At 37.1% G+C, this 72,089-nt stretch overlaps 3 protein-coding genes and 1 non-coding gene across 8 annotated transcripts; 3 read left to right on the top strand and 1 right to left on the bottom strand.

The window, feature by feature from the left end:
* Positions 1-6,666: 6,666 nt before the first annotated feature.
* LOC133806716 (uncharacterized) lies at positions 6,667-7,041 on the top strand. Its single transcript, XM_062244807.1, has one exon. It carries the CDS (start codon positions 6,667-6,669, stop codon positions 7,039-7,041), a length of 375 nt encoding a protein of 124 aa, XP_062100791.1.
* A 12,065-nt stretch (positions 7,042-19,106) lies between these two features.
* Positions 19,107-21,365, bottom strand: LOC133806717 (uncharacterized). Its single transcript, XM_062244809.1, has 4 exons — positions 20,550-21,365; positions 20,327-20,447; positions 19,682-20,242; positions 19,107-19,528 (listed from the first exon to the last, which is right to left on the bottom strand). The coding sequence occupies exons 1-4, from the start codon at positions 21,363-21,365 to the stop codon at positions 19,107-19,109; spliced, it is 1,920 nt and encodes a 639-aa protein (XP_062100793.1).
* Positions 21,366-31,713: 10,348 nt separating this feature from the next.
* Positions 31,714-37,492, top strand: LOC133806976 (serine/threonine-protein kinase STY46-like). Of its 5 annotated transcripts, none has more exons than XR_009879096.1 (16): positions 31,714-32,130; positions 32,417-32,531; positions 33,014-33,084; positions 33,177-33,278; positions 33,384-33,438; positions 33,572-33,682; positions 33,917-33,967; positions 34,514-34,680; positions 34,780-34,887; positions 35,181-35,254; positions 35,379-35,551; positions 35,891-35,986; positions 36,519-36,599; positions 36,739-36,792; positions 36,928-37,111; positions 37,209-37,227. XR_009879096.1 is itself a non-coding variant. In XM_062245071.1 (16 exons), exons 1-16 carry the CDS (start codon positions 31,943-31,945, stop codon positions 37,296-37,298), a joined length of 1,677 nt encoding a protein of 558 aa, XP_062101055.1. In that variant the 5' UTR covers positions 31,714-31,942; the 3' UTR covers positions 37,299-37,492. The 5 variants fall into 5 exon arrangements, 4 of the variants coding, with proteins under 4 accessions (XP_062101055.1, XP_062101058.1, XP_062101054.1 ...); XM_062245071.1 differs by having other exon boundaries at positions 32,417-32,516; positions 36,977-37,111; positions 37,188-37,492; XM_062245070.1 differs by having other exon boundaries at positions 31,715-32,130; positions 36,977-37,111; positions 37,188-37,492.
* A 30,226-nt stretch (positions 37,493-67,718) lies between these two features.
* On the top strand, positions 67,719-67,824 carry LOC133807787 (small nucleolar RNA R71). Its single transcript, XR_009879680.1, has one exon. It is a non-coding gene; the product is annotated as a small nucleolar RNA R71 (small nucleolar RNA).
* The last annotated feature ends 4,265 nt before the right edge of the window (positions 67,825-72,089 follow it).

A 72,089-nucleotide genomic window follows, 5' to 3' on the forward strand; every position in this document is an offset into this window, starting at 1 on the left:
TGATCAAGCTAATTCCTAGTACAGCCCCTGTTTCCAAGGCACCTTATAGAATGGCACCAGTAGAACTAAAGGAATTAAAGATACAATTGCAAGAACTCCTCGATAAAAAGTTTATCCGGCCTAATTTTTCACCATGGGGAGCTCCGGTGCTATTTGTGAAGAAAAAGGATGGGACAATGCGAATGTGTATTGATTATAGAGAACTGAACAAGTTGACAGTCAAGAATAAGTATCCACTACCTAGAATTGATGATCTTTTTTATCAATTACAAGGAAGAGGAGTATTTTCAAAGATTGATTTGAGATCTGAGAATCACCAATTAAAGATTAGAGAAGAGGTTGTACCAAAAACTGCATTTCGAACTCGGTATGGCCATTATGAGTTCCTTGTGATGCCATATGGATTAACTAATGCTCCAGCTACATTCATGGACTTAATGAACATGGTGTTTAAGGACTACCTTGATACGTTCATAATAGTGTTTATTGATGATATTTTGGTGTATTCTCGAAGCAAAGAAGAACATGAGGAACATTTGAGGTTGACGTTGGAGAAATTAAAAGAAAAACAAATTTATGCCAAATTTAAGACATGTGAATTTTGGCTAGAGAAGGTGGCATTTTTGGGCCATATAGTCTCAAAAGATGGTATTTCGGTGGATCCATCAAAGATTGAAGCTATTAGTAAATGGAATAGACCAATAAATGCTTCAGAAGTATGGAGTTTTCTAGGATTAGCAGGCTATTACCGAAGATTTGTTGAAGGATTTTCCAAGATAGCAATGCCATTGACACAACTGACAAGGAAGAATCATAAGTTTGAATGGACTGAAGCTTGTGAGAAAAGTTTTCAAGAGTTGAAGCAAAGATTGGTTTCTGCTCCAATACTTACTATTCATTCCATCTGGATCAGGAGGACTTGTGATTTATAGTGATGCTTCAAAGCAAGGATTAAGGTGTGTGTTAATGCAGAATGAAAAAGTCATAGCTTATGCTTCTAGACAATTGAAGGACTATGAACAGAAGTATCCAACACATGATCTGGAGTTGGCAGTAGTTGTTTTTGCACTAAAGATTTGGAGACATTATCTGTATGGTGAGAAGTACGAAATATATACCGATCATAAAAGTCTCAAGTATTTCTTTACTCAAAAAGAATTAAATATGAGACAAAGGAGATGGTTGGAGCTAGTGAAAGATTATGATTGTCAAATACTTTATCATCTTGGAAAAGCAAATGTAGTTGCAGATGCACTGAGTAGAAAGTCTCATGGTAATGTGTCATTTTTGAGGAAATTGACAAGACCACTTCAGGAGGACATGTGCAGAGCGAGATTGAGGTAATCACGAGAAGATTATCAGTAATGACTATTCAGTCTACCTTGTTAGAAAGAATCAAACAAGGTCAATGTGAGGATCCTTACTTGGTGGAACAAAAAGGTAAATTGGAAAGTGGGAAGGTCAATGATTTTAGTGTGTCATGTAATGGGATGCTAAAATTCAAGGAAAGAATTTGTGTCCCTAATGATGAGGAGTTAAAGAGAGAAATCCTTACAGAAGCTCACAATACTTTGTATTCAGTACATCCGGGGACGACAAAGATGTATAATGACTTGAAAAGACATTACCGGTTGCCCAACATGAGAAAGGATGTGGTCGAGTTTGTAGCCAAGTGTTTAACCTGTCAACAAGCGAAAGCTAAACATTAGAAACTTGTTGGTTTACTACAACCATTATAGATACCAGAGTGGAAATGGGAAGAGATTACTATGGATTTTGTAGTCGGATTGCCAAAGACTTCTAAACAACATGATGCTATTTGGGTTATAGTAGACCAATATACCAAATCAGCATACTTTCTTTCGGTACGCATGACTTATACTATGGATCAGTGGGATGAATTATATGTTTAGGAGATTGTTAGATTACATGGAGTGCCATAATTTCATACCGGGATGCTCGATTTACTTCATTGTTTTGGGAAAGTTTGCAAAGAGCATTGGGCACAAGATTGAAGTTTACTACGGCATATCACCCCCAATCTGATGGACAATCTGAAAGGACCATTTAAACTCTTGAAGATATGCTCCGAGCTTGTGTCTTAGATTTTCAAGGATCATGGGAGAAGTATTTGTGTCTGATAGAGTTTTCTTATAACAATAGCTTTCATGAAACGATTGGTGTAGCACCATATGAAATGTTATATGGCAGAAAATGCAGGTCACCAATTCATTGGGATGAAATGGGAGAAAGAAAGTATCTTGGTCCAGATCTTGTTAGAAGGATGTTTAATGCCCAAATCGTGACAACCACTAAGCGGTGGTTGTATTATAATCGAGCGGTCGATCCACAAGGAGGTAACCTAAATTCAAAATATTAGTAGAAAATAACACAAAAATTAGTAACAAAAAATAAATAAAAAGATGGAAATGAAAAGAGATTTGAGATTTTGGTGTTGTCTTTTTGATGAAATGATGAAATGAGGTAAGTGAAATAAAGGTAAGATGTAATCAAGAGTTTGAGAAATGGAAAGGTTTCAAGAATCATCCATATGCTTGTTTAGTTACTTGGTTACTTGATTTACAAAATACACAAGTAAATAGTTCACATCCCAACATTTGCTTGGAAAATCTAACATTAAAGTCCATATTCTTTTCTAACAAAAGTCCATTTGAGTTATAAAGTTCTTTTACTTTAAAAGCACAATGTTAATCTTATGAAAAATCTAAAAATGACAAAATACCCAAGGACAATAATGCAATAGAAGATTAGACATAAAATTATGTATCAATATTACTTTTACTAATTAGAAGCACATAGAAAGAGCATGACTAATCCTATATACTATTAGCATATGTAAATAAAGATAACAAAATAAAGATGGAAATGAAAGAATATAAATAACTCAAATATATTACATTAAGAACATAGTAAATCAAAGTAGCAAAATAACATTACTAGCATATGGAATCTGTAACGCCCTGGTTACCCCAAGACCGTTATGGTGAACTTTGAACCGTGAATTTAACTCGCTAACCGAGTGCTTCGATTAAAAACGTGCTTCTAGGTGTTATTAACAGGTTAAGGCGAAAAACCAATCAAAAGGAAAGGATATATTTTATTTAAAACATAAAACTGTTCATGGGCCCATAAAAACGTTTACAAGTTGTTTACGATCATTACAGTATAACATTTACAACTCGCCGATCTAAGCGGCAAAAATAGGGTAAACCCCCTAGTTTCCCTGAGAACTCCTTGGTTGTGGTGGTCAAGCGGCCGCATATGTACACATCACCACCTAAGCTCTCCACTCAAGGCTGGGTGAGCTTTTCTTTCCCTTTACCTACACCACATAGCACCCATGAGCCAAAGCCCAGCAAAAAACACAATAATGCATATAAATATTACCAACTAATTATCATTATAATCACACAGAGCTTAAAGCTCTGAACAGATGAGTGAATATCACTTTGTGGTTACATTAACCATGAAGGAGCTTATAGCTCTAATCAGATGAGTGATTTAACACTTGAGGTTCTGGTAAACCATATTGAGTTACTAACGAGCAAGTCACTACAGGGCTCGGCACCCATAGCCATGTGACTAAACAGTCACTGGGGCTCTCCGACCCTAGCTCTAATCAGATGAATGACTGATGGGTAGTCACTACGGGCTCGACACCCACAGCCATGTGACTAAACAGTCACTAGGGCTCTCTGGCCCTGGCTCTAAGTGACTAGCCTTTGGCTAGACAAGCGCTTTTAGTTTTCATCGAACTTGAGGTTAGTCCGGCATTAATGTTCATTCGAGTCATTCAATGCAGATTTCGATTAGATCTAATCTTTATTGGCTTATGTTAAACACGCTAAGGCCGTTCTTGACTTATGATTCAATACCAGGTGACCAGTGCTCAGTACCACTGCCGAACTTAACTAATGAGTCACACCTTCACAGTTAATACTAACACCATTGCCAATTCTGACTATTTAGTCAGTGCCATGCACAAGTGAGCAAGATTTGCTAAGCATTCAATATTCAATCCATGTCCACATTTAAACACTCAACATGCCTCATGAATAACCATGCATGTCACATATGGGGTGCAATTTTATTACCTCTGGTTCGAGCGAGAATTAGTATAAGAATGACCCTTGAGAACGATCTGCCATTTAGTTCCTTAGCGATCACCTAATCACAACCAATTGGAATCCATTAATAAAGTAAATCAATAAATGGTTCACAATCTAAAACCACACTCCCAGGATCAATCCCGCACTCTCGGGACTCCCAATCTACCCAAACGGGGTAAAGGAACCCATCCCCAAGCCTTAAAAGTCATCCCAAGCCCTAAAATAGGCTTGCTGGAAAATGAACCAGCGCTAGGGCACTGCTGAGTGGCGCTGCGGCGTTGCCCCAAGTCAGAGAGACCCAGATCTCTGCCCTGCCTAGCGCTGAGGCGCCATCTGCAGACCATAATTGTTCCTGGTTTCCTTCCTTGCGACTTCCCCTGAAATCTAAGCTTCCAAACCAATCCCAAACATCACTCAAACATCAAATTCAACCCCTAAACTTCATACATATCACAACCTCATCAAAACCTAATCAACCTTACTCAAAAACTTCCATTGATTCCCAACTACACACCTCAAATTCCTCAATTGAAAAACCATAAAGAAAAACAGAGTACAACTAAAATTCATAGATGAATCCTTACCTCAAGTGGGATTTGAGTCCCCTTCAATGGATGAACCAAGTTTCTAAGCTCCAACCTTTGATTTCCTAGCTTGTATCTTCAAATTGGGGTCAAGAATTCCAAAGGAAAATGAAGGAAAAAGGATGCATGGGAGAAGGTTTTCTATGCTCTATTTCTTTCAAGTTCTATAGCCTTCAATGGCTTATATCAATCCTAGGGGTGAAAAGACTAAAATGCCCCTAGGTCAAATAAAGGTTTCTAAAGGCTCCCAAGGGTAAAACCGTCCTTTCCCACCTATTTCGTTAATCATAATTAACACCCTCCAATTCCCGCTATTCTCGATATTCTCAAATACCAATAATTCATATCCCATTACCCTTTAATTCTCGGCAACACTCTAATCATTAAATCACCCCGAGACTCACCCCGAGCCTCGAACTTAATCCCGTTATGACCAAACTGCTAATTTGCATTCAAAGATCGTCTCATGCCGAATAGCTCGAATAAATCCACATTATAATGTGGCCTCCACAATAAATCACCGACATGCATACAAATATACAATTACGCCCTCAATGGGCCAAATTACCAAAATACCCCTGTAATGAAATGTGGACCCACATGCATGCATTTAACATCATATTATAATATAATTCACATAAACAAGCATTTAATAGTTTAATGGCATAATAAATTAATTATGGCCCTCTCGGCCTACTAATCCAACCATTAAACCACATTAGAGATTTCGGGGCATTACAGAATCATCCATAACCTTCCTAGGAAGATTAGGGCATTATGCTCATGATTCTCACAAAATTGTAAGAAGAAAATATGAGAAGAAAGTGAGTATAAATTTTGCTATAGTTTCTTTACTCTAAAAATTACATGGTAAATATGAAATGAGAGTCCCTAGTTATAGAGGGAGAAAATGATTAAAAAGAAATTAAACAAAAAAATGAGGTTTACAAATTAAATCTGAAATATTAATAATAAAATATGATTTTGAAAAAATCAAATCTTATTATTAATATTAACTTAGCTATTTTGGCGTATGGTCATTTTTCCCTTTTCTAAAATACCACAAAAACATGAGTTTTAAAGCTCAAAGAGGAAAGGTGTAAGGCCCAAAGTGCACAAAAATTGGGCTCATGGGTGGTTGTAGCAGAGGAGACTTTGACCAAGCCTAGCCAATGGAGAAGTGACACGTGGGCGCTGGCTGGAGGGAAAGGATGCTTCGGATGGGCTGTTGGCTTTGGCTGGTCACGTTGGAGGAAAAGGGTTGGTTGTGTTGGGCTTCAGCTGCGTTGGGCCTTTGGAGGGAGCTTGGCGCTTTGGGCCTGCTGGGAGAAAGCTTTGTTGGGCCGCTGAGATGATTGAAGGGCTAAAATGTGCGTTGGGTTGTTGGAGAGCTATGCTTGGCTGCTGCGTTTGGGCGTTGGAGTCGGGTGGAGCGGCTGGAGGAAACTGAGATAGCTTGGACAGGTGGCGCACTGGGAGCAACGGCTGAAGGAGGAAGATGGGACGTGAACTGTTGGTGCTGAAGGGAGTTGGGCCGGATTGGTGATGGGCTTCTCCTTTGGATTGGGCCGGCTACTAAGGAAATAAGAGAACACAAATTGCTCTTTCAAAAATGCCATCCTTGATTAATTCTTTTCATTTTTTTCTTTTGCTTTTATTAATGTCAAAATGCAACATAAATTAAATTAAAATTAATATTTTCCATTAAAGAAATATATCAAAATAAATTTAAGGAAATATTAATCAAAACTTAATTTAATTTAAACTTTAAGCTTAGTAAAATGTCATTTTTAAGTACTAATCAAAGGACAACTGAAGCAATAGAGAAAATAAGAAAAAGAATGTTAACTGCTCAGAGTAGACAAAAGAGTTATGCTGATCAAAAGTGAAGAGATGTGGAGTTCAATATTGGGGACAAGGTATTTCTGAAAATTGCCCCTATGAAAGGAGCAATGAGGTTTGGAAAGAAAGGGAAGTTAAGCCTGAGATTTATTGGACATTTTGAAGTATTAGAAAAGGTGGGAAATGTAGCCTATAGACTGGCATTACCGCCATCATTGTTGAATGTCCACGATGTTTTTCATGTATCATTATTGAGAAAATACGTTCCAGATCCTTCACATGTGCTAAACTACGAGCCAATAGAAGTTGAACAAGACCTAACATATGAAGAAAAACCAGAGAAAATTCTTGACAGAAAAGAGAAAGAGTTGAGAAATAAGAAGATTTCACTGGTTAAGGTCTTGTGGAGAAGTTCAATTATTGAGGAAATGACATGGGAATGGGAAGATGAAATAAGATTCAAATACCCAGAGTTATTTGTGTAAGAGAATTTCGAGGACGAAATTTTTATAAGGTGTGGAGGATTGTAGCACCCACATTATTTTGATATAATATAGCAAATAATCACATGATTGCATTGCATTACATATCATACAGTGTGTATAATTTGAGCATATGCATATTCTTATAAGTGTTTTCATGTATAAGTATAAAAGTTGTGTATATGATGTCTATGTGTATGTTCAACATTATTAACCTTGTGGCGTTTGAGTTGTCTTTTATGGGTGTTTTATGTGCTCAAGATATAAAAAAGGATGAAATATACGGACAAGGCATGAAATCAAGTGAGAAAAGTGAGATATAGAAGGCAAAAGATGTTAAGCGATGGAAATTAGTACATATTTCGGTGTAAAATTGAGTATTAGTGGATTTACCAAATATAATTAAGGTATGATTAAGGTCCATTGATGAGGTAAAAATGTTTTTAGAACCATGAGATCAAGTCTTGATGGGAGGTATACATAATCAGTGGTGTTGACGCAAAGTCAAAACGAGCTTAGCATAAGTGTGCTACGCTCAATCGGGTAAGCATAACTATTGGGTATGAAATCATATGGACCTAAGGTTTGGTGTGAGTGTTTCACACATAAGGAGAGTAGGCCTAGCAGATGATTAAGTCGAAATTATTTAAGTGATAAGGTTTTCATAAGTCAAAAAGTGAAATGATAAGGTGAAATGTGTCAAATTTTAATACAATAAGGTCAAATCATTGAAAATAAAGGATTGTCATCAACCTTATCACGTTCCACGACCAAGACTCTGAAAAACAGAGAGAAAAGAAAACCAAAAATCATTTCTTGGTTGGCTTGAAGAGATTCTAAGGAGGTCCAAGTGAAATCAAAGCCAAAGAAGTGGATTAAGCTTAGTTTTGGCATTTTTATGGTAAGTTCTTGTACTTGGAAGTTAAACCACATTTTTTAATTTTTCTGAGAGCTTTTCTATGGTGTTTTATCTTTTTTAAGATATTTCTTGGTAGTTTCCAAGTGATTTGAGGTTTCGAAAAGCTAGAAGAGATTGTTTTCGCCGAAAAGTTGCTCGGTAAGTGAAAGTTTGTGTTTTATGAGGTTTTTGTGGTTCTTGGAGCACAAACTGATTTTTGGTTATTTGATTTAGTTTTTAAGAGGGCAGATATGTTTATAAATGTTTGAATAGACGTGAAGACTCATTTAATTTGGGTGATGATCTTGGAAATTATAACTTTATCAAAATCGGTATATGATTACTTTGTGGTGAATTATGTTGGTATTAGGAATATGTGGTTATGGCAGGTTAATTGATGATGATTACTGAATGATTTTGATATTTGGGGATAGCTAAAATTAAGAGGAAGTTGTAATGTCCCAAATTTCCTAATAAGGTTTAGGACCTTGATTAGGAGGTCGAGAGGGCCATAATTGATTTATTATGTTATTAAATGATAATATGCATGTTTAGGTGTATTAAATATGGATGTGAACCCATTTCTAATTAATTAGGTGATTTTCATAGTTTGGCCATTTCGGGCATATTTGGCACATATGTGATATATGTGTGTGGTGCTTTATTATTATTTGGTTATGCTAGGGTTACCCAGCACGAGACAATCCTAGGAGGTAAGCTAGTGAGAAAGTCACAACGGGATTTATTCTTGACTCGAAGTGAGTCAAGGGGTATTTAGAGCATTACTGGGTTATTTGGTAATGGAAATCAATATTTGGTGATAAATTGGGAGTTAGTAAGATCAGGGGGAAATTCTGGAGGTTTTGACTATTTTGTCCCCGGGGGTGTTTTCGGGACTCCGAGCGTTAGGATTTGTTTGAGGCTACTTAAGCTTGAAGTAACATTTTAAGAAATAAAAAGAACGTTCAGTAAGTTCTCTCTCCCTTGAAGTTCCATTTTCGTCACACAATCGCATTTTCGAAGGAAACTAGAGTTCTAGGACTCGGATTCAAGTGAGGATCGAGGCATAACGATCCTGGGAAAGATTAGAAGCTTATTAGCCGGAGGATTTAGTTGGGAAACAACTCAATCGGAGGTAATTCAATTTTTAAGTTCTAAGTTTTAAAAGTTTTTAAGCTTGAATTGGACTTTGTGTTTTGATGAGTTTTTGGGTGATTTGAGACTTGGGTTTTGTTGGTTTTGGATCATGGGGATGTTTGGGAACTTTGATTTTTGAGTTTGGAGATGTTTGGATAGGTTTTTGGAAGGTTTTAAAAGGTTTAAAATGGGGGAAAATTGCTGGTCCGAGGTTGGGTCGTGGCCCTGTTCTTGGGCACCGCAGCCCAAGCTTGATGAAGCAGGTGGAGAGTTTTCAAAGGGCTGGGGGCCGCGGTGCTTGGTGTTGTTTATGGCCAAATTGATGTTTTGGTTAGGGGAACTCAAACCTTAGGCCTCGAGATCGTTTCTACTACCCGGTTTAGTGGAATTTGATGTCTCGGAGGCTAGGTCTTGGTTCCGGAATTGGTTTTAGAACTTGAACTCATTGGATCACCATTTGTGGTTGTGACTAGGTTATCACTAGAGGCTTGGAATCGGGATCGTGCTTGTGGCTCATTTATTGGTAACCTGTGCTTGGACCAGAGGTAAGAAAACTGCACCCCATATGTGACATGCATGGTTATTCTTTATGCATGTTGGATGTTTAAATGTGAAGCATGTGATGCACGAGAAACATGTGATTAGGGCATGTCATAAATATTGAATATGAGATTGATCAGAGCTTGACTCTCTGTGTTTGTGCATGATCATAATTATGCTAGCAATTGTTAAGTAAGCATGCTGAATGCCCTACATTTGGATATTTGACATATGATATATGCTAGTAGCATTGCTTACTTGTGCGTGGCACTGACTCATTAGTCAGAATTGGCAATGGTGTCAGTATCAACTGTGAAGTTATGACTCATTAGTCAAGTTCGGCAGTGGTACTGAGCACTGGTCACATGGTATTGACTCATAAGTCAAGAACGGTCTTAGCATGTTTAACGCAAGCCGATAAAAGATTAGATCTAATCGACATCTGCATTGAATGACTCAAATGAGCATTAATGCCGGACCGACCTCAAGTTCGATGAAAACTAAAAGCACTTGTCTAGTCTAAAGGCTAGTTATTTAGAGCCAGAGCCAAAAAGGCTAAGGTGACCTACATGTCACATGGCTAGGAGGGTGTGGGACCTCCAGAGTGTGACTCATTAGTCACTAATACAGAGTGTGACTCATTAGTCACCTATACAGGGTATGACTCATTAGTCATCCACACAGAGATAGACTCATTAGTCATCTATATAGAGTGTGACTCATTAGTCACTAATACATAGTGTGACTCATTAGTCACCTATACAGTGTATGACTCATTAGTCATCCACACAGAGATAGATTCATTAGTCATCTATACAGAGTGTGACTCATTAGTCACCTAGACAAAGATGGACTCATTAGTCATCCACACAAAGATAGACTTATTAGTCATCTATACAGAGTGTGACTCATTAGTCACCTAGAAAGAGATGGACTCATTAGTCATCTACACAGAGACAGACTCATTAGTCTTCTATACAGAGTGTGACTCATTAGTCACCTATACAGGGTATGACTCATTAGTCATCTATACATAGTGTGACTCATTAGTCACCTATGTAGGGTGTGACTCATTAGTCACCCACTCCGAGATTGACTAACTAGTCATGTATTCAAGAAGCAGGTTCCCAGAGATTGACTCATTAGTCATCTATTCAGATGCAGGACCTCATAATCATTTGTTTGCACCTGCTTGCATGCATAATGAAGGCTATTATTGCTATGCATGCACATTATGATTTGATGACATGTTATTACTGTTCATGAGCATATTGAGTTTTCTTGCTGGGCTTCGGCTCACGGGTGCTATGTGGTGCAGGTAAAGGCAAGAGAAAGCTGGACCATCCTTGAGTTGGAGAGCTTAGGTGACGATGTGTACATATGCGGCTGCTCGACCACCACGGCCGAGGGTTGAAAGAGGAACTAGGGTTAAACCCTGTTTTGCCACTTAGATTGACTGGTTGTAAATATTTTCTTGTAATAGACCTTTAAATTATATTTTTGGGATCCCAATGTATATAGTAAACGTTCTAGTGAAACGTTATCTTAACCGAAATTTTTAATCCCTAAACCGCTAATCATACTTAGTTACACGATTATGGCCAAATGACTCGGTTAGCGAGTTTAGCACTGTTTAAATGCGCACCGTAACGATCCTTGGAGTTTAGGGCATTACAAAAGCTCTGTCGAAATCTCTCCAAATGTCTAAGATAAATCTAACGCTCGATCTAAGTGGTTTAAGGCAATTTAGGCATGATTTGGATATGATATTTTATGGATATTTTTAAATGATAGTTCAATGCCTTACTGCAATCATTATGATGTGAAATTCGTGCCATTATCAAAATAAGCACATTAACACCTAAGACATCACTTGTTACACGGTGAAATATATTTTGAAAAGAAGGTAACTAAAGTACTCAACTGCAACACAAGAATTACATGTTATGTGAAAGTATGCATTATATGAATATGTTGTGAGTAAGTGATATTAACATACATTGACACTTCATCATAAATTTCTATGCATGGCATAATAGTGATATGGTGAATTATTGTATGATATTAGACCATGCATGATATTATGATGATTAATTATGTGATGCCTTGGCAAGTTTTATGCAACATAAAAGTAAGTTGTAATAATAAGTTTAAGTTTAGTGCCATTATTTTGAAAAGGCAAATGAGAATGTAAGTAAGTGTAAACGAAAGCCTATAGTTAGGCTCATAGTGGCAGCCCAATAATTTGGGCTAGGTTTTAGTGAACCAATTATATTGTTTGCCATGTTCCCATTTTTATTTCTCCTCCATATGAGTTATTGTTATATGTATTGACACCACAGTGTGTGGCCGCCTTAACTCTTGAGCCCAACGGGGCAACGATGGAATAAGGTTTTTAATGTTCCCTACTGTGGTGATGGCTAGCCGAAGAAGAACCCATGTGATTTGATATTATATGTGTAACAAACCCTGCAGGCATTGACCTAATCAAACAGTGTGCACAATATTAAGGGGCCCAAAATTTAAAAAGAAGAGCATTGCATACATTACTTTGCTTACTGAGCTTTAGGCTCACAGTTGTCTTGTGTTCCAGGTAGAGAAAGAAATGAGTGAATGACAAAGGAGAACTGAAGCATGGTCTTGACCCTGATTTGTACATATGAACATATCGACCTTTTGTGGGTTATTTCAGTTTATTAGTGTGTATGTTTGTAATAAAGTGTGGAGTTACGTTTTGAAAACAAATTAGGTTATTTAATACTTATGTAAAATATATTTGAGACACACTTTATGTTTAATGTAAATAATGTGAAATAAGTTTACTAAAAAAAATATCCAGACTTTCGCTGAAAGTAATTATGATATAGTTTTAAAACATAACACCTTAGATATGGTTTTAACTAAAATAAGTGAGGGTGTTACACTCGTAACTAATGATAGCTTCATTAAATTCTCATTTCTTCTTCTTATTTTCTTACATTTTTTTTATCTTTTTCAACATTTTCTCTACAGTAACTGGTTACCACTATTAAAACAATTTTGAGTATTTTTTATGTAGTAGCACTACTAAAACACTGGCTATTTCGTCATACCAATCTCAGCGAGCTCGTGTGTGTCCGTCAAGATAGAGAACAATCTCGGTGGGCATCAAATGAGCCACCGAGATTGGTGGCCTTTTTTTAAAAAAAATAATAAAAAATTTCTTTATCTCGACAGGCGCAATAGGCCCATCAAGATTGGTTACTTTATCTCGACGGGCCGAAAGGGCTCGGCGAGATTGGTGATTTTTAATACCCTATATCGATGGGCCCGCTGAGATAGAGTCCCTCATTTTGCCATAAATTTTCCCAGCTCATGCCTTCTTCCTCATTTCCCCATTTTCTTCTTTTTTTTTTCCCCTATTCTCCTTCTTCTCCATTTTTGGCTCCCCTTCAAACTCCACCACTAAAATCTCCATTTTTTGGGTGTAAACTCAAAGTTTTTATCTCTATTTCATCATTATCTTCATCAAACATCAAAAGAAGCTTTGGGAATAAGCTATTGGTAAGTATTTTTTCAAGTTTTTGCCCTAATTTATATTTTTTTCAATTTGAAAAAATTGATTGAAATTAACAAATTTAGGTTGTTATATATTTGTTTTAGGTTCAAAATATTGTGGGCAATGTTCATACAAGGTTAGAAGAGCTTGGAAAATTGCTTTGAGATTTTTTGGGTAACATTTCATTTTTTTATTTCTATTTTATTTTTTTGCCTAAAATTGGTTGTATTAAATTTATTATATTGTATTTTTTTTTTTTGTATATTCATAAGTTAAATATGTTAGGTGATGTTAGTAAACAATAATTGAAACATTTTATACTACTGTAGAAGTTGTTTTGACTATTTTTCTATTTATTCTTATTTTAGATATAATTTTTAAAACTTTTTTTTTTGTTGTTTGTCTAGTTAGTGTTTTAAAAAATTATTGTTATAATAATAAAGAATGGAGATGGCATGATATTTTGCTTAGTTTATAGGTTAACTACTAGCTATAGTTATTAAAATATTCTTTTCATTTAATCGACAACTTATATGCACTTTTTATGAACGTTTGGCTAATATTTAGGTAGCATAATGTTATAAGATACATACTCTATAATTTGTCTATTTGTTGTAAATTGTTTGAGTTTTCTGTATATATAGGATACAATTAATGAAATATAACATGGGGAAATAGAAAAAAAAACTGATCATATTCAATCTCGATAGACCCTATCTCGGCGAGCTCCACCAGGCCCGTCGAGATTGCCTCTATCTCGGTGGGCTAGGCCCGTAGAGATTACTCCATAGATGGTCAAAAAATGACCATTCTTGGCGGGTTAAAACCATCGAGATAGATCCTCCGTTATCAATCTCAACACTCAAATTTACGACGAGCTCGGCCCGTCGAGAAAGGATATTTTTTTAGTAGTGTAGTAATTGTATGTCACTGTCAATTTTTTTTAGTGATGTGTGGTAACTAATTACCACTATCAAAATCATTTTTATTTTTTAAATAATGTGGTGATAACTGGTTACAACTATAAAAATAATTTTGATTTTTTTAGTAATGTACCACTATCAAAATACCAACTGAATTGTAATTGGTTACTTAGTCAGATCTAGGAAAAAAAACTGATATGAAAAAATAAATGAAATTGATCGTGATGGTATGGTTACAACTAGGTTTGAAAAAAATTAAATCTGAAAAAAAAAAAAAAAGAACCACATTGTAACGTCCTGCTAATCCAAGATTGTTACACTATGTGTTTAAAATAATGCTCAACTCTCTAAACGAGTCATTTTGACTTAAACGTATAATTAAACTAAATAAAGGTTAGGTATTAAGAATTTTGGCCAATAGAGTAATACTTTTCATTAAAAGAGTTTAATATATATACATGGGATCCCAGAAAAGAGTTTATAAGCTCATACAAGACAAACGGTATACAAAATAGTTGTCCTAAGCGGCAAAATGATCAGTAGTTCTAGATCCACAAAAGAAATCCCGATCGTAGTGATCGAGCAGGCCGCATATGTACACAGCGCCCCCGAATCTCTCCAACTCATGGCTGGTCCAGTATCTCTTTGCCCTTACCTGCACCATAGAGCACCCGTGAGTTGAGGCTCAGCAAGAAAACCCCACAAAGTATAACAGTAATCCAAATATTTAAAGGCAATAAACACATGTTTCACAGATATCAGATACATTCATTCCATTCATATAACCTGTAAACATGTTCCACAGTTTACAAAAATATTCATTTTAATCTTATAATCAATTACACAGCCCAGGAAAACAGCTTTGCCGAATGGCCCAACCGAGAGAGATGTGTACACAAGCATTCAACTCACGGTTCATGGTAGGCAAGTGGGGTCCTGTAACGCCCTGGCTACCCCAGAACAGTTACGGTGAACGGTGGACCGGAAATTTGACTCATTGCCTGAGTCCTTTGGTCAAAAACGTGCTCTAAGTGTAATTAACGGGTTAAGGCATAAAACCAATGAAAAGGAAATGGAGATTTTATTACAAACTGCTCTGCAGAGCTAAACAAAACATTTACAAGTAGTTCTCAGTACAAAATGGTCATTACAGTTTTAAATTTACAACCCCGCCGACCTAAGCGGCAAAAATAGGGTGAACCCCCTAGTTCCTCTGAGAACACCTTGACCGTGGCAGTCAAGCGGCCGCATATGTACACACCACCACATCAGCTCTCCACTCAAGGCTAGGTGAGCTTTTCTTTCCCTTTACCTGCACCACATAGCACCCATGAGCCAAGGCCCAGCAAGAAAACATAACACTTTATATAAACATTATCAAATGATTATCATTATAATCACACTGAACATAAAGCTTTCAACAAGCAAATGAATCATCACATGATTTTAGCGGGGGAGTGGCTGTTGAGTAAGCCACTAGCCTCCAAGCTCTCTTTGTTCATCGACCCTCAGGGTCGGTCAGGAATTAATGCTCCTTGAGTCATTCAATGCTAATAATCGATTAGATCCAATCTTACTGACTTGCGTGACACACGCCAAAGCCGTCCTGACTAATAAGTCAGCTCATCGTGACCAATGCCCAATACCACTGCCGAACCTGACTAATAAGTCACAGCTTCACAGTGATACTAGCACTCTTGTCAAACCTGACTAATAAGTCAGTGCCATGCACAAATGAGCAACATATGCTAAGCATTCCATATACAATCCATGTCCATATTCTCACATTCAACATGCCTCAGGAATATCCATGCATGTCACACTTGGGGTGCAGTTTTCTTACCTCTGGTCCGAGCTAGAACAGATAAAAGAATGACCCTGAGAACGACCGACCTTTTGGTCCTTTAGCGGTTACCTGGTCATAACCAAATTATGGGATTCCATCAATAAAATGAATAATAAAAGGTTCCCAAACCAAAACCTAACCTCCGGGACCTCAAACACTACTCAACCGGGTAGTAGGTTCAATCCCGAGGCCTTAGACTCGAATCCCCATGCTAAAAAGCTCACTTTGGCCAAAAATGCCTTAAGGGCCGCGGCCCTCCTTGGCCATGCCGCGGCCCGCCCCTCAAACAGAGGCGCCTAAACCCAGCCTTCACCAAGGGCCGCGGCACACCCTGGCCATGCCGCGGCGCAACACCCATTTCAGCCAAAACCCCTGTTTTTCTTCCTCTACGATTTCACTTAGAACCAACCCTTCAAACCCAACTTAAACACCACCCAAACCTCTCTCAAACACTCATTAAAACCCCTAAACAACACTCAAAACTTTCCCTCATCATAACCCAAGTAAAACACCTCAAGAACTCCCTTTAATTCTAATTTTCCACACCTAAATCAAGAGCTGAAATCCATGAACGAAAACAGAGCAAAACCAGTAAAAATAATGATCAAAGCTTACCTCAAACTTAGTATTGAACCCTCTCCAATGGCTGAACTATGTCTACAACCTCAACCTCCAAGTTTCCTAGCTTAATTCCACACCTTGAGCTCAAAACTCCAAAGAAGAGAACTATGGAGAAGATTGTACGGGAAGGAGAAGATGAAGCAAACTCTGTTTTTGATTCTATTTCACAGCCATCCATACATCATATATATCCACATACCAAAAGACCATTATACCCCTAGGCATAATAAAGCTTCTAAAATCTCTCAAGGGCAATTTTGACATTTTCCACCTACACCGTTAATGATAATTAACGCTTCCCAATTCCCGCTAATCTCAAAATTCTCAAACACCAATATTTCACATCCCGTTACCCTTTAATACCCGGTAACACTCTAATCATTAAAACACCTCGAGACTCACCCCGAGCCCCGAGCTTAAGCCTGTTATGACCAAACCGATATTTAACATTTCCTTGATCGTCTCATGCCAAATGGCTCGAACGAACCCACATCATAATGTGGTCTCAATTTATATCACCAACATGCGTTCAAATAACCAATTTACCCTCAACGGGCCAAATTACTATCACACCCCTGTATAAAGAAATATGGACTCACATGCATGCATTTCATATCATATCATAATATAATCAACACATACATGCATTTTATCAACTAATAACATAATTAAGCAAGTACGGCCCTCCCGGCCTACTGTTCACACCGTTAAACACAACGGAGAATTCGGGGCATTACAGGTCCGCACCCTCAAACTGAACTTGCATTTACGACCTGTGTTCCACACGCTTGCCGACCAGCCCCACTCTCAATAAGATGGCCGTCCGACCCCATGTTCAGCATGATGGTCAACCGGCCCCACGTTCAGCATGACGACCATATATAGATTATGATAATTTTGCAAAATAGACAAAAGAAGATTTGAGAGATAATCAAAAGGGAGGCTAGGTTTTCATTATAACAAAAGAGATAAAAATAAGAGTACGAGAGCAACAAAATATATAGCCAAAATAATGAGAGGCTAAAAGACTAAACTACCCTTACATATTAATAAAACTTATATTATTAACATCCCCCCTCAAACTCACGATGCATTTGCGGGAAGCATCGAGAGTTTGCTAACTAAGAAACGAAAACGAGAAATAGTTTGAGCCTTCGTAAACAAGTCAGAAATCTGCATAGCGGAAGTGACAAATGGTAAAGTGATGGTCCCATTCTGATAGTGGTGACGAGTAAGATGACAATCTTTCTCAATATGTTTCGTGCGCTCATGAAAAACGGAGTTGCGAGTAATCTGAATAGCACTAACATTGTCACAATGCATCGGGGTGGGATCTGAGAGAATAACACCCATATCGGCAAGTAACCAATGCAACCAAACAATTTCAGCGGTAGTGGAGGCCATGGCATGATATTCTGCTTCTGTAGACGATCGAGAGACAACAGTCTATTTTTTACTCTTCCAAGAAATAAGAGAATCTCCCAAAAATATGCAAAAACCAGTGGTAGATTTGCGATCAGTACAATCACCACCCCAATCTGCATCTGAGTAGGCACGTAACTCTAAAGTAGACATAGATGGAAAAAGCAGACTATGAAATTGAGTTCCCCGAAGATATCGAAGAATGCGAAGCACAGCTGCCCAATGAACGGTAGTGGGAGATGCAACAAATTAACTAACAATGTGAACTGCATAAGCGATGTCTGGCTTGGTGATAGTAAGGTACACTAAGCTACCAGCCAGAGTGCGATATAGAGAGGGATCTGACAAGGCAACACCATCAGATGAAGAATACCTGACATTAAGCTCAAGAGGGGTATCAATAGTGCGAGCATCAGAGAGACGAGCCTGATCGAGAATATCAGCAATGTACTTAGATTGAGAAAGAAGATAGCCACGAGGAGAGTAAGCTACTTCTATCCGTAAAAAGTACCGTAGGGAACCCAAATCTTTCATCTCAAATTCACGAGTCAAGTGTATTTTCAACTCTGTTATCCCATTCGCATCATCATCGGTGATAATCATATCATCAATATATAAAGAGAGTAGAGTGCAGCCAGAAGAAGTACACCTAATAAAGAGAGCTGAATCATGTGCACTAGGGTGGAAGCCGAGAGAAGTAATCATGATGGAGAATTTTTCAAACCAGGCTCGGGGACCTTGTTTAAGCCCATAAAGAGCCTTCTTCAATCTGCAAACTTCTCCTGAATTATGAGGAACACTTGGTGGAGGAACCATGTAAACTTCTTCTTGAAGAGTCCCGTTCAAGAAGGCGTTTTTAACGTCCATTTGAGAAATGGACCACTGTCGAGCAGACGCAACAACAATGAGAGTACGAATAGTGGTATGTTTGGAAACTGGAGCGAAACTTTCCTCATAATCCATCCCATACTCCTGAGCAAAGCCTTTAGCAACCAAACGAGCTTTGTACTGCTCTACTGACCCATCAGACTTAGTCTTGATCTTGTAAACCCAACGGGAACCAATAGCACGCTTCCCCACAGGAAGAGGAACAATATCCCAAATACCTGTCTTGTACAACGCAGAGAGTTCTTCAGCCATTGCCTACTGCCAAAGAGGGTCAAGAATAGCCTCTTTATAGGAAGAGGGCTCAGAGAGTTGGTGAATAGAAGTCAAAAAAGAAGAGAAAGAATCAGAATAAGTGGAGTAGACAAAATCAGGTAACTGTGTGGACTTACGAATTCTTTGAGGGTAGCGAGGAGGAGGAGCTGGATCCACAATCTCAGAAGCATCTTGGGCAGTAGTAGAGACAGAAGGGACTTCGACAGGCTGAGAACCGACATCTGCAGAGTTAAGAGTATCAACAGTACAAGAATCAAATGGATCAATACGAGTGAGATCAGATTTGTGTAGATTAGGGGTGTCCGATGGAATAGAGTAGAAAGGTATATGCTCAAGAAACACAACATGACGAGAAACATAGAGTTTTTGACTAACAGGATCATAACATCGATATCCTTTTTGACCTTCACCATAACCAAGAAATACACAAAGAGCGGAACGAGAAGTAAGCTTACTACGTTCAACATGAGGACGGAGAACAAAACATGTGGAACCAAAGACTCTCAATGAAGAATAATTAGGAGCGTGACCATAAAGTTTTTCAAAGGGAGACAGACCTGAAGTGACAAATGACGGAATTCTATTGATTGAATGAACTGCAGTCAGAATGGCTTCCCCCCAGAACTCACTAGGAACATAAGCAGACAATAAGAGAGAACCAGCAGTTTCAACAATGTGTCTGTGTTTTCTTTCGGCAACCCCATTTTGCTCTGGTGTATCGGTACAAGAGGTTTGATGTAAGGTACCATCTAAAGCAAGAAATTCAGAGAAACGATTGGAGGTATATTCACCACCCAGATCACATCGAAAACATTTGATAATAGCATTATGTTGAGTTTTAACAAAAGCACGAAACATATGATAAATCGCGAGAAAATCAGAACGATGTTTCATAAGATAGACCCAACAAAAACGAGTATAATCATCAATAAAATAGACATAGTAACGTGATCCACCTTTTGTTAGAACGGGTGATGGCCCCCACACATCAGAGTGAATCAAATCAAAAGGTGCAAGAGAAACAGAAACACTCTTATAAAAAGGTAAAGCAGAAAATTTTGCCAATTTGCAACCACAATAATCTGAAATATCATGGGTTTGTAACTTTCCTAATGCTCCTGTGGAAGCTAAGTACTTTAAACGTGAACCAGATACATGTCCAAGACGAGAATGCTATAAATAAAAACTAGACGAAGACAAACTTAAACGAAATGAAGACAAATCGACACTAGAAGCTGCAACATCAGGAACTCTCAACTCATCTAAAATGTAAAGCCCCCCCTGCCTACGGCGTGTCCCAATCAGCTTCTTGAAATGAGGATCCTGCACATAACAACAAGAATTAGAGAAAATAACTGAGAAACCAGAGTCACATAATTGACCAACAGAGACAAGATTCAAAGTAATATTTGGAATATGATATACATCAGAGAATGACATTTTTGGAGTGCAAATCGAGACAATCCCTGCTAATGGCATGGGAGTGCCATCAGCGGTCATGACAGATACAGAGGGTGTTGATTTAATGGACATAAAGGAATTGGAATTAGGTGACATATGATGTGAAGCTCCAGAATCAAGGACCCATATAGAGGAAGATATACCTGGTGTACTACTAGAAGGCAAACCTATGTGGGAGGAGGCTGACATGGCGTGTGGCTGCGAGGCAATGAACTTCTGAAACTGCTCTGTGAGTGTGTCAATCGAGGTACTAGGAGTGCTTCCAGAGTCTGTAGGTGGAACTATAGCTGCCATGTTCGAAGACATAGAATGAAGAGGTCGATGAGGTTGGTTGCCAGATTTCCAGTGAGGAGACTGATTCGGTGATTGCACCCTGTTCAACAGTTTGGGACATTGAGCCTTCCAGTGTCCCTTTTGCTTGCAAAAATTGCATTCGTCGTAGCCAACCTTGGCTGTGTTGATTGTTGGAGGCTGGCTGATGAGGAACTGCAAAGACAGAGGGATTCGGAGAAGGAATAATCCCATTTTCCGCCCCCCCCCCCCCCCTTTATCAACACAAGACTTCAAGCGAATCTCTTCTGCTAACAACTCATTAACCACCGAATCAACTGACGGAAGAGGACTGCGATGCAGGATTGTTCCATGAAGACCTTCAAACTCATCTCGAAGAGCCATCAAAAATTGAACCAGACGTTGTGCGTCTCTCCGAACAATGTAAGGGGCAAATGCCCGTAACTCTGTTGATTCAGTCAAAGCAAGCTGATCCCACAGATTAGACATAGCAGAATAAAATTCCTAAACGTTCATGCTATTCTGTTGAAGGGCCCGAATGTCAATCTCCAACTGATACTGCTTTGCGAAATTAGACTGTGTATACAACCTTTCCAAGTGCTCCCAAACTTCCTTCGCCGTCTCATATTTCGCCAATTGGATACCGATTGATTGTTGAACTGAGTTGTTGATCCAAGTGATGATTTTCGAATTGTTGGCATCCCAAAGATCCAACTGTTCTGCAAAGCTCTCATCCTTATCGTCCTTCGGTTTCGTAGAAGTTCCAGAAACATAACCCCACATACGTTTCCCTTTCAGAAATTTTTTCATAACATAATGCCAATACAAATAATTCTGCCCATTCAATTGCACATTGATGGACTAAAGCAAATCATCTTTTGCACCAGCCATGACGAACAATCGAAATCCAAATAAACAGAACAAAGTGCGAAAACCTCAAAATCAAAGCCAAAGACAGAGCCAAATTCCTAAAATCTAATTATAATCCTAGCACAACCAAATTGAGGATACTCAAGAACACTTTTCTGATACCATGATAATTTTGCAAAATAGACAAAAGAAGATTTGAGAGAGAATCAAAAGGGAGGCTAGGTTTTCATTATAACAAAAGAGATAAAAATAAGAGTACAAGAGCAACAAAATATATAGCCAAAATAATGAGAGGCTAAAAGACTAAACTACCGTTACATATTAATAAAACTTATATTATTAACAGATTATACCACATATTCACAAATAATTCAATGCTAATGAGCATACCATCCAATTAGCTTTATGTGCATATACCAGTTTTCTAACCTCGAGTCATGTGCGAATAATGGTACGATCCCGAGCGCGATCCCTTTTTCCCCCCGAGCCTAGTCACAACCATAAACAGTGCTCCCATTAAGAACTAAAACCAAATACTGAGTCTGGGACCAATCCCATGCTCTCGGGAATTTCAATTCCATCAAACAGGGTGGTAGAATCGTCCCCCGAGCCTCCAAGCTCTTTCCAATCCCTAAAAGCAACATATACTGAAATGGACATAGGGTAGGGGTGCCATGTAGGGGCGCCATCACCCTAGGGAAATGGCACCCAAATGGGAGAGACATCTCAACTTTCTCCCTTGCATAGCGCAGGGGCGCCCAAATAGGCAGAGACGACCCAAAACCTCCCTTGCATAGTGCAGGGGTGCCCAAAACTGGCGCAGGGGCGCTACGACACGAACCCAGAATTTTGGGTTTCGTTTTCTATGATTTCTCCGACCCCATACGCCAAAAATTGACCCAAGACTTAACAAATCTATCCAAAACTCATTTCAATCCTAGACCAACTTTCAAAGTCACCACAACACTCCCTAATTAACAACAGATCAAGAATACCTCAGAATTCCTGCTAATATCCCAAAAAGGGTCTTGGGTCTCAAAACCCATTTTTCTAAAAACCAAAATTCCCACAACCATTTCATGATCTCCAGCTGCAAACAGACCTTCCAAACAGTTTAGAAACTAATCTTTAAATCTCAAATCACTTAATCAAACCAATTAATACCCAAATATTTCAAAATTCAAACTAGCTCCAAAATTCCTTCAAGAACATGAAGAACACAAGAAAGCAAACTTAAAGGATCCATATCTCACTGATGAGTTCGAAATCTTAGGCTGGAGATAGAGTATTCAGCTACAAGAAAGAAAATGGGGTGTGTGCGTGAATCCCCTAGAACCCTCAGCACTCTGGTCAACTTTCTTAGTCTAATTGGTCAAAAGACCATTTTGCACCTAGCATAACTTATCCTCAAAACTAAATGCAAGGGCAATTTGGTCATTTCGCCTAAATTCCTGTTAAACCTCAAATTTCACCACGAATTCCCAATTAAATCCACCAAACTCAAATACTCACCAAATTAATTCCCATTTACCAATAAACCCCCGTAACTCGCCAAATTACCAAGATATCCCTAAACTCATCCCGAGCCGGTTATTTATCCCCATTGTGACTTTTCCGCCAAATTGCTCAAAAGGACCGTCCCGTGCCGAATATCACAAACATATCCACGTAATAATGTGAGATCAAACATATAGTACATATAATTACAGATATACCCTTAGTAGGTTAAAATTACGAAAATAACCATTTTTAATAGAAACGGGCCTATAAACACATTTAATTCACTTAAACATGCATACTCAGTCATATTATAATATAACTCATGTAATTCACATAATCACATAAATATTCAATAAAATTACGTATAATTTTAGTTATGCCCTCCCGACACCCTAATCAAGGCACTAAGCCTTATTAGGAATTTTGGGACGTTACAAACATGTTATGGTAACCAGTTATTTATCCAGACCTGGAAAAAAAATCAAATCCTAGATAAATGAGGACGAAGGTGGTGTCGCCGGCAGAAGGCTAAGAAGAATAACCCAAGTGGGAGAGGAGAGATAGATAAATGAGAAAATAAAGAGAGATAGGAGAGAATGATAGAGTATGAAAGAGTTTTGTGTAAAAATATGGTAATATAATTTTTTATATTTTATGAAATTCCCATGTTTTAAGCTTTTTTTTTTTTGTTTTTTTTTTTTGTTGCAAAACTCACCATATTTTGTGGAGTTTCTTTTTTTATCCATAAATATAGAAACTCACCTACTTTTCCTCATATTTATGTAAACTTCTCTAAATAAAAGTGTTATGCAATTCTCACATGGGCTGACGGGGATAATAGTTTGGTGAGACCTAAAAGGTAATTAGCTTGGGAAAATTACATAAAATACTAATTTTCACTAAAAAAATTACGTTTTTACGGTCAAACATTTTTTCTTCTTCAATTTTACGGTTTTAAGGAATTTTTTTACATTTTTACGGTTTTATCTTTTTTATTTTGTTGTGTTGTTTTCAAGTTGTTTTTAGGTTTTTTTTTTTGTGTGTTTTAACGTTGTTTTTATGTTTTTTTTTAGTTGATATTTAGTTGGTTTAGTGAGTTGTTTTCAAGTTGTTTTTTCCTAAAAATTGAATTTTCGTAATTATAAAACTTTGAAAATCGCATTTTTAAAATCTTGAGTGCGTATTTTTTAAAAAAAAACAAAAAAAATGTGTATCTAAAGGAAAATCTCAATTAGCTTTGTTTTTGGGCCTCAGCTATATAAAGGCAAATGGGCTATAAGGCTCACCGTGGCTCCTTGCACCTAAACTACTCCAACCATCAACATTGAGGAATAATGAATATGTGCATATACAAAGTGAAAAATAACGTACATGCTAAAAAATAATATGAATATTTATATTATAAATGTGGGCTGTGTGCATACGTATATATATTCCACATGACCACAGAACTTCCTTCCTTTTTTCTTTATTTTTTTTCCATTTTTTTATATAATTTTATATCAAGGGTGAAAAAAACTGTGCAAAATTTAGATAGTACAATTTAAAATTATCTAAAATAACTACCAATTACGACTTTTATTTTTTTGTAACCGTTTGTAATACAATTAAAGAACAAAAGAATGAAAAGTCATCTAGGTATACACGATTTTCATCCACCCACTCAACTCACTCAACTGATCAGTAAAACAAACATAAATTAGGGATAACTTAGGAGAATTTGACAACAAATTTGTAATATTCTCTAATGAAAAACCTAATTAGTAAAATATAAAGAACTTTTAGAGGATGCAGAATAAAAGCCAATATGTCATATTCAACATAAAATAAAAGATTAATCCAAAGTTATCATTAAAGCTCTTTCAATCTAAAACCAACATTAAGGACATGCTTTCTACTTGGACAACCAAGAAACAACCTACAAAAAATAAAATTAATGTGAGCATTAAATTTGTAAAGCCAAAATACACTATAATGTATCAACATGCTACAATAAATACCAAAAAAAGATGAAGTTTTAAAAAAAAACAACTTTGATTTTTTTTTAAATTAATTTTACGCACATTGTTTTTCTTCTAGAATATATTTTTATTTTTTCAGAGAGACGATTTTCAAAAAACAATTATATAAAATGTACTCTCCAAAATATATACAAAATACATTCTATCATATTTGCCATTTTCTGAGTAATGTAACCAAAATATATTAAATATATACCAAACATGTATTTTTTTTAGTAAATACAATCAAACTCTTTGACACATATGGGACTTTTGTGTTTTGCTATAAAATTTATTTTATTTTAATTTTAGTGGTTTGCATCCATTTGTTATCAAATATAAACAAAAGTATTTCAAAATAAAATATATTCAAATCTGTTTTACTGTAAAATAATTAAATACAAAAAAAAAAAGCATGGACCGAATTGTACATGAATTGCTGCAAAAAATAAAAAATAAAAAAATTGTATATGAACATATACTATTTTCTAAGTATGTACCACTTTTTAAAATTTTGTAAAATATCATTTTTTGGATTTATTTTTCATAAATTTAAAGATATGACTACAAAACTCGAACCATATTTCTTCTAAATTGTGTTCTCATTATTTTTCAATTAACATAATTACTCAAATTAAAAATATATATATCTAATTGATTTTGTATAATTTTTTTTTTGTTTACATCATATTCTGCACCATCCCATCATAGAAGAGTTCCAACGTCATCCTAAATTTTTATTTTTCATTTAATACCACTCGTTTAGTTAGATAAAATAAAAATAGAAGAATAAGAATGAGAATGAGAAAATAAATAAAATGGAATGAAATAAAAATTAATATAAATAAAAAAAAATTGATAAAAAATTTATTAACTTTTTTTAATTTTGCATTAGAATTGTTTTTTCTCCAATTTTTAAATGAAATAGTCATTTCTACTAAAATAGTGAAAAAATCATTCTATTGAAATAATATTCTAATACTCTAAAATATAACAAAACAAAATAATAGAATGAAAAATGATTTATTTTCATTCCATTACCACTAACCAAATATCGTTTAAGTTATCAAAATTTGACTTTTGCTTTCAATATCAATAAACTTTTTATTTTTTTAAAGATTTTCAATATCAATATCAATTTCGACCTCTACTTTTTCTTTTATATGATTCAAATGTCACTTGAATTAATCACTTGACAGTGGAATCTTATTCCAGCCATGCCATCATAGTAATAATAAAAATCGACATTTTCAAATTGATTGGGCAAATCAAAGGACAACCACATGCGACCTTTCAAGATGGAGTGACCACATTGCGTGAGTGTGAGTCCAGTACACGACACGAGTCACTACTATTATTTCTTGCTCAAAACCTTTCTATAAGTGGTAAATAAAATAGCCATTAAAGAAATTAACAATAAAGGCATCAAAGTTTCCCAACTTAGGGGAAAATAAAGCTTTTTCCTCTCTCATCTCTCACTCTCTTTCAAAACTTGAAACACAAAATTTATTTTCTCTTGGTTGCAGCGTCACTAATGCATGATTGCATTTTAGTGGGACTCTGACCAAGAGGGTACTAATTTTGTGTTGATCGTAGGCTCAGGTTCTTGGAGGTCTTGATGGTGTTGACCTCTTTGATCCGATACCTGCATTTGCTAAAGGTGTCCATTTGGGCTCCTATGTATTCTCGCCCCGTTGGTTTTGGAGTATTGCTTTAGCCGTCTTTGACGATTTTTGTGCTTCTTTGGGTTTGTGGGTGGTCTTCAATTCGGTCTTTGTTGCTCTCGCAAATTTCACCCCCGGATTTAAGGATGTGGAGTTTGGCTTTCCTAGTGCTTCGTTGGCGTCTTGTTTCTCTTCTCATCGGATCTGTTGAGATTTTTGGTTGATTGATGGGTGGGCTCAGGGCCGGTCCTGGGCATAGGCGGGCTAGGCCCGTGCCTAGGGCCCACCCTTATCCAGGGCCCAAAAATTGGAATGTATTTATATTACTAAATATTAGTTTAATTTTATTTAAAATTACTTAAAAAAATTACATATACAAAATGGTTCATTTTTTTCAAATTTATTAAAACCGTCTTAGGCTCACTTTTTTTCAGGGCCGGCCCTGGGTGGTGGCTACAAGATTCATCCCTGCACATTGAGTGCTTGGCTACCAAATTTATATTTTTTTGTAATAGAAATGCAACATACATTTCTAATTTACACAATATGATGTATGTTTAATCTCAACACTTAATATTTTTAAGTGGAGACTACGTAATCTTTAACTGTATGGTTAAGATTAAATACATTATAATATGTGATTTCCACCTTAAAATAATAAGTGTTAAGATTAAATACACATTAATGTGTAAATTAGGGGTGTGTCAATCATTATATTGTATGTGTGTTATTATGTTATTGTCTTAGTGTTAATTTTGTCCAAGTATAATAACGATATTTTATCCTATTTCTTACGATCCTTTGGTGTTTGCTATTGTTTGATTCCGGTCTTCAACTCCATTTGTATATTGTGAATTCACCATATTGTAGCAAATTCACTGATTCATCTAATTGTTTTATCTTTTACATTTTTTTTTATCGAATTATCATTTATTTGTATTATGTTCTTTGATGTTTTTACTTACTAATGGATTATAATTGCTCATTGAGCCTATTGGAATTTATGTGCTTAACTATTAAATAGAATTTCAATTTTTTTTCTAAATATATATATAAAAGAAGGGTAAATATTCATGTAGTATATGTATTTTATGGAAATATATATTTAATACATTATGTTTATAATAATGCTCATTTGATACTTTGTAATTTGAATTGTACTTATTTAGTACCCTACACTCAAATTTGATCAATATGACTAAACTGTCATTAATTATACGGATTTCAAGTTTAAATTCATTACTTAATTACATATAATTTATGGTAGTTTGATTATATTGATCAAATTTGAGTCTATGATACTAAATATGTATAATTTAAAATTATAGAGTACCGGATACTAAATCCGTATTTCGATAAAATACAAAATACTAAATAATTATTTACCTTTTTATATAATAATAATAATAATAGAAAAAAAAAGCTTACGCATATATAACAATGACTGATAATATTTTAATTGCCGTACCAAACATATGTTCCTATTAAACAAATAAAGTTGAAGTTGAAGGTACTTAGTTAAAGAAAAACATATAGATAAATACAATTACACCTCATGCATGTGTTGTGGAACATTGCAGGGATAGTGGAGAGTGAGACAAGCCCGAGGCTGTTTATTGGATAAAACCAATGGTGGATTGGTGATGTTATCAATGACTCATATTGGATGGATAATCAACCTTTTTTCTATTTCAATATACCAACTTCCTTTTCTTTATTCTATATAAATATATACTTTCAACTTATAACCAAATGATTTTGAGTACTGTTGAAGGCTTTTCTTTTCTGATCAGTTTGACTTGTTTTTTTACAACAGAAATGTTTGGTGGAAAATATTAAAATTTCACTCACAAGAGTAATCCTAATGGAATAGCTAAAATGTCTAATTTTTTATAATATAGAGAAAAAGTTGTTAAATAGTCTTTTAATGGATGATGTAAATTTTTTTTTTTATGAATAATGTTTCTCTATATGTAGTGAAACGCTATTCATCGAGCTATAAATATTTTATTATTTTTTTATAAATTTTTGTATATATATAAGTGTGATACTATTATATTCAATTATTTTATTTTTTAAAATGAATAAAATATGTTTAAAAATATAATATTTAAATGATGTAGAGAAAAAATAGAGAAGTTGGTGTATGGTATAATGTAAAAGTTTGAGGTAAATTATAAAAAAAATATGTTTTGGTGATATATTTTGTAATACACTTTCTTTATAATATTTAGCTAAAACTCACAAAAACATCTTCTATCAGCTCCTTTATACATATATTTATAATAGCTATGCACAAATTCCAATTAATCCATATCTATATTTACATAATATTTATATAATATTTTAATATTATTATTTTTCTTTATAAGCTTTCTCTCTCCTATTTAGTATATATTTATTATTTATTTTTTCCTTTTCAATTATTTCATTTTACTTTAAATAATAAAATATGTTTAATGATATAATATTTAAATGATGTAGAGAAATCTATAAAAAATCTGATATATGATATAATGTAAAACTTAGATATAAAATTGAAAAATTTATGTTTTGGGAAAGTAATTTAAAGGATGGAATAGAGCACGGTACTATAAGATTAGCTCAATAAGTAGTGTAAAAATACTAAGTTGAAAATTAAAAGAAAAATGTTAGTGGTTTTTTGTTAGTCATTTAAAGAATTATTACTTTTTATTTGTGGTGCTAATATATTACTCAAATGGTTTTGGATTGAGAATAGTACACTATTAATTTAGGGAATATACTTCTTAGATACTCGTGTTTTTATAAAATTGAGATTTGGTAACCTATATTATGAATAATACTCATATATACCATTTAATTTGAAAATGGGTTAAAAATGTCACTTTTCCTTCCAATTTGGTCAACGAACTTTTGAAATTGCCTAAATTATCCTCCATTATACCCAATTAATTAAAAACTAAATCCTAAAAAAATTAATTTTAAAATAATAATAATAACGTTATAAAATTAATACTAAAATAAAATAAAAACTTTAGAGACCATCTCTTTCCCTCTCTTTTTCCTTCTCTGCAGGCGACCATGGGAGATCGTTGTCGAGATCTCACTGGAGGACATGCACACTAGAAGCCAGCTTCCCTCACCACCGTGAGAAGCTCAATTCAAGCTCTTGGCCATGCGTGGCAGGCATCGAAAATAGGTTGAGTTTCCAAGCATCGCCTGCAACATTTCAAATCAACTAGGACGAAGGGGACGGTGGGAATAGAGCACCATTGACGAGAGAAGTTCAAATTTGCCCCTCATTTGGGAGGAGGACTGCCAAAAGCGACAAAGACTACCTCTCTAGAATCTTGGATTCCTAAGACATTGGGCTCGATTCAGCCACACTACTGGGAGGTGAGATACACCACCACCAACAACACCAGCAAGTCTTGAGCCTCCTTGCCGTGATTGAGTGGTGGCACCGCTCGAGCTGCCACCAACCACCATGAGTTAAAAAGAATGAGGGAAAGAGAGTATGGGTGAGGGAATGAGAGAAAGTTTTTGTTTTATTTTATTTTAGTTTCAATTTTATAAAGTTATTATTATTATCATTTTAATTTTTTAATAATTTAGTTATAAATTAATTTGGTATAATGGAGGTCAATTTAGGCATTTTTAAAAGTTTGTTGGTCAAATTGGTGGGGAGAGTATCATTTTTAACTCATTTTCAAACTAAAGTGTATCATATTTGTATTATTCATAATACAGGGTATTAAAGTTCAATTTTGTAAAAATATAGGTACCCAATAAGTATATTCTTATTATTTTTTTAAAATAAATAAATAATGAGAAAATTTCGTAGCAGCTAGTAAAATCTTTCATGGAAAATGTAATTTTTTTTTGCATTTACAACTTTAATTATAAAAAATGACTACAGTTATTATTGTACTTTGTAAAATATAGTAATAATATGAGAAAAAGTAATATGTGCATGCAAAATATAAACTAAAATATTATAACACTCATGAAATAATTTTCTCAGCTAATTATATTTATTCATTAGTCTTGACTATGTTTAGTAGGAAGAAGAGAGTATAGGATGGATAGAAAAATGAAGAATACGATTCACAAAGAAAATAATAGCTCTTTTATAGATATAGAAATAAAATTTTATAAATTTGGAGCCTCTATCTCTTATCTATCTTTTATAGGTCAATATCATTTTCGGGTCTATGCATATGTGTTTTTGCTTTTGCTTAATTCTACAATAGATAATCTATTTAAAAAATATATATTTTTATGGACTTTGTATTTCTTAAATGGTTAACAATTGTCCCTTGAATCCAAATTCAGTTAAAATATTTTTATTTTCAGATTTTATTTATGAGGTTACGTAGATCTATAACCGACATCAATCTTTACGAGGTTATATATGAAAATATTTTAAGTGAATTCAAATCAAAAGTAATATTTACAGTTATTTTACATGATTTCCCTCACCACCCTTTTTCTCCTTCCTATCTTTTTACAAAATAGTAATCATTGTTGAGTATTTACATGAGAATATTGAGTATGTTAGACAAAATATCATATGTAATGGAGAAAAAATTATTGTGCAGAGTATTTTAAAAAAGTTATTTTATAAAGCACTCTTGAAATAAAAAAGAAAGGGCACATTTCTTACTAACAAAATTGGAAAAAGATGGTGACGCAAGCAAGGAAAGAAAAATATAGTTTGAATCCACGTCGGCATCGACATGGCTTTATGGGTGCGCAGTGCGCCATCAAATAACGTTCGTTTCAAGTTTCCAAACCAATAATATTTAAGTAGCGAAACAGAGAGAGAGAGTGAGCCAAACAGAAGGTGAATAATGGGAAACAGTTTTCTTTTCTTTCTCTCTCTACTTTCTTCCTCTTTCATGCAAATTTTCTCTTCTCATTTCCCTCTCGTAACAACATTTTCTCTTCTCCCAAACAGAGTTTCTTGAGGTTTTTTTTTTATTTTTCAAATTTTATTTTGTTCGGTTTAAAAGCAGAGAATCTTTGTGATGTTGTGTGAGGATTGATCATGGGAGATACAGAGAGTTGTAGTAGCAGAGTGTTTGATTCCTCGTTGACTCGAAATCGACAGCACAAACAGAAAGTTAATATTTACAATGAAGTTCTTCATCGACTCATGGACTTAAATGTCGCTGAGTCAACGGTTCCTGGTTTCGAAGATGAACTCTGGGCTCATTTTTATCGTCTCCCCACTGGGTATTCCCAAACCCTAGCTCTTACGTACATATATACGTATGCGTATGCTAAAAATATACATATGTACATACACATGTATATATATAATTTACAAGTACAAAAGAGCTGAGATATATACTGTAGCTTGGTTGATCGCGTAAAAAGTTCAAAATAACATTGACAAAGCTAAATTAAAAGGCATAAAATATAACCAGAGTTGTTTGCTGAAATTGTTTACTATTTCATTTTATCTGATTTAGCATTCTTAGAATGCAATACCAATTTAGTGATTTTTTTCTTTTTAAAGGTATGCACAGGATGTCAATGTGGAGCGGGCACAAGATGTTCTTATGCACAAAAAATTACTCCAGTTGGCCCATGACCCTGCTACTAGACCTGCATTTGAAGTCCGTCCTGTCCTGGTATTTGATGCACAATATTAGTTTGAATTTGGTGAAGTGAGAAAATTATAACACTTAAAGATTTTCTTTTAGCTTTTTGTATTATTATTCTAGTATTTGTAATCAGCTGTAAGTCCATCTGTATATTTATTCTGTAAAAATTGACTGAGAAGTGGTCCTGGTTTGGGAAACTATTTCAAAATTTCCTTTTTCCTATTTTTATATCATGATGGAAGTTATCTCAGTGTTAGTATATATATCAGTACGATTATGATCATTAAAGGTTTATTAAGTAGTGGTAGGCTAAATTTGATTTCTTTTGAGAAAATACTTCTGCAACAATTGGATCGATGCTATGCTTGCTGATGTGATATGTATGTGTATGTATCTCTTGTTTAGATGGATGTTCACCTTTAGTAGTTACATTTTTATTATCCCTTGAGTGTAGGATTGGAAGTCCTGTGCTCGGCTAATCGCTCCTTGGTAATATATCTCTCATGCAGGTTCATTTGGCTTCTGCTCTAGGTTCACAAGAAAGAGTGGAGATGCCATGGTCTTATGCAAGCAAACAGAGGCATTTTTCTAATGAAAATGATAACATAGTGATTTATTGTGTAGAATGTTTTAATTGTTTTCTCATCCTCTTACTCTTTTTTAATATGTCAGCATTCATCCTCAACCAGCCTTTGACTTGTCACCTGACCTAAGACATGCTCTTGAAGCCAACCAATTGTGCATTCAAAATTTTGATCAAACTATGAATTCTCGGTAAATAGTCCTTAGTTTTCTGTAGTTATTCAAGAAACAAGTGATTTCTCAACAGTTATGCTTTTTCTAGTAAGTAAGATTTCCATTTTTTTAATCTTTTTGCAGGCCAATGCATGAGATTACAATTTCAACAAATGACCAACCGAAACTGTTTTGTCAGGTGACATTTTATTTATTTTTTTCTGATAATGTTTTGGTTTACTTATATTCTTTGTCGTCATTGTTGGTGGTGTTAACAATCTTGTATTCAATATTCCTTGTAATTCACCATATTTTCCTATTTACATTTTTAGTTGACATCCGTACTGTCTGAAGTTGGGTTGAACATTCAAGAAGCACATGCTTTTTCCACTATAGATGGCTACTCTTTGGATGTTTTTCTTGTTGATGGTTGGGCACTTGAGGTATTTTCATACTTCTTAAGAACAATTCTAGAATGGATGCTAGCTTTTGTAGAAAGAATATTCAGTTGTTTCATAAAGTTCTAATACATTTAAATGAATTTTAAAGCTTAGTGCTTATGAGTTCTTTTGGTAATAGTTCATTATTATGTTCCTAAATTTCTGTTTTTTTTATTCAGTCTTAAATAGCTAAAGTTTTCTATTTTGAACTCCTTGACTTGTGTTGTAAATCTGTAGGAAACTGAGCAGCTTAAAGTTGTGCTAGCAAAGAAAATACCAAGGATTGAGGTAATGCAACTTATTGGGTTCGACATTGTGTCAGAAAATACCTTAGTATTTACTACTTGAAACTAGAAAATTATTTTCTAGTCTTCATGAACTAAAAACAAAGAAAGGGTTCGAGTCAGTTCTTATACTATACCATTTGACAATGTAGTATTAGACTCATAATCTCATGATGTTTATTCCTCCTTTCTTTTGCTAGTAAGTAGTATGTTTTGATGCCTTTTTTGGGACCCATCACTCTTGAAAATGTTCATCGAATGTGTTCAAAATATAAGATGCAATGATGGGAGAGAGGATATTTTCAGGTAAATGTTTTAGTAATACAGAGAATGTTTTTCTGGGGAGATGGAAGAGAGGAAGTGGAAAGCTATTTTTTTTCTCTTAATAATTTTTTTCCATCTTTTTTTCTGAATAATATTTTAATTAATGATGATAACTGATTGTGTTGTAGTTCTGGTACGCGTGTTGTTATGTTTCTAACTTTCAATAAACACAATCAGCTCAATTTATGTGAAACTAAAATGACATTTCTTAATTGTACTGCTGAAGCATCCCAGGTTGAACCAATTGATTTCTCCAGTAGGAGAGGCAGAGACTGGAATGAAGCTGATATTCAGTCATGCCGAGATCTCTAATGATGGATCTGAAGTCAGGGATGTTGATTTGCGCTTATTAAAATTTGAAAAGAAAATTGCATCTGGATCATGTAGCGATTTGTGAGTTTCATCAACAGAATTATTTTTCCCCTTAAATGAATATGACTTGGTACAAAGGTACTTTCTATAATCTGATCTGATCTGATCTGATGGTCCTAGGTACAAAGGTACCTTCTATAATCAAGAAGTGGCTATAAAAGTTTTTAGGACTGAACACCTAAACGAAACTATTCAGAGGGAGTTTGCACAAGAAGTGGATATCATGAGGTCTGTTTTTAATTCTGTTAGTAATGTGGTGATGTTCATGCAAACACATTCTCTTGTAGTGAGAAAACGTAGAAACATAAATGTTGTCCGTCTGGTTTGATGGTTTCACCAAGAGGCTACTTTGCAAAAGTAAAAAAGCTTCAGTGCATTCTTTTAGTTATGAAGTGGACAGTGATACTGCCTATTGGCAATATATGGTTCATAATGAAGTGATACAATTTTGTATAATTTTAATTGTATTTTTTATTGGGTGTGATATTCTTGGAAAGCATTTACTCTTTTAAAACTTGTAGGAAAGTTCAGCACAAGAATGTAGTCCAATTCATTGGGGCAAGCACCAGACCTCCAAGCTTGTGCATTGTAACTGGTACTTGAATTAACTTGTCTAGATACAAGTAATCTTTTAACTTTTTGGATATTAGTAATTGGTAATTTAGTTACTTCGATTTTTCTTTGTTTTTATTTTCTAGATTGTATTCTTTTCATTGCAGAATTTATGTCTGGTGGAAGCTTATATGACTTTCTGCAACAAAGTGGTGTTTTGCCACTTCAGTTCTTGCTCAGAGTGGCAATTGATGTTTCCAATGGAATGAATTATTTGCACCAAAATAATATAATTCACAGAGACCTCAAAGCTGCTAATCTTTTGATGGATGAAAACGGAGTAAGGATTTTACTATTTATGTTATTGTAATCTAGTCAGATCTTTTACCTGTTGGTCTTAATTATAGGAAGTTCCCTTAAAACTAGCATATTCTTAGCCTTACCATTCATTTCAGTAGCTCCCTTAGCAACCATAACTTGCATGTTTTATGTTTGGTTTATTTTATATATTTGTTGTCTTGAAACTAAAGGGATGCATATGCAGGCCTGTGCATTCCATGTCCTTGTTTCATATTGCTCCTTGTTGATAGGATCTTAATCAGGTTATTCCAGGCTGTACAGAGCTTTAACATGCTGCTATGGATTTCAAAATGTTTAAGTCTCAAAAAATTTCCGACAGGTTGTTAAGGTTTCAGATTTTGGTGTTGCTAGAGTGCAAGCTCAGTCTGGCGTGATGACTGCAGAAACAGGAACGTACCGTTGGATGGCTCCTGAGGTATTTATTCATGTATTGTGGTTACTCGTTTTATCTTGTTCTTAATGAGGGGAAAAAGAACACATGCGAAGAGAGCATTTCTAGAGATGGTTTTTTGTCTTGACAAATGTACTACAAAGATCTTTTTGCCTTGAATTTTCCTTTTTCAAGATTATATTTTTATAAGAGGCACTCGTATATTTGATAAGAGTCTTTGTCGTAAATTTTATCTGCCTCAATCTTCTTCTACGCTTTTCTACCATGTTATACTGCATAATAAGTTCTCAGATTTAATAATTACTTGCATCTCTTAGGATTGCATTGCAGACTGCATCAAGCCAGTGCTTGATGAGGTGAACAATGCCAATTTTAATTATGCTTGTGTTAATAGAGCTGTTCAAAAGTTTCAAGCATTATAAAAGTTTGTAATCATGTTTGGATGCTCTGATTTATCACATCATAGCTTGATCAGTTCTCGCATGCCATTTGGTTATGATGGTCATTTTTCATTCGGTGTCTTATATGTAATTGTTTGCTGTTGATAAATTAAAAGGTCATTGAACATAGACCGTATGATCAGAAAGCTGATGTTTTTAGCTTTGGGATCATGCTATGGGAGCTACTAACAGGAAAGGTAATGCCATCCCACTTTAATCTCACAGTGACATAAAATTATGGTTTGCTTTCTCTTCCCTAAAAAAAAAATGCTTTTCCAGATAGAGATACAATACCTCTTTTTATCTTTTCCTTTGAACTAATTTGTTGTGGCACAGCTTCCTTACGAGAACCTGACGCCGTTACAAGCTGCGGTTGGTGTGGTCCACAAGGTATATTTCTTTATCACTGGATGCAATATAATATTTTTTGTTCGGGGTCTCCAAATCAGAGTAATCAATTAGTTTGGTATTAATCAGAAACTGGTCCAAATATTTGAGAAAGCAACAAATATTCAATCTCAATAGGGTGAGACGTAAATAACCAAGTGGTGTTCATGAGGAAATGAATTTGCAGGGCCTAAGGCCTACAATTGAAGAGCATACTGATCCAATGTTAGTGGAACTCATGGAAAGCTGCTGGCAGAGGGAACCATCTTTAAGACCTCAATTCTCAGAGATTCTTGAGATTTTGCAGTCCATTTCCAATAGGGTACTGAAAGTTCCAAAACCTTTTTTTTTTCTTTTTCTCCAACATGTTCTTTTCACTTTGATTGATAAAAAAAAAGAAATTGATTGTTTTGAAACAGACTAGTGACCCGAGGGTATGCAAGCAGAAGGAGAAGGTATCACGAATAGTCCCATCTTTTAGGCATGGTCGAGGGCCAAGTGCCAAATGAAATGAAGTAGGTTTTTATAATTACTTAGTGTAAAAAATTTGCCAAGTAATCAGTTTCTATCTTGTCTTGTATTAGCCCATTGGGGATTTGCTCTCTACTATGTCCCCAAAATTACGCTAATGTTCAAAGCATATGTGGTGGTGTCCAGCACCACATATCTAATATAAGTGTGTTCTGTGTTGTTCTTATGAAAATTTAATGTTGTGAGACTTATTTGTATTAATCTATAACATATAACAATACTTTAAAATTAAACTTCTTTTTAGGCTACTGTGTGCATGGGAGGAGAATTTCTGACCCCTTGTAAAAACTTTCAAAAATAAGGGCAGAAGACTTGACTCAATCACCCAACCTCTCAGCCAGACCCACAGAATACCCAACCTCTCAGCCAGACCCACAGAATATAGTTTATTTGGCGCGCGTTATTGTTTTAAAGGAGCGAAAGCTCATTAAAATATCTTAAAATGAAAATCTCACAAATATTTAATAAGAGCACTTTCAAATGGATAAGTTAAAGTACTTCATTCTTTAAAATATAAAAAGAAATGAGTTATCAATGGGCCTACTATTCATTTGACCTAAAAATATTTTATTATTTTTTATTTCTTTCTCTTTCCATTTTAATTATATTTTATTTCTTTGTTTTATGTTTGATAGTGTTTTGGTGATGTATTTTAAAGAATAGAATATAACATCCATTGAGAGTGTTCTGAGCATATTTTGTCTTTTGTCAACCAACACCCTATCCGTACCCACAAACATAAGTTGTTTGATACATGTCATCAGTGTATAGAGGCGCAAACTAAAAAAAAAAAAAAAAGACATTGTTTACATAATTTTTTACACCATTTGATCAAATTGATCCAATAGTTGAAACTAAAACACATGTCAAAAAATAAAATATCAAAATTATTCTATGTATATATGTCTATATCATGTATTTAATTTCATTCATTAGATCAATTTTATTTTTTAATATCATAAAATTTGAAATTAATGGATTTTATTTGCTTTTTTCCTTGCATTCGATGTTTAGTACCAACTAATCTAGAAAAGATATTCTGGATAGACGACTAGACTGACATAAAGCTCAAAAAAGTGTTGATTGGAGAATAGGCATAAGAAACATAACTTGAATATATGCTATGGTTCTAGGGAATGGAATTGTTTCTGGTTGAGATGCTAGTCATTAATCTTCCATCTCATAACTTGTTTTTTAAGTTTTATTTATCTCTAGAATAAGAAAATTAAAAAGTACTAGAATATAAGTCCCACATGAGAAATGTTGAGAATATCATACAATTTATAAGAATATAAGTTATTCTATATCTCACTAATTGATTTCAAGATATAACTCATAATTCTTAACATACCCTCCCCAAAATTGTACATTAGCTAACCCCAAATTTCAAATAAGTAATGATATTGAAAGCTCTTATTTATAAAATTATCATTTTTATTTAAAATTAGAAAAATAACATATTTTTTTGTATTAGTCTCAGACAACCCATAATTTATAGCTAGCACATTAAACTACAAATTAGCAAAATGTATAAAAGATATATAATGAAAGCAAAATCTATAAATGATATGATGAAAGCTATTATTTATAAAATTATCATTTTTATTTAAAATTTAGAAAAATAACATATTTTTTGTATTAGTCTCAGACAACGATAATATCTAGCTAGCACATTAAAAGAAAAATCTATAAATGATATGATGAAAGCTATTATTTATAAAATTATCATTTTTATTCAAAAATTAGAAAAATAACATATTTTTTGTAATAGTCTCAGACAACCCATAATATCTAGCTAGCACATTAAACTACACATTAGCAAAATGTATAAATGATATGTAATGAAAGCAAGAACATATAATAATAAGATAGGGTGAAAAAAATGCTAAAAAAACATTTTAAACCAAATCCGATTTCAAACACATTCTGACGCATTTTAATTAATTACTACTTTACCTTTGCTGATTGAACGAAACCAAATTATAGAGAATAAAGCATGAAAAGTGGTTGATTGACACAACATTCAAAAAATTCTTCGCGTAATTAGTTTAATTCCGAATAAATCATCTCTGCTCTTTTTGTTTTTTCTTTTCTTTCTCGTTCATCTCAAAAAATGTTATTTCTTACAATTAAATATTTTAATTATGATCACAAAATATGAAGCTTGAGTGATAAAAATGATTGTAGGGAGTGCGGCAATTTTAAAAGTTAGTTATTTGAAGTGGCCTTCTCGTTTGGCTGCATAAATAATTTTATTTGATGTTTTCAATCACTACCCATAGACAATTTAGTATTTTCATACCTAAATAAGTTGCAATTTCAATTTTTTTATATACTGATGTATAATATAGTTACAGGTGACATCTCACAAATTTTAAGAAATTTTGAATAATCTACGATGCCGAAATCAGAATTAAAACAACTTGTTGCATATAAATTTTGAAACAAGCACGCGTGCAACAGATTATTTGAATCATGATTTCGGTATACTTCATGTAAAAATAATAAAGTTGTAACTTATTCATGTACCGAAAATACTAAAAGTACTTATGGGTAGTCATTAAAAACAATCACTACTATAGTGGCATACTAAAAGTTGTAATCCTGCGTTCTTTTTTTTACTGCGAAACCTCCCAAACTACAGTTCTATTTGCAAATCCACACATATGTTAGTTCTAAACCATTATTTTCCAGCGATGACACACGAGAGGTTAAGATTTTGGCAGCAAAACCTCTTTATCTTTACATTTGATTACACTTAAACTCCCTTTTATAAAAAAAAAAAAACGCAATTGTTCTCTTTTTCTCCAAGCATCATGAAACCAGAGCCTATAAATCGACCCCACAAACCTAGAAATACAACGCCAGCAACACCCATCCAACTGCCTTCGCCTACCCACAAACCAAGAAATCGACCCCATTTGTTGTTTTTGACAATGAAATTTATGTGTTTGTACAAATTTAGTTGACTCTGAAATTTAGAAGTTTTGTGATAGTGATAAAGATGAACACTTGATTTTGAAATAGTTTGATTTATTTTTCTACTTTTTAGTTTGATTTGATTATTAATTCTTGGTTTGAGCTTGCTTATTGAAGATTTTGCATATTTTAATTTTAAATTAATTTTAGTTTTTTTTAGTTATTCTTGGGATTTTTTAAAATAAAATTAATTATAATAATTTAAAAATCGTTTTAAATTAACGAAGTCTGTGGTTCCATACTGGTTTGTAACAACAAAAATTAACAGATATTATGGATTTGCCAACAGAACCGTAGTTCGGAAGGTTTTGCCGTACAAAAAAACTGGGAGTTTAGTGTAATAAAATGTAAAGATAAGTGAGTTTTGCCACCAAAACCTTAACCCACGTATGTTCTCGCTGGTAGATAATAGTTTAGAACTAACGGGTGTGTGGATTTGTTAACAGAATCATAGTTTGGAAGGTTTTGCCGTAAAAGAAATGTGGGGTTAAGTGTATTAAAATGTAAAAATAAAAGAGTTTTGCCACCAATTTCTATATATCTCTTTTATATAAAAAAATGTGTAGATAACGGAAATTATTGATTTTAACGGTTTGTTTTGTTAACTTTAACGGAATATTCTAAATATTTAACGAAATATACCATTAAAACTAATTAAAAATAGATATTTATTAATTATATAAATATAAATTCAAATATTATAATAAAAATTCAAATTCAAATGTTGTAAAATATCATTATTATAATAATATATAATACAAAACTATATATTTAATAATTATATTAATATAAATTTAAATGTTATATAATATTATTATGATAATAATATATATTCTTAATATTACTTGTATCTGATATATGTGTATATATGAACTTAATATATATTGATTAGAAAAAATAATAGGCTTCAAAATTTTTCAAAATATATTTTTATTATTTAATGGCAAAACTATGCTATTTTAATTCTTCAGTTTTATTTTTAAAATTTTAATCTTAATATCTCAATTATAATAAAATTAAAAATTCTTTTTTCTTTTTCTTTTAAACTATATTTTTAATAAAACAATTAAATTTTCTCATTGAAAATAAAACTATATAATACAATACAATATAAAATTAATTTATTATATTATTTATATATAAGAATGTATTAAACATTTATATTTATTTATTTTAGGAAGAAAGAGGGAGAGAATGAGATATAGTCGTTTCATAATTATTTTATTTTTAAGTTTTTAGTTTTAATTTTATAAAGTTATTATTATTTTCAATTTTGTAATAATTTAGTTATTAATTAATTTAGTATAATAGAGGGTAATTTAAGCATTTTAAAAAGTTTGTTGACTAAATTAGAGGAGGGTACTATTTTTAACTCATTTTTAAATTAAAAGGTGCCACATGAGTATTCATTCATAATATAGGATACTAAAGTTTAATTTTGTAAAAAACAAAAAGTACCAATGAGTATAATCCTTTTATTTTATATAAAAAAAATCAAATTTATATATTTTTAAAAAAAACCCTTTAACTCCCATTTTTTTTAAAAAGGAGTCCACAATTTTTTTTTTTAAATTGTGCCTAAGACGTAATATAGGAAATATATAGGGTACATATATAAATTTATAAAGTGCAAATATAATTCTAAAAAATATGCATGGTTTAAATATAGTGAAACAAAAATAAAAAAAAACACTAGTATAAGAAAATTAAAAAGTATAAGAATATAAGTCCCACATGAAAAATGTTGAGAATATCATACAATTTATAAGAATATAAGTTACTCTGTATTTCACTAATCGATTTCAAGATATAAGTCATAATTCTTAACACTCCCAAAATAGTACATTACCTAATGTCTATAATGAAAGCTCTTATTTATAAAATTACCATTTTTATTTAAAAATTAGAAAAATAACATATTTTTTGTATTAGTCTCACACAACCCATAATATCTAGCTAGCACATTAAACTACAAATTAGCAAAATGTATAAATTTCAAATTATCTAGCTAGAACATTGTAATAATATAATGAAAGCTATTATTTATAAAATTATCATTTTTATTCAAAAATTAGAAAAATAACATATTTTTTGTAATAGTCTCAGACAACCCATAACATCTAGCTAGCACATTATACTACAAATTAGCAAAATGTATAAATGATATATAATGAAAGCAAGAGCATAATTATAAGATAGGGTGAAAAAAATGCTAAAAAAACATTTTAAACCAAATCCGATTTCAAACACATTCTGACGCATTTTAATTAATTACTACTTTGCCTTTGCTGATTGAACGAAACCAAATTATAGAGAATAAAGCATGAAAAGTGGTTGATTGACACAGCATTTAAAAAATTCTTCGCGTAATTAGTTTAATTCCGAATAAATCATCTCTGTTCTTTTTGTTTTTTCTTTTCTTTCTCGTTCATCTCAAAAAATGTTATTTCTTACAATTAAATATTTTAATTATGATCACAAAATATGAAGCTTGAGTGATAAAAATGATTGTAGGGAGTGCGGCAATTTTAAAAGTTAGTTATTTGAAGTGGCCTTCTCGTTTGGCTGCATAAATAATTTTATTTTATGTTTTTAATCACTACCTATACCCGTAGATTAGTATTTTCGGTACATAAATAAGTTATAATTTTATTTTTTTATATGTCGGTGTATAATATAGTTACAGGGGACATCCCACAAATTTTTAAGAAATTTCGAATAATCTACGATGCCGAAATCAGGATTCAAATAACTTGTTGCATATAAATTTTGAAACAAACACGAGTGTAACAGACTATTTGAATCATGATTTCGGCTTACTAAATTATTCGAAATATTTTGAAAATTTATGAGAGGTCTCCGGCAACTATAATATATAGTGTCATGTAAAAAAAATTAAGTTGTAACTTATTTGTAACACCCTAAATTCTAGCTTTAATTGTAGAAATAAAGATGTTGAAAAAAAAATTAACGTAACAAATCGTAAAAAGTGTTGTCTTCTTTATTGATAATTTAAAATAAATATAACCTGGGTTTAGGAAAAATAAATAATAATCTTTACAATAAAATAAAATTAAAACTAGGCAACATTAAATCATAAAGTTCATAATTTCCCAAGAAAATAACACGCGGCTATACGGCCCCCCACATATTCACACTAGTCTTGCTATTGGGAATTCACTCCCCACCGGTCATCTAAGGTTAACTTATTCTGCAAAAATAAAAGAAATGAATGAGCTTCTAAGCCCAATAAGAAAAATACACAACAATTCATACATAAATCAATCATAAACTTACAACGAATAATTTCACATGCAATACTATATTCATAACAGAAACCAAGGTCATAATCTATCCTATATCACCGTCATACTAAAAATCACATATATATCTAGATCATAAATTATATCCTTCAATCATAACATTAGTCATAAATCCATCATAAATAACAAATCATATAATCACATAGTCATAACAATCATACCATCAGCTCATACAAGAGTTCATAACAATGCTAATTTATACTAATCATACAAGATCAAAATATATCATAAGTCATAGGTCATATTCATAGGTTATAATAACAAGACAGGTATAAGAAAAAGATAAGTGATTATACAGGGGTGGCAATTAAGCCCCAGACATAAGCCCGTCATACACCGGACATCAACTTAGGTCCGTCATAAAATTTTGGCATCCGACCCTATCGAACATAAGTCCATCATACATCATTAGACACCCTAGGTCCAGCCACACTTACCCCTTTATTGTACCTCAAATGTTAGGTCATACAAAACATAAACTAGGCCATAAACTAAACTACCTAATTTTCCTTACATTGAGTGTGGTGCACAGAAACTATACTTGAGTTTTTTATATGTTAATCTCGCTTAAAATCCTATTTCATAAACATTATACCATTATTAAAACATAAACTAATAGATCTAAAACTTAAACACAATCAAAACTTAACTATACATCAACCTTGATCTTGAAGAAAAACCCTAGATCCTTAAATGCTTGCTTGTAGGGTTTTGACAATAAGAAAGATAATCTTGGTCGTGTGGTCTCTTTGGATACTAGGGTTTCAAAGATATGAAGAGATGATGATTTTGGACTTAGGGTTTGTGTTTTGATGGTGGTGCACGACAACAATAGGGAGAGAGAGTGTGTGTGAGGGTCTCAAGAAGAGCAATAGTGAATGAAAAAAAATGAGAAGGAATAAGCTCTATTTACAGGCTCTCAAAAATCATAATTTCATTCTAACTATAATCCAAATTTAAATTTAAATAAAATAGAATCCTAACTTCTATAGAAAATATCTCTAGATTATCTTATTAATATTTTTATTAAATAATTGATAAAAATATCTAACATCAAACTACCTAGAAAAATATCCCAACCTCTAATTACCTAAATCTCGTAACTCTGGACTCATCTCTAGTAAAATAAACATAACTGGAGCTGTAGAAGTTCGATTTCGGCAATCTTTATAATGTTAGAAAGATAATTCAATTATCTACAACATTTTAGAAATAATATTTTTCCAAAATCATAACATAACTGGGTCAAAAACAGGTCTGAAGTTAAAGTGCCCTAAAATTACGAAAACTCAATGTAATTATCTAAATAACAACATAATCCATAAATATCATAACTAACCATAAAATAACAAGGAATAATTACATCTTCCACCGTAATATAAAAAAAAAAATCGTTTTATACGGTATGTTCAATAAATTACAAAAATACGGCTGGAAAAAGCTGTGTATATATATATATATATTGACCTTTTGTTTTATTTTTTTTATCTTAAATTTTAATAAGAATTTAGGTATATCAAATAATATAATAATAAAAGTAATAATAATTATAGTTACTACCTTCAATAAAATAAAACAAAGTAGATTAATTTATTTTTATTTAAAATGAATGTATTTATTAATATTAAAATGAATATTTATACAATTACTCAAAAAATAAATAAATATTTATACAAGTTACAATATGCTGTTAATTAAAATTAATATTAATAACTATATGTCACAACATTATTATTCTTTATAAAAATATTATATATATATTTTTTAAATCATAACTAGTCAAGTCTAAATACTCAATGTTGAACCAAAATCATAATATAATCCAAGTTTCAAGTTTTGTTACAAAAATATATTTAAAGTTAAAAAATTAGTTTTGTAAATCTTTGTAATAATCATGTTAAATAAATTTATAAATATTTATGTAAATGTGAGTTACAAAAATAATTTTTTTAGTTGTGAAATTAGTTTTGTAAATTGTTGTTACAAAAATGTAAAACTTGTTTAAAAAAAATATTGTATTTCACCACTATATTCAATAAAGTGTTTTATAAATAATGAATATCTTAAATTTGTATTTTTAAGTTGTATAGTGTTATACCCAGATTTCAAGCTATGATAAATGTAACCTCGAAAGTTGGATTCACAAACGAATGGACTCGTAAGGTTTAGAGTATGCTCCAGGACTAAATATCGAGCCTGCAAGACTGAGACGACCTCGAATATGGTGACCTCGAAGTGTTCACGATCTCGAAAGGTAGCTCCGGAGACGCATCTATCCTCAGGGATGACCTCGGATCAGGGGTCCCGAGCTCGACGCACATATGATCTCGAAAGCCATGTGACCTCGGGAGATGTCATTAGCTCGAAAGCTGACGAGAAACCTGGGAGGCTAAGGCCTTGGAGATATATGATAAAAACCGTGAATATCTATAAGTGTAATCCATAAGAGACGTAATCTTCATTTATTACTGTAAATCCCCTAAAGTCGTGGGATATTATTTGGTTAGTTATACGCCCCCTGGTCTTCAGGGGACGTTTCCTTTTATATCTGATTATAGGCATTTAAAGCCATTTATTTTATTTACACAAAAAGAGTAACTACCCAAAATATGTGGGATAGTATTCTGCAACCTTCTCTATAAATAGAGAGGTCATGCACCATTGTAATGGACCGAAATTCTGAACCTGGAGAGAAAACTCTGAAGAATTCATGCTTAAGAATTTTCAGAGATAACTTTGAGTTTAATAACAGAGACTCGTGGACTAGGCAGATTTAACTGCTGAACCACGTAAAAATCGTGTTTTGTGTTGTTATTTTTTAATTGGCCATTACTAGTAATTGTTTACGTGCTCTTCTTTCACTGTTGACGAAAAACGGCGTCAACAGTTTGGTGCTTTCATTGAGAGCCTTAAGCATTCATCCCTGAGAAAGTCATGGCCACAAACAATCAGAACACACCTGAGGAAAATTACCCAAGACGTCCTGGAAAACAACCAATGGAGAACCCGGATGTTGAAGAAAGAAGTGGGTCTTCTGATTCCCGGGGACCACCTCCTCCACCAAGGGATGAGGATATGTACTAAAATCCGGAGCGGTACGTTCCTATTGTAGAACTTGAAAACCGGCAATTGAAGCAGCTGTTGGCAGAGGCCAACAAATGGAATGAGGAGTTGACAAGGATAGCCGCAGAGACGCAGGTGGCTCAGCCCCCACCTCCGCGCGAAAACCAAGTCCCTCCTCCAAGGGACGTGCATGTTCCTCCCCGGAGACCCCGTGGGCGTCCACGAAAAGATGCTGCCATAAGGAGGCCGACTCAACCTCCGGCACCAGCAGTGCCATCCGCTCCACCTAGGCCCCAGAGGAGTACTCGGGCTCGGGCCCCGGCTAACCCGCCTGTGGAAGTGCCTACAGGAACTGAGAATAACCGAACCCCTGCAGAGGCTCGGACTCAGGTACCTGGGAGCGCACCAAATGCGACCGACCCATCTCGGGCGAATTCTGGACCCTCTAGGCCGCGAAAAGGGTGGCAACCACAGTCGCCTATACGGTTCCCTCCATCACCCATAAGATATCCTTCGCCCCCCCGCAGGAACGCTCAACTCATTCGAGATCAGGATGAAGGGCGTGCGGGGGGAAAACAAGGAAACGGGGAGACTTTCCAGGAGCGGAGAGGCGCCCCATTTGAGAAAAGTCAAATGTCTCGGTCTCGCACGAGGCGACGTGGGAAGAATCCATCACGAAATAACTGAGCAATGAGTTTCACCAGTGATGAGTCCGGAGATACCAGGTCCGTCAGTAAACATGACCGAGGTCGTAATAATACTGGAAGCCGCAAAAATTGTCCCGACCTGCGAAATCATCTGAACCAGAGTCGGGGTAATGGAGATCAAACAAATCCGGACCTGAGGGATCGCTTGAATAGGCGTAAAGATCCCTTGCGGAGACGCGAGCCTGGAATCACGGTCAATGACAATCAATTCCAGACAGTACCTCCTACGGACCCAGTCCAAGAAAGAATCGATCAGCTCGAAAAAGCCTTTAGGCTTTTGAAGAATGAACGAGGAAATGGTCAATATGAGGACTCTGACGAGGAGCTCGAGCCGTTTGCTCCCCATATTTCCAACACTCCATTTCCTCAAGGGTTTCGGATCCCTCACGTCCCAACGTTTGAAGGAAAGACCGACTCGTGTAGTCACCTGAGCACGTTCAACACTATCATGAGAGCCAGTAACGTGGGTTACGAGCTCAGGTGCATGTTGTTTCCAACATCATTGGCAGGACCTGCCAAAAGTTGGTTCGAAAAATATAAGAGACACTCAATAACTTCTTGGGAGCAGTTGTCCAAAGACTTTAAAAAGCAGTTCAGAGCAATGATGGGGGTCAGACCAGAGGCATCCACCTTAACTAACGTCCGACAACAGCCGGGCGAAACACTAAAAAGTTACCTAACGAGATTTAATCTGGAAGTCGCCCGAGCTCGGGACGTGGATGACAGTGGGCACCTGATGGCTATCCGAGCTGGTGTATTTCCGGGAAGTGCCCTTTGGGACGACATGCAAGGGAAACCGGTAAGGTCAATAACCGAGTTTAACAGACGAGCGCAGAGGTTTGTCAATGTAGAGGAAGCGAGGTCGACGCTCAATGCGACTTCCCAGCCCGAAACTACAACGATAAACATCAACTCTGCCTCAACCTCGGCGGACTCAGCAGCTCCAAAGCTTGCCACGGAGAACCCCTCCAAGAGGAAAAAGAACGAAGGAAGTAACCCCGAAGCCGAGGGAGGAAAGAAAAAGAAGGGGGAGAGGTATTTCTCCGTGTATAGAGTATACACCGAGCTCAATGAGTCTCGGGAGAACATATACCTGGCTAATGAAAACCAGGTCCCCTTTAGGCGTCCGGACCCAATGAGAAATCAGAAATCCATGAGGGATTCCAGTAAGTATTGTCGGTTCCACAGAGACACCGGACATACAATCGATGAATGTCGACAATTGAAGGACGAGATCGAAGGGTTGATCTCGAGAGGTTACTTCCGACAGTATGTCAAAAACCAGAGTACGGGTCAGACGGTCGCGAGCCAGAGAGTAGCCGCGTCTCCAACGATGCAAAAAAATAATTCTCGAGCTTGGGAAGAAGACAGACCCCCGCCGATAGATGGAGAGGATGTAATAACCATCTCGGGAGGGCCTCATCTCGCAGGAGTGGGCAGGAACGCCCAAAAGAGATATCTTAACGAACTGAAGACTGGGGATGGATCTCCTTATGAACCCGAACCTAGGGCTCCCAAAAGTCAGAGGATTGAGACACAACCAATAACATTCACTGAGGAAGACGCATCCCATGTCTAGTTTCCTCACCATGACCCGCTGGTCATTACTCTTCAGCTGGCCAACAAAAGGGTCCACCGAGTTCTCATAGATAATGGGAGCTCAGTCAACATACTTTACAAAACAACCCTCGAGAAGATGGGACTCTCCCTTCACGACCTGAAAGCGTGTGCAACTATGTTGTACGGTTTTTCAGGAGAAGGAACCGCCTGCATGGGATCCATCGAGCTCCCCGTGACCTTGGGAGATTATCCAGTCTCGGTAACCAAGATAATGGAGTTCGTGGTAGTAGACTTACCATCTGCCTACAATGTGCTGCTCGGGAGACCCGCCCTAGTCGGGCTGGGGGCAGTTTCATCAGTGAGGCATCTCGCCCTTAAGTTCCCAACCCCTAGCGGAGTCGGGACATTGAAAGGAGACCAGTTAGCAGGAAGGGAGTGCTACAGCATCTCCTTGAGAGGAAAGAAACAGACGAGCGCACAAGCACTCGTCATCATACAAAACAAAGACGGAACGGTCTTAGAGATTGACGAAGAGATTGATCTAAGAATTGAGGAGAAAGCTGACCTCGAACCTTTAGAGGAGCTCGAAGAAGTTCAGCTCGAGGAAGCAGATCCTTCGAAAAAGGTGAAGGTCGGAAAACACCTCCCAGATGAGACAAAATAGCAATTAATTTTCTTTTTGAAGAAAAACCAAGATGTCTTCGCGTGGTCACACTCAGACATGGTGGGGATAAGCCCGAATATAGCAAGCCACGCACTGAACATAGACAAAAACTTTCCCCCGAAGCAACAAAAGCGAAGACAGCTGGATGAAGACAGAAAGAAAGCACTGAAGGAGGAGGTTGACAGGTTAAAGGCAAACCGATTCATTAGGGATGCCTTTTACCCTGACTGGGTAGCCAATCCGGTGTTGGTCCCAAAGCCCAATGGGACGTGGAGAACCTGTATTGACTATTCAGATCTCAACAAAGCTTGCCCAAAAGACTGTTTTCCGTTACCGAGGATTGATCAGCTCGTGGATGCCACAGCGGGGCATGGCCTGATGTCGTTCATGGATGCTTATTCTGGATATAACCAGATTCACATGCATGCCCCCGACCAAGAACATATGAGCTTCATCACAGATAAAGGGCTATACTGCTATAATGTCATGCCATTCGGGTTCAAGAATGCTGGGGCCACATACCAGCGGCTCGTAAACATGATGTTTTCAGAACAAATAGGGAACAACATGGAGGTTTATGTTGATGACATGCTTGTCAAGTCTCAACTTAACAAGAACCATGTTGATGACCTCGAAGAGTGCTTCGGCGTGCTCAGGAAGTATAACATGAAGCTAAATCCTCAGAAGTGCACTTTTGGGGTATCTTCAGGAAAGTTTCTGGGCTTTATTGTAAACTCTCGTGGAATCGAGGCTAATCCCGACAAGATCAAGGCCCTGATTGACATGCCTTCGCCTCGGAGGCACAAAGATGTCCAAAGCTTGACTGGCAGGATGGCAGCCCTAAGCAGATTCATCTCGAAATCTACAGATCGTGGTCTTCCATTTTTCAACTTATTGAGAGGAGGTAAGAAGTTTGAATGGACGGAGGAATGCGAGCTGGCCTTTCAGGAGCTCAAAAAGCACCTCGCGGAACCACCCATCCTGTCAAAACCTGAAACGGGAGAAATACTGTACTTATACCTTTCAACCACCAAACACGCGATAAGCGCAGTGCTTGTTCGAGAAGAAGAGAAGGTGCAAAGACCCGTTTACTACATCAGTAAAAGATTACTGGGGGCAGAGTCAAGATACCCATTGATGGAGAAACTCGCGCTTAGTTTAATTCATTTATCTCGTAAACTCCGCCCTTACTTTCAGGCGCATCCCATCCATGTGCTGACTGATCAACCACTTAGGCAAGTCTTGTCTAAACCAGAAGCTTCAGGTCGACTTCTTAAATGGGCTGTTGAGCTCGGACAGTTCGAGATCACCTACCACCCGAGAACGACCATTAAGGCACAGGCATTGGTGGACTTCATAGTGGAATGTACTGGTATAGCCGACGACGAGGTAATAACCACGGCCCACGAGCTGTGGAAACTTTATGTCGACGGCTCATCAAATGAAAATGGAGCAAGGGCAGGGGTCATTCTGGTTACCCCCGCAGGGAGTAGATTCCATTCTGCCTTAAGATTTGGCTTTAAAGCATCGAATAATGAGGCCGAGTACGAGGCTCTACTCGCAGGACTTCGTATAGCAAAGGAGCTCAAAGCTAAAGCTATACATTGCTACAGTGACTCCCAGCTCGTGGTTAATCAAATCCTAGGAGAATACCAGGCTCATGGCACAAGAATGACAGCTTATCTGGAGAAGGCAAAATCCGCATTGGAGTATTTCGAGTTTTATGCAATCGAACAGGTTCCCTGAGAACGGAACTCAAATGCAGATGCCTTAGCTCGGCTCGCCACATCTGCCGAAAATGAAGAGCTGAATGTTGTGCCCATAGAACACCTATCAGCGCCTAGCATTAACGAGCCAGAAGAGGAAGACGTGTGTATGATCGAAACAGAGCCGACCTGGATGACCCCAATAGTTGATTACCTCGAAATGGGAGTCCTTCCAAAAGATCGGAACCAGGCTCGAAAGTTGATGTACCAACTTCCCTGTTACACCATTTTGGACGGGAAACTATACAGAAGGGGATATTCCATGCCGTTACTTAGGTGCGTAACCCCTCCCGAAGCTAAGAAGATCATTGAAGAAATTCATGAAGGATTTTGCGGAGATCACACCGGGGGGGCATAGCCTGTCCAAAAAGATCATACGCCAAGGATATTTCTGGCCAACCATCAAAACGGATTCTTTCGAATACGTGAAGAAATGCGACAAATGCCAGAGATTCGCCACAATACCCCGAGCTCCACCATCCGAACTGACCATGTTGACTTCCCCATGGCCTTTCGCGGTATGGGGAATCGACCTCATAGGCTCTCTCCCGACTGGTAAGGGCGGAGTAAAATATGCTGTGGTCGCCGTGGATTACTTCACAAAGTGGACGGAGGCTGAACCGTTGGGGACTATAACTTCAAAAAAGATCCTTGATTTCGTGGTAAAAAGCATCGTGTTCCACTATGGGGTACCAAGGAAGATCGTATCCAACAATGGAACCCAGTTCGATTGTGACTTGTTCACCGACTTTTGTGAAAAGAACGACATAATAAAGAGTTTTTCGTCAGTAGCCCACCCTCAAGCGAATGGCCAGGTCGAGGCCGTAAACAAAACTCTCAAAAGTTCTCTAAAGAAAAGGTTGGAGGAAGCCAAGGGACGATGGCCCGAAGAATTGCCCCAAGTTCTTTGGGGATATAGGACCACAGCTCGAACATCAACAGGGCATACCCCGTTCTCTCTAGCATACGGCTGCGAGGCAATGTTGCCCATCGAGGTTGAAATTCCAACGATCCGAACTCAGATTTACGATCAAAGTTCAAACCACACTCAGCTTGAGGAAACCTTAGACTTGATTGAAGAAAAAAGAGAAGAGGCTCAGCTGAGAAACGCTGCATACCAGCAACGAACTATCAGGTATTTTAACAAGAGGGTTCGAGATCAAAAGTTCAGAATGGGAGATCTGGTGTTGAGACGCGTATTCTTGGCAACGCGAGATCCTGCAGCTGGGGTGCTCGGGCCGAACTGGGAAAGACTGTACCAGATAGAGTCAATCATCCGTCCCGGTGTGTACAAACTTGCGAGATTGGACGGGAGCATGGTACCACGAGCATGGAATGGCGAACACCTTAGACCTTACTATCAGTAGTGTAGGAAAAGTGTTGCCTATAACCATGAGTTTCTATCTGTATTAGTTTTTTTGCTTTTTGAATTCCATCAAATAAAGATTTATTTCGATCAGTATATTATCTCTTTTTATTTTTTATTTTTGCAATCTCTCTTAATTTAATAACCTTTTGGTCATACACATATGATATTAAGGGGGCATCATTGGTATATATACCATCAGCTTAAAAAAAAATAATAAAAAATATATATATACATAAAGTATTTGGATATGACCAGATACGCGAGCTTAGATAGTTCGGACGTAACCGAATTATCAAAAACATAAAGTATTTGGATATAACCAAATACGCGAGCTTAGATAGTTCGGACATAACCGAATTATCAAAAACATAAAGTATTTGGATATGACCAGATACGCGAGCTTAGATAGTTCGGACGTAACCGAATTATCAAAAACATAAAGTATTTGGATATGACCAGATACGCGAGCTTAGATAGTTCGGACGTAACCGAATTATCAAAAACATAAAGTATTTGGATATAACCAAATACGAGAGCTTAGATAGTTCGGACATAACCGAATTATCAAAAACATAAAGTATTTGGATATGACCAGATATGCGAGCTTAGATAGTTCGGATGTAATCGAATTATCAAAAACATAAAGTATTTGGATATAACCAAATACGCGAGCTTAGATAGTTCAGACATAACCGAATTATCAAAAACAGGAAACGTTTGGAGTTAACCAAATGTGCAAACTTAACAGGTTTGGAACAAACCAGCCAAAAAACTAATCGACGATAAGTAGGAACCTAAACCTACTTCGAGATAAATCGAGATCGAGGCTGGAATGTCTTAAAGAAAAATAGTTTCGAACTCTTAACCTTGGAGCAAAGACCGAGGATGAGGAAAAGTGACTAAGCAAAAAAGATATAACCAAATCATCCACATTACATACCATATTAGTACTTTCGGGTTCATGGTTAAAGTAATATCCGACTTTGAAAAATAACGAGGTCGGAAGCGGATAATTTGAACAAACTATGCATGAATGCATTGAGCTTCGAGCCTAAATCCACAATATGTTTGTATGAATAAATAAACATAAATGATTCATCCATATAAAGTGTGCAAAATATTTCGAGCCAAGAAATGTAAAGCATATATAAGTCAATATTTAAAGAAATTGTATCAGCCCCGTGGGTATAAATTAAAATAATTACAAAAATAAGGGGACGCAGCCCCAATAGATGGTTTCCCCGAGATCATATTTAAGGAAGAGGAGTCTCCTTGGCCTTCTCAGCATCAGCAGCACCGGACTCCTCAGGACAAATAGCATGGCTATCCTCCTGGGCTCCCTCCGAAACGGCCTCCCGAGCAGCCTCTTCCTTCTCGAGCCGAGCAGCCTCTTCCTTCTCGAGCCGAGAATTCCACCTGTCAAGAAGTGTCGCCTCGTGAGGACCTAAGAAGCTGGTATCCAGATCTTCATTGTTGGCCCACATTCGGTACATTGCCGAGTCAACCGCCTGGTCCTTCTTCTCTTTGTACTCAGCAAGGAGACGAGCTTTTTCATCCTCCATAATATCAAAGGTGGCAGCCTTTTCATCTTCAAGCTTCTTGTTGATCTCCTGGAGCTGGGTGATCTCCTTCTTAAGACCCGCGAGCTCGGCATTCTCCTTCTTAAGCTCCTCGAGCTTAGGTTTCAGCTTCCCGAGCTCGGTGGCCATGCCCTCACGTTCCTTTGCTCCTGCCTCAAGCTTTGCATTCGTTGCCTTCAGATCATCGCTCGCTTTGATGTGGAGATCCTTCGCCTCTTGAGCATGAGACCTACTCGAGTGGATCTCGTTGTTCAACTTATAATTAAGCTGGGCAGTAAAGGCAAGAGACTGAAAAAGGAAAAAAAATCATCATTAACACCAGGTTAGTGTGATTATAACTAAGAAGGATTGTAGAAGGACACTTACCGCGGCAGCGAGCTCGATACTCTTCTCATAGAGGACAGTGAAGTCTTGGGTATCGTTCAAGCATTGCCATTGGGGACCTTCGAGACTGCCAAAGCTCTGGCCGATCCGGGACATAACATCCGAGACCAGCGTAGACCCATGGGACCCAGCGGCATTGTCGACCACATATGCATCCATGTGGGTGGAAACTGATAGCTTCTGAGCTCGAGAAGCAGAAGGCTTTCTAGAAGGCGAACCCAAGGATGACTGAACCACCACAGGAGGTTGGGGCTCAACCACAATGGAGGGACCGACCAGCGAAGTCAGCGCCACTGCAGAGGCGACGGCCTGCGAGGACGGCGCCGCTGTGGAAACGCCGGCCTAGGAAGTCGCCGCAGCGATGGAGCTCGAAACCGGCGGAGTAGGAGGAGGGGTTTTCTTGGACCTCTTGGGGCCCTTGCCCGGCTGGTCAGTCTTCAGCGATCCCGCTCTGGGACGCTTGCTCCTCTTGGCGCCACCACTTTCTATGATGTTGTCGAGGTCGGAATCCATCTTGCCTGCACAAGTCACAACACAGTGTGAGTCAGTAAAAGAGAAACATATAAGTTGTTTCAGTATCACAGACATATAAAGTGATGATAGAGGAAACCTAACTGAAACTCTCCCCCGAGCTCGAGCTTGGGGACCATGAAATTCCCCCGTCTTCAGAGGAGGCGGGGGGAGTGCCTTCCCTATATGTGGGTGATAACCTCGAAAGGTCCCTATAATCGTTGGTCCCGTATTGAACAGCTATCCCGTTCCACACCTCGTCCGTAGTATACATGGTGTCGTATTTCCCGAGCCCGCTATCAAACCTATGGACACAGTCGTCTACCCAACTCCATATGTAGAAGTGGTATCTATCCTGTGGGCATGAGACTAACCTATTGGGCTTATGTTTTAGTAAGGTGGGGGACCACATTCTCGAGGTAGGGAGGGCTTTACCTTCATTCGAATCTGAGCTCGAGGCTTCATCATTAGCCTCATTCCCCGACAGCGGACTCCTTATGCAAACTGGAAGCGGCGGCCTCGCTTCTCTCCTCGGAGGGAGGGCGCCTGTGGGCAAGGGCACCTGCCCCCAGTGTTCATACTTTTTATTGGACCAGTCAAAGGTGAATTGGCCCTCCCCCAAAAGTCCGCATTTTCGAAGCCTGTCCTCATGTAAAAGGTATAAGAGAGACCTCCTGCCATGGGGGAGTTGGAGCAGGGTCTCTCTGTGCCCCTTCATTGTCTCGTCAGGAATGGGACGCTGAAAATTGGCTGAAAGACAAAACATATTTCAACTAAGTACGGATCTAAGAGCTAAAGTCCCGAGCACAGAAACAAAAATAACGAGAATACTTACGAATCCGCCTGAACGAGTAGTGTCGAGACGAGGACAGACCGTCTGTCCAGAAGAAGGCCCTTTTGAAATCAGGCGGATGATTAGGAAGATCTTCAAAGACCTTCTTCTCTTTGGGATAGCTCGAAAGATAATAAAAGCCATCTCCTCCCCGAGCTCGGGAGGGGTTGCTTTTCAGACAAAAGAGATATAAAATCTCTTGAGGCGAAGGTCCTTCCCACGTCAACTCGTGGTATAGCGACCTTAGGGCAGACAACACCCTGTAAGAATTGGTGTTAAGTTGGAACGAAGCCAACCCAACGAAATCTGTGAAGTCCTTGAAAAAATACTTCAAGGGCAACAGTGCTCCCGCCCTCATGTGTTCCTGGCTCCATGCCGTGTATTTCACCTTGGCGTCGCGGCCCCCAGGGGCGAAGCAGCTTCGTTCGTGATTGGTCGGAGCTCGACACTTTAAAGAACCTGACAAGCTGAGGCCATGGAGGGCCAAGATGTCAGTTATCTGACTAGTCGAGGTAACCGAGCTCCAATAGTGCTCGGCCTCGAACATTTCTTTCCTCGGCTGTGAGGAAGAAGGTTCGCCCATTAGTGAAAATTGAAGCTCTCCTGGATTGTATGCGACAGTGACCCTTAGTGCAGGGTCGAGGGGAATCGGCCTAGGTCCTGAATTGGATTCTGGATAAAGGGCCTCCCGAAGAATTCTCCTCTTCTTCTCAATAACCTCGTCTATCTGACGGCGATAATGAGCTCGAATATCCTCCTGCTCGCGCGCAAGCTCGTACTCCCTTATCCGACGTTGATTCCGGGCGAACAGCGATTCTGGGCTCAGGGTTTTTGGCTCGTAAGGGATTGCCAGCAACGACCCCCACCGTCTTTCCAGATTCTGTGACATCTAGCGAGAAAGAAGAAATGGTGAGGGCCATGCATGCAAGAATTACGAGTTCGGGGTTTAGGAACAAAACAAGCTATATATTAAGACCCTTATTAAAGAGTCAGGACGTGTACTCCACGAGAAAGGAAGGAGAGTGGATAATTTTTTGAAAATCCCGAAAATCAAGGGAAAAAAGAGTGGCGGTTAACCATAAAAGGCAGCCTTGGGTTTTGTGCATTAGCCAAAGCCAAAGTTTTTTACCCGAAATCTTGGTGTACAAGAAACGTCTCTTAAAATTTTAAAACCCAGGAAACAGGAATCTTGCTCAAACATCAAAACTGGGTATGAACCAGTGATGTAAATTCTGTGTTGGAAATCTAAAAAGCATAAGAGCCTATCGGATAGAAATCTCCTATCGTATTATGCTAAGAATGTAAACTAGTACATACAAAGACACAGCAAGAACAGCAAGAACAAAAACTGACAAAATGGAAAACAAAGATTGCATACTTACACAATAATGGCGATTGCAGAGAGACCGTTGAATGAAGGAGAGGTTGCAAATAAGAATTCACGGACTCGAACAAACCAGGGTTTCTTTGTTTCTTTGGCTGAGAAAACATGCACAGGATAAAAGCTTTATAGGAAGGTCTCTGGTTTTGTTTTTTCTTCTTTTCTTGCTTTTGGTGAACGAAAATAAAAAAGAAGATGATGAGTGGGGTCTCGTATATATAGATGGAAAAAGGGGGATTAATCTGGGGCGTTGAATGAAATCCTTGCTAGATCCAACGGATGAGGATCAATGACAAGATGGCGCTGAAAAGGTGGCAGACGGATGATCGTGGGCAGGTTTCCAAGGTACTCAAGTACCAAAAATGAGCAATACCCAGCTGACGCGTGTCCATTTTCAAAAGTGTATGACGGTACGGTTCCCGAAGAAAGTAGTTCAAAAGTTTCCTTCTCTTAGGATTCGAACAAATACTTTTGAGGGGGCAAGATGTTATACCCAGATTTCAAGCTATGATAAATGTAACCTCGAAAGTTGGATTCACAAACGAATGGACTCGTAAGGTTTAGAGTATGCTCCAGGACTAAATATCGAAAGGGATCCTACCCCCCGAGCTAGAAGAGGAATCTATGGTCACGACCATCGGCCCCGGAGCTTCTGTGGGGGAATCTAAGACAATGACTTCGCGAGCTGGAACAGGTTCTGGGTCCGAATCTGGTTCGGGACTAGACTCTTCTACATACTGCCTAAGACCCGGAGCTACAGTACCCTCCCGAAGAGAGGGCCACGACCAGAGATTAGTCCCATACTCCTCAAAGAGGGTCGACCTAAAGGCTAAGGTGTTGTCTACGACTACAGTACCCCTAGGGCGGCTACTCTCGTAATCCAGCACGAGCCGGTCGACACACTAGAGTAGGGTTATGTCGAGGTCTGGGTCATTTCGACGGCGTTGGACGGGCTGGTTGGGATTAAACCTAGCTAACCGAGGATCGGCGACGGCCCTATCTAAGTCTCAGAACATGTAAGGATTACCTTGCCCAGAGGGACCTGCGGCTGCTCCGGATCGGACCCTCTCCTCGTTCGTTTCTTGGGCGACCTCCAGCGCCCGCTTCCTCCTCGTCCTTACGAGGGGCACCTTGTCCTCGTCCTCTCCTTCCCCCACGGCCTCCTCCTCGGGGATGGGTGCCATCTCGCGGGCTGGAGGAGGACCCCGGGGTCTCCTCAGGGCCAAAGTCTGGCCTGGAGAGATCAGTTTGCATGCCAACATCGTCTCATCTGTCACGAGCTGGCGATAGTCCTTTTCACTGGGGGCAGACCCGCCAGTGTCTCGTACTGACTCCCAAGGATCACAGACTTATCTGTCCTCGCGAAAATGGCTGCAGAATTGTTCTCAGTCAGAAACTGATAAAGGGGAGCTAATCAATACTTAACTTGCGAGCTAAGAGTAAAAGGTACTTACGAGGACGGTTGAAGTAATGAAGTTTGCAGTTGCGAAGCCCCTTGGACATAAAGAATTGGTCTTTGAAGTCATTGGGGTGGCTGGGCAGCTCGATGACTGCAGCCGTGTTTGGAAAACGGATCAGGTAGTAGAACCCGTCACCTCGCCCACGCTGCTTCGGGCTGGCCTTAAGGCAGAAAAAATATAAGATATCCGCCGGGGTGGGGATCTCCCATTCCTGCTTTAGGAACAGATATCTCAGCCCCACTAGCAAACGGTACGAGTTAGGGGGGAGCTGGAAAGGAGCCAACTTCACGTAGTTGAGGAAGTCGGGAAAGTATTGGTCCAGCGGGAGGAAGGCCCCAGCCTTGAAGTGCTCATCACTCCAAGTCGCGTATTCCTCGTCGAGCGGCGCGCAGCTCCGCTCACCTTCTAGGGGAGGTCGGGCGATCAGGGCGCCCCTCCCCAGCTCGAAATTGTGGGAAAGGAATATTTTATTCACTTTCCCCTGGTAGGTGATCTTCGAGACGATCCTCTCGGCCTCGAAGAAAGCGTCGGGCGCCACCTCGAACTCCCGCTCCATGGCCGGCCTGAAAACTGGGATCGGAGAGTCTGTCACCACCTCATTTCCTTTGGATTGTTGGGAGGACGAGCTGCCTGTGGTCTTCTTAGGGGCGTTCTTCTTGGGTCCCATCTGGTCGCCTAGCGAACAAAAGAAGAAATTTTAGAAGGGGTGACCTAAGCATAAGAAAGAATCTGAAGAGGTGCTTCCTTTGCACGGGCTGAGGTAATCTCAGCCCGTGGAGAGTGAGACCACGCGGTTCTAGGAACACGCGCCTGTGCTCCCAACGGATCCCCGATTACTCGAAATTCGTGTGTCAGGAGGGTCAGGATAAAAGTTTGCCTTAGAATGAAAGTTTCAGTAGGCAAGAAGTGCAAAACCGCCTGTGAAGCGTGTCCCCTAAGCTACCCGGTTTTGCACCCAAAAGGCTGGATATTTTAAACAAGCATACCAAAAAATCCTACCCAGAGGATTTCCCCAGAAAGCGTACCCTATGAGTCATGCTCCTAAATGGTTTTCTTCTACAATCAATGCCCTAAAATAAGAACCAACAGAATGTTGCATGCAGCTACATGAACTATTTACCTAGGCTACAGTGAAGAAGAAATTCAAAACATGCATAATCAGAAAACTTACGGAGTGTTTTGCTGTGGAGGGGATGAAGGGATCGTCTGGGTCGGAGCCTCGTCGGAATAGCTGGTACCAAAGCCTCAAAGGAGCCCTTGCACCTGAACTTCTGGAATGTTGGGAGCGGTAATCGCAAGAAAAAGAGGGTTCTTTTGAGGATGAGAAGAGAGAAGAAGATGGGAAATTTAGAAAATTTTCAAATAAACGGGTGGCCCATGCATAAGGTGTACGTGAAAGACCATGGGAGGAGGGCCGTTGGATTGCCCTGATGTGGGATCCGAGGCTCTCTACTCGAAAGGCGAAACGACGGCCGAGTATAGGCTAGGCCATTTAATGCGGTTCTCGGAAGACGTACCGTCACCAACCACGATGCTCCACGTATTCGGCTCCTGCGTAATGGGCGGAATATGAAGAAGCCTAAAAGCCCCCATTGTGGCCCCAGATGATGTCATATGCCACGAGCAGAGGCTTGGGGGGCAAATGTACGCCCTAATTTTCCACGGGCTATTAGCAAGCTGAGATATGGCATAATTATATCAGCCACATGGACACCACGTGGCCGGAGCTACTGTTGTCAGGTCCTACCTCTTTAGCTCGAGGTAGCCAAAAGTTTATCAAGATTATTTAAGGGCCGAATCAGAGATATGAGGACCGTGGGTCGAGAAGGCATCCAGCCCGAGGCACGAGCTGGAGTTGGAAGTTGTGACCCCTTGTAAAGTCAACCACGCAATGTAAATGTGCATATATCATACATCACGTGTCTGATATATCCCTGAATTCTCGGACACGCAGCATGAACGTGCGTGGTCAAGCACCCACGACTGGGTTGGGCCGTGCGGCCCATTATCCCCTTTACCTATTGATTAGACCACACTTCATCTGTCAGGTTTTAGGAATTAATTATGAATGTCACAGAAGTGACATGATGGGTAAGAAGGTCACGGGATGACCCCCTTTACCAACTCTCAGGTGCCCATGAGTTCTAAAATAGCTATTCTAAATTAGGAAATACAAAAATTAAAGAAGAAGAGTAAATGGGACAAATCCGATATAGTTGGTGTGTGAATCCTCCTTGTCCTTCTCGTTCCCCTTCAACAATTGTACTCCTCTCTATTTTTCTCTCTGTTTTTCTGTACTTTTCTCTCTGATGATAGTCCTTCAATGGCTCCCACTAAGGTGATACGGCTCCTTTTGTTTCTTTCCAAATTAGGGTACAAAAACATCATGCTTTCCAATTGGAAAGCCCACCTTCTTTTCCTCCACTTAGGCCCACTAAATTGGACCACTTTTCTGCCCAAAAATAGCTCCAGCTGGCACCAATTATGGACCCATGCCACCTGGCCACGAATTAAAAAGAAATGACACAGCTGCCTTTAATTTCCACGTCAGCAAGTGAGCTCCAGCATGCTGTAGCATGAATTTAGCAATCTGGAAAGTTTCAGCTTTTGCTTCCAAACCAAACTTCCAATTTTTCTTCTTCAATCCTTCCATGGATAGCTTGATTCCCTTTTTACACAGAAAAATAGAACAAGATTAGTTATTTAATTCCAATTTAAACCCAAAATATTGTAAGACTCCAATATTAGATCAACTAATTATATAGATAGATAACAACTTAAAATTGACAAACAAACACCAAAGTCATCACTCTTTTTATGCATAATTAAGTGTAAAAGTCAAATAAATAACTCTATATCATAGAGTTATCACACCCCCAAACTTAAAACATTGCTCGCCCTCGAGTGATGACTCAAAAAGAAAGAAAGAAAAAACACACAACAAAACCGACTCAACAACAACACACACAATCGAGAGGATATGCTTTCTTAGGATTTAGCTTAGCAAAGGAAATGCTCTCAGAAATTTATTAAAATGATGGTGGAATATGATGATGATAGTGATGAGTGTGCCTCTTGCCATGCTCTCAATCAAATCTCGAGTGCTAATGATGCCACAAATGCATATGTCAAGTGTTCCCACCAATAGAATGTGCATAAACCTTCCCATTCAATCTTGATTCCCTAGAAAAAATTACACCTCGATCCTAAAGCTTAATGCTTGCTTCCATATGTTGACTTAGTGAGACCCTCTCCACTAATGTAGACTAACACTACACCCAAGATCAATAGGACTTTAACTAGCTTATAATGTTTGGCTTAGGTTAGGGTAGGATAAAAGGTAGTATTTTTGGCTCACAATACCCTAAACATCTCAATTTATCTAGGATCAATTACAAGCTCACAAACAATTCCCCAAAGATTCACCCACAATATTGACATTTTTGTATTTCTCTTGCCATTATTTAATTCCACACAACTAGAAAATAAAGAAAACTTCAACACAACTTCACTTTTTTTTTTTTTTTTTCAAAGATGCTACACCCCCAAACTTAGTTTCAAAACCTATTATTTTTTTTGTTTTTTTTTATATAAATATTTTTTTCGAATTTGCTTTCTCTGTTTTTTTTTTTCAATGGGGATGCACTCTTTATATTTTGCTTTATACATAATTTTTTTTTTTTTTTTTTTTACGCTATAATTGACAAAATATATACACAAGGCAAGAGAAATATCACATGAGACTCACTCTCCCCCCAAACTCAAACCCAACATTGTCCCGAATGTGGCCACTAAGAATAAGAACATGAAATGGCTCACCACAGTAGCTGAAGTGCTCACACTCCCCACTCACCTACTCTCAAATGTATATCCTAAATAAATTGAGATGGTTAGGGAGGTAAATGAAGGATTAGGTGTTGTAGGGAAGATGATCATGGGTGAAGAAGAAAATAGGCAAATAAGCTCAAAAGGGGTGACTAGGGACAAAAATATAATGGGTGAGTTGGAAAGGCTCAAACGTCCAAAAATGGCCTAAATCATATCCGAGGTGTAGTGTCATCTAGGATTTCGCCTTAAGGGCCACACTAAGCAATTCTAGAAACTTAAACTTTCACAAGGCATTAACTAGCTCTAGAGGATCAAGAAAATATGGGAGAAGGAAATGCACATAATATTGAAAACAACACAATCAAGTCACTTTGCAACATCATTAACACCAAAGATAAGCGCGCAAGATGCAATGACAAAAGGCAATGAGGATGGAGTAATATGGATGCAAGTGATCATCATCGAGCCCTTCGCTAAGCACTACTAAACAAACATAATCCTCGCAATACAACTAACACAAACTGACAAGAACAGAAACAGCAACAACAGAACACATAAAACAAGACAGAAAACAGAAAACAGAAAAACATAAAAGTATTTAACATAAAGTCAAAAGGTAAAAGAACGAAGAAACCCCCTTTCAACTAATCGGACTCCTCAGCAGGAGAATCCATCGCGGTATCTTCAACAGCAGCCCATGGCTCCAAAATCTGCTCGGGGAAGGCAGGAAATGAAGGTGCAGTTTTGGGGATAGTCTTCTTAAGTGCTCGATGCATCACCACATCCCGTTGTTGCTCATACTTCCAATAAACATGAAGACGCTCACACAACTGAGTGTGAAGAGTCTCTTGCCTCGCCAACCGGTCTAAAATTGGGTCATTCATAGATGAAGAGGCAGCACCTTGTTGAGCACGAGAATCGCGAAAACGGATAACACCTTTGTTGGACAGGCGCTCTTCATCCTTCCACATAGGCACACCAGCGGCCTTACACACTTGAGTCACTAAAGACGGAAGAAAAATCTTCCCACTCGTCCGGTGGGCACAAGCAAAGATCTCTTGAGCAAGAATACTACCCACATTAATAGACCGGCCAGTAAGAATACAATAGAGCAATATCATGCGCTCCCGGCTAACTGAAGAATCGTGTGATGTGGGCAAGAACCGAGTTTGAACAAACATATACCAACATTTAGCTTGGGGTTGTAAATCAGTGCGCTTGAAATGAAATGTCCCAGATGAATCAATCCGCCAATCGACCCCAGGCTTAGCAAGTAAAGCCACAATCTCGTGCATTTTCTCCTCAGTGGCACTTTCAATGAGCTGAGAGTATTCGCACTCAACCTCAGATAACCCAAATAACTGATTAATGGATGCTCCTGAAAATGGAACATTCGTTTCACGAACAGTAACAAAATCAGGCCACATCGCGGTGATAAAATGGGAGTAGAACTCTCTGACCACGGGAACCACAGCTTCATCAGGTTGCTGGCAAAAAGATTCCCACTTCCTTGCCTTAATATTATCAGCTAGCCAAGATGGAACACCTGTGAATGGAGTCTTTTTAGGCAGAAAACCTCTCTCGGGATAGATATCTTTAATTCGAATAAAATCGTCAAATTTCTGCCTAGCTTCTGGGGAAGAAAATCGTTCAATGGAGCTGAGATCTTTAGCATTTTGTTGTTTGTTTTTCTGAGCACGCTGTTTCCTTGGCCGAGACATATTTCAGTAATAACAAAAACAAGCTACAACTTTCAACAGGGGTGCACACACAGTACCAACCAGATAAAGTCCCAAGAAATCACCACCAAATAATCAAGAATAAACAGCAAAGATGCTCACGGACCCCCCAAGCAGAAGAACAACCCAAAATAGTGCACCCATAGGTCGCAGAGAAACCAAAACCCAGGAAAAAGAGAGTCAATATCAGAGAAATTCCCAAACCTGAGTTACCCACGATGGAAAAATAATGGAGCTGGTGGGGTTGTGCACCTGGGTGTGGTGATTGGGGTCGACCGTCTCGGCAAAGGGATCGGATGGAGGGGGCGGAGCGCAGGAATCGCGGCTGGGGTGGAGGGAATTCAGGGAAGAGCTTGGAGGAGCAAGGGGAAAATGGACGGAGGTGGGCGAAGATGGGAGAGGTGGGGCGGAGGACTCACGGAAGGGGTCGACCTCCGCGGCGACGTGCTGGGATGGGGTGCTCGGAGTCTTCACGACTGGGGCGGAGCTCGGACTGGGCTGATGGAGGAAACGGGGCAGAAGACTCACGGATGGGTCGGACAGCAGCTCGGCTGGGGTGGGTTTAGTGAAAAAGAAAGAAGAACAGAATTTGGGATGACTAATATTTGATATATTTATTTATTTATTTATTTTTATCATTAACCAGCCAAGCCCAATCCAAACAACCCGAGACTTTGACAGGACCTCTGTATTGCCTCAAATTTGCCCAGTAAAGATGCCTGCTTGCTAAATTTCATGCTGTAGCAACCTGAAACATTTTATAAACTTGCTTGCCAAAGCTGAATTTCTTCCCCAAACTGAGAAAATCAGTAACTTTCAACCCCAAAACTGCACCAATTCACCCACATGCAGATTGTTCCATGCCTCCATTGTACCTAAAAAAATAAAATAAAAAGAAAATACAGCAACACTAAAACAAAAATCAGTAACAATAAAATGCAGAAAATAAAATTTGAACTAAGTAATATAAAATATAACTATATGTATATATATTTTTATCCTGCCCTTTTTTTTTCTTTTTTTTTTCTTTCTTTTCTTTTTCTTGTTATATATATAAATTTTTTTTCTTTTGCTTTTTATATATATAGGTATATTTACAAAATGACTTGCTTGAATCTCTCTCTCTTCGGGTCTCCCTTAAAATAACACAAGGAGCACAAGGAACCCGAAGTACCATCCGCTTCATGCATCCTCCAAAGTAATGGAGGTCTTCGCTCGGTTGACCTCTCCTTCCCAATAGTGCTTAAATTGCTGGCCATTCACTTTAAACTCTCTACCGGACTGATCTCCCCTTACTTCAACAGCCCCATGAGGATACACCTTGATGATAGTGAATGGCCCCGACCACCTAGACTTCAATTTACCAGGAAACAACTTCAGCTGCGAGTTAAAGAGCCAAACTCGCTGTCCTTCTTCAAACCTTTGGGAATGAGCTTTCCTACCACACTTCTTCTTCTTTTTTCTATGTGGCTCTTGCAAATGAGACGGTGCCTTGTTTATACTTGCCCCTAGCTCATTGCTGCTCTCAAATTCTTTAAGAGATAGCCTCATCCTCACCTTCTTGTTATACCTTGTGGGTACCTTTTCCTCCATATTAAAGTTCTTGACAGTGATGGCAAAACAATCTCCTACTTCATCTGGAGAACGTATAGGATTGAATACCTTGAAAGTTACCTGTTCTTCTTGAGCTCTCATTGTGAGCTCCCCTTTTTCCACGTCAATCAAGGTCCTCCCAGTAGCTAGAAATGGCCTACCCAAGATAATAGGAACATCTCTATCCACTTCATAATCAAGAATGATGAAATCGGCCGGAAAAATGAACTTATCAACTTGCACTAGAACATCTTCAATTTTTCCTTCCGGGTGCGCTATAGAAAGATCCGCCAATTGCAAAGTGACTGTAGTTAGCCTCGCTTCTCCAATTCCCAACTTCTTAAAAATAGACATAGGCATTAAGTTAATACTAGCTCCCAAATCACATAAAGCTCTACCCACATCTCTTCCACCAATAGAGCAAGGAATTGTAAAGCTACCCGGATCCTTCAATTTAGGAGGAATTTTACTCTTCAACATGGCACTACAGCCTTCTGTCAAGGCCACCGTTTCAAACTCACCAAGTCTCCTTTTCTTAGTCAAAATGTCCTTCAAAAACTTTGCATAATTTGGCATTTGCTCCAAGGCCTCCACTAGTGGTATATTGATATGGAGTTGCTTCAAAACGTCTAAAAACCTTCGGAATTGGCCATCTTGTTGTTGTTTTTGAAATCTTTGAGGAAATGGTGGAGGTGGCTTGCTCAAACACTTTTCTGCCGCAGATTGCTGAACTGATGCTGTAGCATTCTGGGTAATTTCAGCAGCTGAACTTGCTGAGTTTTCCCTCTTCTCTTCACCAATTTGGATTGAAGTGGGCTCGTTTTTTCGCTTATCTTTCTCCTCATTTAACTCCAGATTTTTCCCACTCCTCAAAGTCACCACCTTGCACTGCTCTTTGCCATCCCTCCTTGGATTTTCGGTGTCACTTGGCAAGGTGCCTTGCGGTCTATTCCTCAATTCATTAGCCAATTGCCCCATTTGAATCTCAAGGTTTCTCAAGGAGGCTGCTTGGCTCTGAATCACAGCATCATTCTTGGCCATATATTCTTTCATTAAACTCTCCAAAGAGCTTGATTGAGATACTTGAGGCGGAGAACGTTGTTGCACTCTTGGTGGTTGTTGGGAAAACCCCGGTGGATATGTTGTCTTGCCTTGCAGTGGTGCTCCACTTGAACTAGCTCCTTGACCCCCCCATGAGAAGTTCGGATGGTTCCTCCAACCCGGATTGTAAGAGTTCGAATATGGGTTGTTATGGCTCCCATTTTGATTCCCCAAGTAACAAACTGATGCAGGATTTGATGGACAGCTGTCAAATGTGTGCCCATCTCCACAATAAACACAAGAAACATCTGCCACTTGGCCCATAGCTGCTGGTTGTACCATTCCCCCCAAACTCATGTTCTTGAGAAGGTTAGTCATTGAAGAAACTTGAGCTGTCAAAGCTGTCAATGCATCAACTTCAAGTATACCAGCCACTTTTCGACTTGTTGAGGCTCTAACATTGGACCATTGATAATTGTTGCTAGCTATCCTCTCCAAAATCTCATAGGCTTCATTGTAGGACTTAGAGAGAATAGCCCCATTGGCTGAAGCGTCTAACACCATACGAGTGGAAGAATTGAGCCCATTGTAGAAAGTCTCCATTTGTATACAATGTGGGATCCCGTGGTGTGGGCACTTTCTCAATAATTCCTTGAATCTCTCCCACGCTTCACAGAATGATTCATCTTCCAGCTGCTGAAATGACATGATTTCATTGCGAAACTTGGCATTTTTGGTAGGGGGAAAGTACTTCATCAGGAATTTTTCAGCCAACTCATTCCATGTGGTCACCGAGTCGGGAGGAAGGGTGTTGAGCCAAGCTCTAGCTCGATCCCTCAAAGAGAACGGGAACAACTTCAACCTTAGGGCCTCTTCACTTACTCCTTGTAGCTTGAAAGAATCGCTCACCTCCAAAAATGAACGAAGGTGGAGATGAGGATCTTCCGTTGGCAGCCCACTAAATTGACCAACCGTTTGGAGCATTTGGAACATGACAGGCTTTAACTCAAATTGGGCTGCTTGGATTTCGGGCCTCACAATGCTCGGATTGAGCTCATTAAACATAGGGGCAGCATACTCCCTTATGCCCCTCTCTCTATCATCGGCCAAAGCAATGGTGTTAGCAATATTATGGGCATCCCCAACCCCTTCAATCTCATCAGCCATATTGAAACGATTTTTACCCCTTTGTTCCCTTCTTCTTCTTCTAAAAGTGCGTTCAATTTCGGGGTCAATAGGAGCTAGTTCAAGGTCTTCTTGCTCGTTCATGCACTAGAGTATTCCTGAAAATTCACAAAACTGAGCAAGCAAGATTAGAACAACACAGAAAAATAAATTGCAAAATAATTGATATTACACAAATTTTTAATTTCAATCCCCGGCAACGGCGCCAAAAACTTGTTGTGAAAATTAATATACGCAAGTATACGCAGTCACACAAGTAATACAATGATAAGTAAGATCGTCTCCACAGGGATTGCAAACAAAATACAATGTAAAATCAACTAATTACAATTTAGAAATTTAAGAAACTGAATTGAGTGGTTGTTGAAACTAAAATAAAATGAAAGAAATTAAAATATGCTTAAAATTAACCACAAGTTCTAGAGAAATATCAGCAAGAAGAATTATCAATGGAACAATTGGACTTGAATAGCTAAATCCCCCTATGTCAAAAACTGCCCAGAATGCTATAGCATTAAATTTAGCAAATCGCACCAGAGTTAACTAGAATTCCCAATATGCTCACCAGATTTTTCCAAAACTCGTGAATATAGTTCTACCATCCAATTAAATATATTCCTATATCAAATCAGACTTAAGAACACAAATAACAGCACCAATTCTCAAAAGTTATGCAAGGTAAGTAAAATATTCCTATTCTACTCACTAAGAACAACCTAACAATGGTTATGCTCTTGCATCATTCAAGTACAAACTACTACATTCAACCTTTCCAGAATTAAATCTAGCTTAACAATCTGCCATTGTTGGCCAAACAACAACAAACAATAATCATGAACAACACTTGAATGAACAATGGTGAATTTACGTAAATATGCATTTAAACTTTAATAACTATGACATAGGGTTCTTTAACCATTCAAGTCTCAAAAAGCTTAGCTCATAGCTAAATTAGTATCCAAAATCTGAACTGGAAAATTGATATCCATGAGTTCTAAAATAGCTATTCTAAATTAGGAAATACAAAAATTAAAGAAGAAGAGTAAATGGGACAAATCCGATATAGTTGGTGTGTGAATCCTCCTTGTCCTTCTCGTTCCCCTTCAACAATTGTACTCCTCTCTATTTTTCTCTCTGTTTTTCTGTACTTTTCTCTCTGATGATAGTCCTTCAATGGCTCCCACTAAGGTGATACGGCTCCTTTTGTTTCTTTCCAAATTAGGGTACAAAAACATCATGCTTTCCAATTGGAAAGCCCACCTTCTTTTCCTCCACTTAGGCCCACTAAATTGGACCACTTTTCTGCCCAAAAATAGCTCCAGCTGGCACCAATTATGGACCCATGCCACCTGGCCACGAATTAAAAAGAAATGACACAGCTGCCTTTAATTTCCACGTCAGCAAGTGAGCTCCAGCATGCTGTAGCATGAATTTAGCAATCTGGAAAGTTTCAGCTTTTGCTTCCAAACCAAACTTCCAATTTTTCTTCTTCAATCCTTCCATGGATAGCTTGATTCCCTTTTTACACAGAAAAATAGAACAAGATTAGTTATTTAATTCCAATTTAAACCCAAAATATTGTAAGACTCCAATATTAGATCAACTAATTATATAGATAGATAACAACTTAAAATTGACAAACAAACACCAAAGTCATCACTCTTTTTATGCATAATTAAGTGTAAAAGTCAAATAAATAACTCTATATCATAGAGTTATCAAGTGACATGATGGGTAAGAAGGTCACGGGATGATCCCCTTTACCAACTCTCAGGTGCCCTCTCCTATAAATATGGAGACCCTGGGAGTTGCAAAGGGTGAGATTCTATTGTGTAACGAAATACCCTGTAAAGAATTCCAGAAATATAGCAATAATATTGGCTGATGGAGTAGAAGGATTTTAACCTTTGAACCACCTAAAAAACGTAGTCGTATCTTCAGTTCATATTAAGATCATTCATCTATTTCGGTTCATCACTCAGCACTAATCCCTTTATCTTATTTTCTTAGTTACTTGTTGGCGAAGAACCGCGTCAACACACTACTATAGTGGCATACTAAAAGTTGTAATCGTTCGTTCTCTTTTTACTGCAAAACCTCCCAAACTACAGTTCTATTAGCAAATCCACACACATGTTAGTTCTAAACCATTATTTTCCAGCGATGACACATGAGAGGTTAAGATTTTGGCGGCAAAACCTCTTTATCTTTACATTTGATTACACTTAAACTCCCTTTTTTTTTTTTTAAAAAAACGCAATTGTTCCCTTCTTCTCCAAGCATCATGAAACCAAAACCTATAAATCGACCCCACAAACCTAGAAATACAACGCCTGCAACACCCATCCAACTGCCTTCGCCTACCCACAAACCAAGAAATCGACCCCATTTGTTGTTTTTGACAATGAAATTTCTGTGTTTGTACAAACTTAGTTGACTATGAAATTTAGGAATTTTGTGATGGTGATAAAGATGAACACTTGATTTTGAAATAATTTGATTTATTTTTCTAATTTTTAGTTTGATTTGATTATTAATTCTTGGTTTGAGCTTGCTATTGAAGATTTTGCATATTTTAATTTTAGTTTTTTTTTTTAATTATTCTTGGGATTTTTTAAAATAAAATTAATTATAATAATTTAAAAATCATTTTAAATTAACGAAGCCTGCAGCTCCACGATGGCTGGTAACAACAAAAATTAACAGATATTGTGGATTTGCCAATAGAACTGAAGTTCGGAAGGTTTTGCCGTAAAAAAAAACTGGGAGTTTAGTGTAATAAAATGTAAAGATAAGGGAGTTTTGCCACCAAAACCTTAACCCCCGTGTGTTCTCACTGGTAGATAATAGTTTAGAACTAACGAGTGTGTGGATTTGCTAACAGAATCGTAGTTTGGAAGGTTTTGCCATAAAAGAAATGTGGGGTTAAGTGTAATAAAATGTAAAAATAAAGGAGTTTTGCCGCCAATTTCTATATATCTCTTCTATATAAAAAATGTATAGATAACGGAAATTCTTGGTTTTAACGGTTTGTTTTGTTAACTTTAACGGAATATTCTAAATATTTAACGAAATATACCATTAAAACTAATTAAAAATAAATATTTATTAATTATATAAATATAAATTCAAATATTATAATAAAAATTCAAATTTAAATTCAAATTCAAATGTTGTAAAATATCATTATTATAATAATATATAATACAAAACTAGATATTTAATAATTATATTAATATAAATTTAAATGTTATATAATATTATTATGATAATAATATATATTCTTAATTTTTTACTAATTATATTAATATGAATTCAAATATTATAAAATATTGTTATGATAATAATATTTAAGACATAATCTTAATTTTTATTAAAAAATTATATTATTTATGTTTAAAAATGCTATCATATTATATATATATTTAAAAAAATTATAAATAATATTTTGGTTTAATTTTTTATTTAATTTGTTTATGTCATTCTTATATATATATATATTGTTTATTTGTTTGAAATTTATATGACAATTATACAAATTTAATAATAATAATTAATAAATTCTAAAAATAAAACCAAGCAAACGCGCATTGTTTATTACTTGTATCTAGTATATATATAAGCTTAATATATATTGATTTAAAAAAAAATAGGCTTCAAAATTTTTCAAAATATCTTTTTATTATTTAATGGCAAAAATATGCTATTTTAATTCTTCAGTTTTATTTTTAAAATTTTAATCTTAATATCTCAATTATAATAAAATTAAAAATTCTTTTTTCTTTTTCTTTTAAACTATATTTTT

Source organism: Humulus lupulus, chromosome X, assembly GCF_963169125.1.
Source record: "Humulus lupulus chromosome X, drHumLupu1.1, whole genome shotgun sequence".
NCBI lineage: Eukaryota > Viridiplantae > Streptophyta > Magnoliopsida > Rosales > Cannabaceae > Humulus > Humulus lupulus.

Coding starts and splice junctions, on each gene's coding strand:
- LOC133806976 (XM_062245070.1), top strand. CDS start 31,943: ATGGGAGATACAGAGAGTTGTAGTAGCAGAGTGTTTGATTCCTCGTTG. Junction 33,439..33,571: donor AACCGAAACTGTTTTGTCAG/GTGACATTTTAT, acceptor TTACATTTTTAG/TTGACATCCGTACTGTCTGA. Junction 35,552..35,890: donor TTTTGATGGATGAAAACGGA/GTAAGGATTTTA, acceptor AATTTCCGACAG/GTTGTTAAGGTTTCAGATTT.
- LOC133806716 (XM_062244807.1), top strand. CDS start 6,667: ATGAGGTTTGGAAAGAAAGGGAAGTTAAGCCTGAGATTTATTGGACAT.
- LOC133806717 (XM_062244809.1), bottom strand. CDS start 21,365: ATGTCTAATCTGTGGGATCAGCTTGCTTTGACTGAATCAACAGAGTTA. Junction 20,448..20,549: donor CAAAAATGTCATTCTCTGAT/GTATATCATATT, acceptor TGTTATGTGCAG/GATCCTCATTTCAAGAAGCT. Junction 20,243..20,326: donor TTTGTCTTCATTTCGTTTAA/GTTTGTCTTCGT, acceptor TAGCTTCCACAG/GAGCATTAGGAAAGTTACAA.